General features: G+C 47.1%; 1 protein-coding gene across 2 annotated transcripts; it reads right to left on the bottom strand.

Moving 5' to 3' along the window:
• Nucleotides 1–23,812: 23,812 nt before the first annotated feature.
• Nucleotides 23,813–47,163, bottom strand: BLVRB (biliverdin reductase B). 2 transcript variants are annotated; one of them, XM_088450121.1, is made up of 5 exons: nucleotides 47,026–47,160; nucleotides 36,622–36,783; nucleotides 29,837–29,926; nucleotides 25,933–26,064; nucleotides 23,813–24,251 (listed from the first exon to the last, which is right to left on the bottom strand). In XM_088450121.1, exons 1-5 carry the CDS (start codon nucleotides 47,102–47,104, stop codon nucleotides 24,091–24,093), a joined length of 624 nt encoding a protein of 207 aa, XP_088306247.1. In that variant the 5' UTR covers nucleotides 47,105–47,160; the 3' UTR covers nucleotides 23,813–24,090. The 2 variants fall into 2 exon arrangements, with proteins under 2 accessions (XP_088306247.1, XP_088306248.1); XM_088450122.1 differs by lacking the exon at nucleotides 36,622–36,783 and having other exon boundaries at nucleotides 47,026–47,163.
• Between the last annotated feature and the right edge of the window lie 24,926 nt (nucleotides 47,164–72,089).

Consider the following 72,089-nt stretch of genomic DNA (forward strand, 5'->3'; position numbering starts at 1 on the left):
CCCCCTTATATGCTGCCATAGGCCCCTTATATGCTGCCATAGGGACCCTTATATGCTGCCATAGGCCCCCTTATATGCTGCCATAGGGACCCTTATATGCTGCCATAGGCCCCCTTATATGCTGCCATAGGCCCCTTATATGCTGCCATAGGCCCCTTATATGCTGCCATAGCCCCCTTATATGCTGCCATAGGGACCCTTATATGCTGTCATATGACCCTCATATGCTGCCATAGTGCCCCCTTATATGCTGCCATAGGCCCCTTATATGCTGCCATAGGGACCCTTATATGCTGCCATAGGCCCCTTTATATGCTGCCATAGGGACCCTTATATGCTGCCATAGGCCCCTTATATGCTGCCATAGGCCCCTTATATGCTGCCATAGGGACCCTTATATGCTGCCATAGGCCCCCTTATATGCTACCATAGGGACCCTCATATGCTGCCATAGTGCCCCCTTATATGCTGCCATAGGCCCCTTATATGCTGCCATAGGGACCCTTATATGCTGCCATAGGCCCCCTTATATGCTGCCATAGGGACCCTTATATGCTGCCATAGGCCCCCTTATATGCTGCCATAGTCCCCTTATATGCTGCCATAGGCCCCTTATATGCTGCCATAGCCCCCTTATATGCTGCCATAGGCCCCTTATATGCTGCCATAGGGACCCTTATATGCTGTCATATGACCCTTATATGCTGCCATAGTGCCACCTTATATGCTGCCATAGGCCCCTTATATGCTGCCATAGGGACCCTTATATGCTGCCATAGGCCCCCTTATATGCTGCCATAGGGACCCTTATATGCTGCCATAGGCCCCCTTATATGCTGCCATAGGCCCCTTATATGCTGCCATAGCCCCCTTATATGCTGCCATAGGGCCCTTATATGCTGCCATAGGCCCCTTATATGCTGTCATATAACCCTTATATGCTGCCATAGGCCCCCTTATATGCTGCCATAGGGACCCTTATATGCTGCCATATGACCCTTATATGCTGCCATAGGCCCCCTTATATGCTGCCATAGGCCCCTTATATGCTGCCATAGGCCCCCTTATATGCTGCCATAGGGACCCTTATATGCTGCCATAGGCCCCTTATATGCTGCCATAGACCCCCTTATATGCTGCCATAGGCCCCCTTATATGCTGCCATAGGCCACCTAATCTGCTGCCACATGAGCCCCTAAAGCATTGGTGGACAGTGGGGGGAGGGTGAGATGTGTACTTACCGCAAGAAATTGCTGGTCGGGGACTCCGCGGATAGCTGGCGTCTTGCAGGTGTCCAGGCGCGGCAATGACTGTAGTCCGGCGGGGAGTGTTGTGGGAGGGTCCATCGTTTATCGTTCATTCTGCCAAACATGAACGATTTTCCAAACGAAAATCGTTCTGTTGGATGGTCAGAATGGACGATGAATGCAAACGAAAAACGACAAACGGGCGCGCGCATGAACGAATTTCGTTCATCGTTTTTGGTTAAATCTCCAAAACGATTTCAATATAATGACGTCCTTATAGTGAAATCGTCCTGAAAATCGTTGTGTGTGTACGCAGCTTGAATCTTCAAATTGTTCAATTGTGGTTTTCAGATTGCTGATGTATGGGGGCCTTTAGACAATCTGATTTAACAATTCCAATCACTTTTTGGTTGCAATCTGTGATCTGTGAAGCCCATACATTGCAGATTTTTATACACAATCGATGGCAAATTGCCACAATCGATTACTGATGTATGGGGGCCTTTAGTCACTGACACATTGTAAAAGATCCACAGTTGGAGCTAATTATTGCACTTGTGATTCTGTGAGGAGACCTGCAAAACATGCACTGTTTGGGGTCCTGAGGACCGAGTTTGAGAACCTGTGACCTATACCTTGGATGAATACTTCTAATCTAACCTAGTATGCACTATACTGTATATCCTAATAAACGTCTTAGATCAGAAGTTATTTAACATATTCGAATATCAAGAGACAATTGTATCACTGGAGCTTGTTTGGTCCTGAGGACCGAGTTTGAGAACCTGTGAACTAGCATAATTCTCACTAATACCTCTTTTCCACCAAAAACCCAGGTCCGACCTGGGTTTTTGGACATGGTTCCAACCCTGGTCAGACCCAGGTCAGACCCATTTACACTGCACCATTGATCAGGATTACTCCCAGGTCAGCCCTGTTCACACTGAACTCAGGTCTGCCCTGCTAAACCTGTGAGGTCATAAAAAGTGGGAGGTGACTGCTCCACAACCACCAATCCGCTCATTTTAGGCATGATCCAGATCAGATAACCTGGGTTGCACCGTTTACACTGCACCATTACCTGGGTCCATCCTGGGTCCAACCCTAGTAGCTACCTGGGTTGAATTGCAGGGTCACTTGACCCAGGTTATTTTTCAGGGACCCTTTTACACTGAGCTGCAACCCGGGTAGACCCAGAAAAAACCCAGGTTTTTGCTCTGGTGTAAAAGGGGTATAATGCTCGCTCCTGAGAAACACTCTATCCAATTAGCACTACTCGCGGGGAGGGTGTGCAAATTTTCTATAGCATGCAACTTTGGGGAAGTGCATGAAAAAGTGAGGAAACCACCCCAAAAAAGTGAAACCTTTGTTAGCAGACTCATACCGAAGGCTGATAGTGGGCATAGGGAAAGTACTGAAGGTTTTATTTAAAATTAGAAAAACAAAACCTAAACTTTTTTCCATTTAATCTCAATCGAATAAATTTAAAAATGCAAAAAAAAAGGGGGGTACTTCCTCATCTTTGCGGCCCCCTGCTTTAGGCGCTGGTTATGCTACTTACGTATCTTCACTAGTCAGTGAAGATACATAAGTAGCGTAAACATTAGAAAATACCATTCGGCCCCTTGCGAGCTCACTTCGCTCGCCACGCTGTGGGCATGGTGGCTCGCTTCGCTCGCCACAAGGATATACTCCCCCTCCATGCCCACTTGGATGGTAGGGAATGACGTTGGACACTGGCTGATCTTTACGCTACTTACGTACCTTCACTGACTAGTGAAGATACGTAAGTAGCGTAGCCAGTGCCTCCAGCAGGGGGCCGCAAAGATGCTGAAGTACCAAAAAAAGGAGTAAAAAAATTATTTTGTGTTAATTTGAGGCCACTTTAACTTAAAAAATTATTTCAAAATGTTTTGATAAAAAAGCATTTATATTTCATTTAAAAAATACTGGGGTCTTTAAATTAATGCAAAAGTTGATTTGGGGGTAATTTGAGGCCATTGTTTTAATCACCCAAAAATTACATGTAATTATTGGGCCAATTAAGCTAATTGAAAACTTCTAAATGCCTAATTAGTCATTAGGGGGGCTGTCCAAGGGGTTCTGCACTGTGACCTGACATTTTTACCTTCAAATAAACCATCTCACATCCACGGGGGGGTGTACAAACAAATTTGATTTTCCTTTGGGAAAAAAAAAGTGAGTTTGGTATTGGATTGCAACTGCAATTAGCAGTGTGAGAACTGCTCGTACAAGCCAATTTGCACCTAATTGGATTGACCCCTTAATATGCACATGACACATTTACTATAAGTTATAACCACTACAGATATCTTCCCTGTTGCCCTTATCTAACTACCTCACAAACTGATCTATTCGGCAGATCATCACATAACGGGAAAACAATATGGATCCAAAACGGACATTGTTGTGTCTGAATATAAACAGGACATAGCTGCCAGAGCCGTCCAATCAGCACCATAGACAGAGGCCTAAAACCCTGTATGTAATAGCCCTTTTCCACCTAAATTCCGGGTCTGACCCGGAGTTGGAACAAAGTTCCTATCCGGATCAGACCCGGAATTTTGCAGGCGCTGACTCGGGATATTCCTGAGTCAGCGCCGCTCACACCGCAGTCGGGTCTGCATAGACCCGGCTTTTGCGGAGTGAAAGTGGACGCTTGGAGATGACGTCATCTCCAAGCGCCACTGAAGCCGGACCAATCGGCTGGCTAGCAGCGCACTCCAGGTCATCGTGACCCGGAGTGCGCTGTTCCCATAGCAGGGTTTCACGGGCTATGCCCGTGTTAAACCCTGCTAGTTACCTGGGTTGGATTGCCGGGTCACTCGACCCGGCGATCCAACCCTCTGCCCTTTTACACCAGGGAGCTGCCCTGGTTAACCCTTCAAAAACCCGGGTTTTAGCTCCGGTGTAAAAGGGGTATAAGTAGCAGTGGCGGATCCAGGGGCGGGAGCAATTGGAGCGATCGCTCCCCCTAGCACAAGCGCCAGACACTCCCCCAGACAGTGTGCAGCCTCATGGTCCAGGTGCGAGCAGCGACCACAGGAGTATTGTAACTTCCGTGGCAGTGCTGCAGTGTTGGCTGATGGTCCCGCCTAACGCTCTGCTCCTCCACCTCCTGCTCCTGTCTGGGCACAATGCACTGCTGATGCTCGCTGTCTAACACGACACGGATGCGGCTCCGGGGCCAGGCAATAGCAAGGGAAGCAGCTCTGCCTCTGGGGTAATAGAAGGCTCCACAAAAGGACCCATGAGTGAGAGCGTCTCTTCCCCGTTTATCACCTCTCTATCCCTCCTGCTAGACTTCCGAGCCTCCCCTCATCCTCCTTCCCCCACTCTGCCCCCCTGGTATTAGTGCCGCACAATGTGGGAGCAACCAATGTCTGCAGCCCTGGGGAGGGTTTGACGAAGGACTGTGTGTGTCACTCTGTGATGTGCATGCTGGCACCAGCAACTGTGGAGGTGTGGGGGAAGTATATATGTATGTGTGTATATATGTATGTGTGTGTATATGTATATATATATATGTGTGTGTGTCATGCTTGCCGACTATCTGGCTGCCCCTTCCGGGAGGGAGCAGCCAGATCGGCTTGACTGGGGGGGCGTGGCCAGCAAACAGGGGCGGGGCCGGCCAGACTACAAGAGTTTGTGGGTGGAGCAGGGGCGGAGCCACGCGATTGCGTCATTTTGGTCCCGCCCCCGCTACACGCTGCCGATATTACAGGCAGCGTGAAGCAGGGGGCGGGGCCAAAATTATGTGATTCTAAGTGAATCGCGTCACAGGCCCCCGCTGCCGAGGATTTTCCTGTTATGGCGGTGGGGGGCAGGAGGGGTCGGCAGCTGCCGGGAGACTTGCCTGCCTTCCCGGGAGGTCGGGAGCGGCACCCGATTTTCGGGAGGCTCCCGACCAAATCGGGAGGGTTGGCAAGTATGGTGTGTATATATATATATATATATATGTGTATGTGTGTGTGCTGTATATATGTATGTATACATATAAATAGGTGCTTTCAATGGGGAACGGATTCAGGCAGTCAGAATCCCGATGTCTGGATCCCGACAGGATTAACCTACCGAAACTTGCTGGTCGGTATGCTAACCTTCTCCCTACCCTAACCCTCCCTCGCTGGTGCCTGAACCTAACCTCCCCTCAGTGCCTAAACCTAACGTCCCCCTCCCTGCACCCTAAACCTAACCCTCCCCCTACTGCCTAACTCTAACCGTCCCCCCCACCCCGCTACTTACCTTAGGCATCACGGCGGACGGGATGCTGGCGCCGGTATTCTGACCGGTGTCGGTATTCTGATGCCGATATTGTAAGAGTCGGCATCACCTCCGCCAGGATAATGAACGCATACCTTTCCATGTACCTATTCACAATTGCACTAAGGTGTGCTACCATCGGACCCGAAAGGGGAGGTGCCAGGATAGGAAAGAGGAGGAATCATGATTATTAATAACCGCCCCCCCTAAATGAAAAGTCTAAATCCGCCCCTGGTTAGTAGGGTACCTACCCATACTTGCCGACTATCTGGCTGCCCCTTCCGGGAGGGAGCAGCCAGATCGGCATTACTGGGGGGGGAGTGGACAGCAAACGGGGGCGGGGGCGGCCAGATGTCACGTTTTGTGGGTGGAGCGGGGGTGGAGCCACGCGAGCGCGTCATTTCGGCCCCGCCCCACGTTACACACTGCCGATATTACAGGCAGTGTGATGCAGGGGGCGGTGCCGAAATGACACGAATCGCGTCACCGCCCCCCTGCGCTGCCGGGAGTTTTTCATACAATTGGGGTGGGCCAGGAGGGGTCGGCGGCAGCCGGGAGTCTTGCCTGCCTTTCCCGGGAGGTCGGGAGGCTCTCAACCAAATCGGGAGGGTAGGTAAGTATGGTACCTACCATTATAGGTACAAATGGGATGAGTAACTCCTGCATTACATGTGTCCTGGACAAGTGAATCTTGTGGCCCTACTAGTGTTGGTGATGGGGATTTTATTGAGAAAATACACCTTTAGGGGTAAATTTACTAAAGTGAGAGTTTTTAGAAGTAGAGATGTTGCCCATGGTAACCAGTCAGATTCTACTAAACATTCAACTAGCACATTCTAGAAGATAATAGCTAGAATCTGATTGGTTGCTATGGGCAACATCTCCACTTCTAAAAACTCTCACTTTGCCCCCCCCCCCCCCTAGAATGGAGTTCCCCTTAAAGGTTTTTTAACTCCTTCATTCCCATGATGCCCAATTCAGAAGGCAATCGGTGGAGGTAAGCTATGGAAGACCATCAGATGACTTGAAGTACAGATAGAGAATAGTAAAGGCTCAGAGGAGCCATAACAGAGGAGTCACCATGAGAGGACTGTCATTAAAGCACATTATGTACTGGGGAGAGTTATTAAGGAGGGCCTGTAGCTCAGAGAGGAGTGGGCAAGATTTAATGCATTGATTTTATCCTACAGGGAGCTGGGAGGCAAGAGCTGGGGGAGATGGCTGAGCAGAGAGGTGGGGACAGCGGGAGAGAAAAGGAGGAGGGGGGATGGGGGAGGCAGCTGAAGCATTTCCTGTATAATGAGAGGTCACATGGGGCTATTTACTAATAATACACACTGTCTCTCTCTCTTACAAACATCAGTAACGTGGTGCTGTATAGGCAGTGTAGGACACTAGGTTACCAGGTACAAGACCTATCAGTGCCCAGTTTCAGTCCTTTGTGGCTGTAAATAGGTCATATTTTACAGACTTTGCTGATTCGGGACAGGCAGCTCAGGAAGATAGTAACTGGAGTCATCTCATCCTCTACTGAGCTATTTTATTGTGTTCTCTTCTTATTCCCTCTTTGGTACGTTTCTGTATGTGGAAACCTTTTAGTCACTGACTAAGGGCAAATGTAATAGGCCGCAAATCTTGCAGCAACTTGTCTGCAAATATGGTGGGTTTGAGTCCCCAAAACTGCTACCAGTTTATTTTTTTTAGACTCAATGCTTATTATATTTGGTGTCTTGTATTCATATTTTTATTTTAAAAGGTCTTGTGTTTTGAAGTCACGGTTTTCTGACTATTTAAATTGTTAAAACATTTTTAGTTTAGTATCTCTTTGATACTAACAAAAAATTCACTGGTATTTACTGAACACTAACCCCTCCGGCAAAGGTCGCACAAAGTCCTCGTCCTCGGCGACATCCTCTGCTGGGCTGGCAGCCTAATGCTGCCAATGATGGGGCTCCGGTGATATACGCATGCGGGATGGTCCGTCTGCTCATCTGCATTACACGGAGACCCGGCAGTGCCTGGAAGGCTACGCTGAAGCCGGAAAGGCAACGCCGGGTCTCCATTGCCAGCAATGGGGACCGCATCGCTCTCACCATCTTAAATTACCGCTGTTTGTTAAATGCAGAAACGAGGACATAAACCCTTTAGCGAGCACTAAAGGGGTTATGTTTTGTTGGTAAATGGGGTCCACAATTTTTACAAATCGCAGACTATTAGGTTTCCCATAAGATGATCGTAAACACACCTTGCTGCGCCAAGGTCACTGGGACTGGGGTTCGAGGTGGTGTGTAGATGCGGCTAAAGCATGGTTACCTACCGTCCCGGATCAGAGTGAAGTCTCCTGCTGCCCCCGGAGGGATAAACAGAAATATCGTCTTACACCATTGGCTGTCTCTATGCTGGACTGCATCCGTGTGAGTCCGAACGAGCACACAGCACACAAAGGGGCATATTCAATTGGTTGTGACATTTTCTACACAGAACTTAACGCGGCTGCGCGAAAAATTATAGAATTTTATTTTCCGTTAAAATAAATTCTGTAGTTAAATTTGATGTACATAAAAATGCCCGTAAAAGCCCTTTCAGACATACAGCAAAACCCGGGTTTTTGGCTATGAACATGCATTAACCCGGGATTTTGCAAAGTGTGAACAGAAATGACCCTGCTTATACCAGAGTTTTCCCGATGCAACCCTGGTAGCCTCTAGTGCAGGGGTTTCCAACCACGGTCCTCAAGGCACACTAGCGGTCCATGTTTTAAGGATAGCCACACTTGAGCACAGGTGACTCAATTAGTACCTCAGTTATTTTGATTTAACCACCTGTGCTGAAACATGGATATCACTAAAACCAGGACTGTTATACCCCTTTTACACCGGAGCTAAAACCCGGGTTTTTGAAGGGTTAACCCGGGCAGCTCCCTGGTGTAAAAGGGCAGAGGGTTGGATCGCCGGGTCGAGTGACCCGGCAATCCAACCCAGGTAACTAGCAGGGTTTAACACGGGCGTAGCCCGTGAAACCCTGCTATGGGAACAGCGAACTCCGGGTCACGAAGACCTGGAGTGCGCTGCTAGCCGGCCGATTGGTCCGGCTTCAGTGGCGCTTGGAGATGACGTCATCTCCAAGCGTCCACTTTCACTCCGCAAAAGCCGGGTCTATGCAGACCCGACTGCGGTGTGAGCATCGCTGACTCGGGAATATCCCGAGTCAGCGCCGGCAAAATTCCGGGTCTGATCCGGATAGGAACTTTGTTCCAACTCCGGGTCAGACCCGGAATTTAGGTGGAGAAGGGGTATTAGTGTGCATTGAGGACCGAGGTTGGGAATCACTGCTCTAGTGTGAATGCATTCAACCCAGATTTTTAGACCCGGGTTTTAAGAAACTTTCTCATTGGCTGTTCTGTGCACCTGCATCAACTGCAGTCCCCCGGACCACATGCTGGGGAGCAAACAAATTTTTAAATGTGTATTATTTTATGTTTAATTTTTTTATGTGAAAATTTGGTCTTTGTATAGACTGAAACTTTCTAGAGGCTATATTCATACTTTTCTGATATTGTAATGTAAACATTTATTGGTTTTCAATTAAAAAAAAAATAGGAAACAAACTTTGTGGCCTTTACTATAAAAATGCTAATTTTTATATTATGTCATTACTGTGAACAGAGAAAAAAAGTATCCCCTTTAAATCCAAACCAAATTCCAGGGTAGACCCGGGTTTAGTGTGAATGTATCCAACCCTGGAATTTCCGGGGTTTTGGTGTAGTGTGAATGGGGCTATCAGACAAAGCTACGTACACATGGAGGTACGATCTCATTAACGATTTCCCTTGAACTCCTGAAAACTCCCGGAAAAACGATATTGTGCAGAAATATGGAGCAATTGTACAAATAATCAAAAGACATAGATGGTTCGTTAACGACTGCAAAATGTAAATGATATATCCTTTGGCAGCAAACAACCTCACAATGCTCACATATCACAGAAGACGATCCCAAGCTGCACAGAAGACGATTCCACGCTGCTGCTCTTTCCGTCATCGACGTCGTCTGCAGTCTGTCACAAAATGGTGGAGGGGAGTGGCCAGAAACAGTGACAAATCGTCCATTAAATCGTTCATTGTGCGTATACACGGAACAAAGTGTGCTAAATTGTGACAGATTGGTCATGATCACAGACCACGACCAGCGGGAACGCACATTGGCATCATTATCGTGCCTAGACACGCCACTTTTAAAACAATTTATCATTCAAATCCATCGAAAACTGCAATATCGTTTCAAAAATTGAATTGTGTGTACGCACTTATGACCTGGGAAATTCCAGGGTTGATAGACCCGAGATGTACCCATGTGTTTCACGGGTCTTATGTCTTAGGGGCATAAGTTGAATTTTGAGTCATCTGAAGCCACTTGAAAAACATCCACCATACAGCACCTCATACACCTGTCCCATCCATACAGCACTCACATATACCTGTCCCATCCCTACAGCACCTCATACACCTATCCTATCCGTACAGCACCTCATACACCTGTCCCATCCGTACAGCACCTCATACACCTGTCCCATCCATAAAACATCTCATACACCTCTCCCATCCCTACAGCACCTCATACACCTATACCATCCATACAGCACCTAATACACCTGTCCCATCCGTACAGCACCTCATACACCTGTCCCATCCATACAGCAATCTCATATACCTGTCCCATCCCTACAGCACCTCATACACCTATCCCATCCATACAGCACTCACATACACCTATCCCATCCATACAGCACTCACATACACCTGTCCCATCCATACAGCACCTCATATACCTGTCCCATCCGTACAGCACCTCATACACCTATCCCATCCATACAGCACTCACATACAACTGTCCCATCCATACAGCACTTCATATACCTGTCCCATCCGTACAGCACTCACATACACCTGTCCCATCCATACAGCACTTCATATACCTGTCCCATCTGTACAGCACTCACATACACCTGTCCCATCCGTACAGCACCTCATACACCTGTCCCATCCCTACAGCACCTCATACACCTGTCCCATCCCTACAGCACCTCATACACCTATCCCATCCATACAGCACCTCATACACCTGTCCCATCCGTACAGCACCTCATACACCTGTCCCATCACTACAGCACCTCATACACCTATCCCATCCATACAGCACTCACATACACCTGTCCCATCCATACAGCACCTCATATACCTTTCCCATCCGTACAGCACTCACATATACCTGTCCCATCCGTACAGCACCCTCATACACCTGTCCCATCCGTACATCACCTCATATACCTGTCCCATCCATACAGCATCTCATACACCTGTCCCATCCCTACAGCACCTCATATACCTATCCCATCCATACAGCACCTCATACACCTGTCCCATCCGTACAGCACCTCATACACCTGTCCCATCCCTACAGCACCTCATACACCTGTCCCATCCATACAGCACTCACATACACCTGTCCCATCCATACAGCACCTCATATACCTGTCCCATCCGTACAGCACCCATATATACCTATCCCATCCATACAGCACCTCATACACCTGTCCCATCCGTATAGCACCTCATACACCTGTCCCATCCCTACAGCACCTCATACACCTGTCCCATCCATACAGCACTCACATATACCTGTCCCATCCCTACAGCACTCTCATATACCTGTCCCATCCCTACAGCACCTCATACACCTATCCCATCCATACAGCACTCACATACACCTGTCCCATCCATACAGCACCTCATATACCTGTCCCATCCGTAGAGCACCTCATACACCTGTCCCATCCCTACAGCACCTCATACACCTGTCCCATCCATACAGCACTCACATACACCTGTCCCATCCATACAGCACCTCATATACCTGTCCCATCCGTACAGCACTCACATATACCTGTCCCATCCGTACAGCAACTCATACACCTATCCCATCCGTACAGCACCTCATACACCTGTCCCATCCGTACAGCACCTCATACACCTGTCCCATCCCTACAGCACCTCATACCCCTGTCCCATCCCTACAGCACCTCATACACCTATCCCATCCATACAGCACCTCATACACCTGTCCCATCCCTACAGCACCTCATACACCTGTCCCATCCATACAGCACTCACATACACCGGTCCCATCCATACAGCACCTCATATACCTGTCCCATCCGTACAGCACCCACATATACCTGTCCCATCCGTACAGCACCCTCATTAACCTGTCCCATCCGTACATCACCTCATACACCTGTCCCATCCATACAGCACCTCATACACCTGTCCCATCCATACAGCACTCTCATATACCTCTCCCATCCATACAGCACTCTCATATACCTGTTCCATCCATACAGCACCTCATATACCTGTCCCATCCATACAGCACCTCATATACCTGTCCCATCCATACAGCACCATATACCTGTCCCATCCATACAGCACCTTATACCTGTCACATCCATACAGCAAATCATATACCTGTCCCATCCGTACAGCACCTCATATACCTGTCCCATCCGTACAGCACCCTCATATACCTGTCCCATTCGTACAGCACTCTCATATACCTGTTCCATCCATACAGCACCTCATATACCTGTCCCATCCATACAGCACCTCATATACCTGTCCCATCCATACAGCACCTCATATACCTGTCCCATCCATACAGCACCTCATATACCTGTCCCATACATACGGTACTCACATATACCTGTCCCATCCATACAGTACCCTCATACACCTGTCCCATACATACAGCACTCACATATACCTGTCCCATACATACAGCACTCACATATACCTGTCCCATACATATAGCTGTTCCATCAATACAGCACCTCATATACCTGTCCCATACATACGGTACTCACATATACCTGTCCCATCCATACGGTACCCTCATATACCTGTCCCATACATACAGCACTCATACACCTGTCCCATCCCTACAGCACCTCATACACCTATCCCATCCATACAGCACCTCATACACCTGTCCCATCCGTACAGCACCTCATACACCTGTCCCATCCCTACAGCACCTCATACACCTATCCCATCCATACAGCACTCACATACCTGTCCCATCCATACAGCACCTCATATACCTTTCCCATCCGTACAGCACTCACATATACCTGTCCCATCCGTACAGCACCCTCATATACCTGTCCCATCCGTACATCACCTCATACACCTGTCCCATCCCTACAGCACCTCATACACCTGTCCCATCCCTACAGCACCTCATACACCTATCCCATCCATACAGCACCTCATACACCTGTCCCATCCGTACAGCACCTCATACACCTGTCCCATCCATACAGCACTCTCATATACCTGTCCCATCCCTACAGCACCTCATACACCTATCCCATCCATACAGCACTCACATACACCTGTCCCATCCATACAGCACCTCATACACCTGTCCCATCCGTACAGCACCTCATACACCTGTCCCATCCCTACAGCACCTCATACACCTGTCCCATCCATACAGCACTCACATAAACCTGTCCCATCCATACAGCACCTCATATACCTGTCCCATCCGTACAGCACTCACATATACCTGTCCCATCCGTACAGCACCTCATACACCTGTCCCATCCGTACAGCACCTCATACACCTGTCCCATCCGTACAGCACCTCATACACCTGTTCCATCCCTACAGCACCTCATACACCTGTCCCATCCCTACAGCACCTCATACACCTATCCCATCCATACAGCACCTCATACACCTGTCCCATCCGTACAGCACCTCATACACCTGTCCCATCCCTACAGCACCTCATACACCTGTCCCATCCATACAGCACTCAAATACACCTGTCCCATCCATACAGCACCTCATATACCTGTCCCATCTGTACAGCACTCACATATACCAGTCCCATCCGTACAGCATCCTCATATACCTGTCCCATCCGTACATCACCTCATACACCTGTCCCATCCGTACATCACCTCATACACCTGTCCCATCCATACAGCACCTCATACACCTGTCCCATCCATACAGCACTCTCATACACCTGTCCCATCCATACAGCACTCTCATATACCTGTTCCATCCATACAACACCTCATATACCTGTCCCATCCATACAGCACCTCATATAACTGTCCCATCCATACAGCACCTTATACCTGACCCATCCATACAGCAAATCATATACCTGTCCCATCCGTACAGCACCTCATATACCTGTCCCATCCGTACAGCACCTCATATACCTGTCCCATCCGTACAGCACCCTCATATACCTGTCCCATCCGTACAGCACTCTCATATACCTGTCCCATCCGTACAGCACCTCATATACCTGTCCCATCCGTACAGCACCTCATATACCTGTCCCATCCGTACAGCACCTCATATACCTGTCCCATCCATACAGCACCTCATATACCTGTCCCATCCATACAGCACCTCATATACCTGTCCCATACATACGGTACTCACATATACCTGTCCCATCCATACAGTACGCTCATATACCTGTCCCATACATACAGCACTCACATATACCTGTCCCATACATACAGCACTCACATATACCTGTCCCATACATACAGCACTCACATATACCTGTCCCATACATATAGCTGTTCCATCCATACAGCACCTCATACACCTATCCCATCCATACAGCACCTCATACACCTGTCCCATCCGTACAGCACCTCATACACCTGTCCCATCCGTACAGCACCTCATACACCTATACCATCCATACAGCACTCACATACACCTGTCCCATCCATACAGCACCTCATACACCTGTCCCATCCATACAGCACTCACATACACCTGTCCCATCCATACAGCACCTCATATACCTGTCCCATCCGTACAGCACTCACATATACCTGTCCCATCCGTACAGCAACTCATACACCTATCCCATCCGTACAGCACCTCATACACCTGTCCCATCCGTACAGCACCTCATACCCCTGTCCCATCCCTACAGCACCTCATACCCCTGTCCCATCCCTACAGCACCTCATACACCTATCCCATCCATACAGCACCTCATACACCTGTCCCATCCCTACAGCACCTCATACACCTGTCCCATCCATACAGCACTCACATACACCGGTCCCATCCATACAGCACCTCATATACCTGTCCCATCCGTACAGCACCCACATATACCTGTCCCATCCGTACAGCACCCTCATTAACCTGTCCCATCCATACAGCACCTCATATACCTGTCCCATCCATACAGCACCATATACCTGTCCCATCCATACAGCACCTTATACCTGTCCCATCCATACAGCAAATCATATACCTGTCCCATCCGTACAGCACCTCATATACCTGTCCCATCCGTACAGCACCCTCATATACCTGTCCCATTCGTACAGCACTCTCATATACCTGTTCCATCCATACAGCACCTCATATACCTGTCCCATCCATACAGCACCTCATATACCTGTCCCATCCATACAGCACCTCATATACCTGTCCCATACATACGGTACTCACATATACCTGTCCCATCCATACAGTACCCTCATACACCTGTCCCATACATACAGCACTCACATATACCTGTCCCATACATACAGCACTCACATATACCTGTCCCATACATATAGCTGTTCCATCCATACAGCACCTCATATACCTGTCCCATACATACGGTACTCACATATACCTGTCCCATCCATACGGTACCCTCATATACCTGTCCCATACATACAGCACTCATACACCTGTCCCATCCCTACAGCACCTCATACACCTATCCCATCCATACAGCACCTCATACACCTGTCCCATCCGTACAGCACCTCATACACCTGTCCCATCCCTACAGCACCTCATACACCTATCCCATCCATACAGCACTCACATACACCTGTCCCATCCATACAGCACCTCATATACCTTTCCCATCCGTACAGCACTCACATATACCTGTCCCATCCGTACAGCACCCTCATATACCTGTCCCATCCGTACATCACCTCATACACCTGTCCCATCCTTACAGCACCTCATACACCTGTCCCATCCCTACAGCACCTCATACACCTATCCCATCCATACAGCACCTCATACACCTGTCCCATCCGTACAGCACCTCATACACCTGTCCCATCCATACAGCACTCTCATATACCTGTCCCATCCCTACAGCACCTCATACACCTATCCCATCCATACAGCACTCACATACACCTGTCCCATCCATACAGCACCTCATACACCTGTCCCATCCGTACAGCACCTCATACACCTGTCCCATCCCTACAGCACCTCATACACCTGTCCCATCCATACAGCACTCACATAAACCTGTCCCATCCATACAGCACCTCATATACCTGTCCCATCCGTACAGCACTCACATATACCTGTCCCATCCGTACAGCACCTCATACACCTGTCCCATCCGTACAGCACCTCATACACCTGTCCCATCCGTACAGCACCTCATACACCTGTCCCATCCCTACAGCACCTCATACACCTGTCCCATCCCTACAGCACCTCATACACCTATCCCATCCATACAGCACCTCATACACCTGTCCCATCCGTACAGCACCTCATACACCTGTCCCATCCCTACAGCACCTCATACACCTGTCCCATCCATACAGCACTCAAATACACCTGTCCCATCCATACAGCACCTCATATACCTGTCCCATCTGTACAGCACTCACATATACCAGTCCCATCCGTACAGCACCCTCATATACCTGTCCCATCCGTACATCACCTCATACACCTGTCCCATCCGTACATCACCTCATACACCTGTCCCATCCATACAGCACCTCATACACCTGTCCCATCCATACAGCACTCTCATACACCTGTCCCATCCATACAGCACTCTCATATACCTGTTCCATCCATACAACACCTCATATACCTGTCCCATCCATACAGCACCTCATATACCTGTCCCATCCATACAGCACCTTATACCTGACCCATCCATACAGCAAATCATATACCTGTCCCATCCGTACAGCACCTCATATACCTGTCCCATCCGTACAGCACCTCATATACCTGTCCCATCCGTACAGCACCCTCATATACCTGTCCCATCCGTACAGCACTCTCATATACCTGTCCCATCCGTACAGCACCTCATATACCTGTCCCATCCGTACAGCACCTCATATACCTGTCCCATCCGTACATCACCTCATATACCTGTCCCATCCATACAGCACCTCATATACCTGTCCCATCCATACAGCACCTCATATACCTGTCCCATACATACGGTACTCACATATACCTGTCCCATCCATACAGTACGCTCATATACCTGTCCCATACATACAGCACTCACATATACCTGTCCCATACATACAGCACTCACATATACCTGTCCCATACATACAGCACTCACATATACCTGTCCCATACATATAGCTGTTCCATCCATACAGCACCTCATACACCTATCCCATCCATACAGCACCTCATACACCTGTCCCATCCGTACAGCACCTCATACACCTGTCCCATCCGTACAGCACCTCATACACCTATCCCATCCATACAGCACTCACATACACCTGTCCCATCCATACAGCACCTCATATACCTGTCCGATCCATACAGCACTCACATATACCTGTCCCATCCATACAGCACCTCATATACCTGTACCATTCGTACAGCACCCACATATACCTGTCCCATCCGTACATCACCTCATACACCTGTCCCATCCGTACATCACCTCATACACCTGTCCCATCCGTACAGCACCTCATATACCTGTCCCATTCGTACAGTACCCTCATATACCTGTCCCATCCGTACAGCACCTAATATACCAGTCCCATCCGTACATCACCTCATAAACCTGTCCCATCCATACAGCACCTCATATACCTGTCCCATCCATACAGCACTCTCATATACCTGTCCCATCCATACAACACTCTCATATACCTGTCCCATCCATACAGCATCTCATATACCTGTCCCATCCATACAGCACCTCATATACCTGTCCCATCCATACGGTACTCACATATACCTGTCCCATCCATACGGCACCCTCATATACCTGTCCCATACATACGACACTCACATATACCTGTCCCATACATACGGCACTCACATATACCTGTCCCATACATACGGCACTCACATATACCTGTCCCATACATACAGCAACTCATATACCTGTTCCATCCATACAGCACCTCATATACCTGTCCCATACATACAGCACTCACATATACCTGTCCCATCCATACAGCACCTCATATACCTGTCCCATTCGTACAGTACCCTCATATACCTGTCCCATCCATATAGCAACTCATAACCCTGTCCCATCCGTACAGTACCCTCATATACCTGTCCCATCCGTACAGCACCTCATATACCTGTCCCATCCGTACATCACCTCATATACCTGTCCCTTCCATACAGCACCTCATATACCTGTCCCATCCATACAGCACTCACATATACCTGTCCCATCCGTACAGCACCTCATATACCTGTCCCATCCGTACAGCACTCACATATACCTGTCCCATCCGTACATCACCTCATACACCTGTCCCATCCGTACATCACCTCATATACCTGTCCCATCCGTACCGCACCTCATATACCTGTCCCATCCGTACATCACCTCATAAACCTGTCCCATCCGTACAGCACCTCATATACCTGTCCCATACATACGGTACTCACATATACCTGTCCCATCCATACAGTACCCTCATATACCTGTCCCATACATACAGCACTCACATATACCTGTCCCATACATACAGCACTCACATATACCTGTCCCATACATACAGCACTCACATATACCTGTCCCATACATATAGCTGTTCCATCCATACAGCACCTCATATACCTGTCCCATACATACGGTACTCACATATACCTGTCCCATCCATACAGTACCCTCATATACCTGTCCCATACATACAGCACTCATATACCTGTCCCATACATGCAGCACTCACATATACCTGTCCCATACATACAGCACTCACATATACCTGTCCCATACATATAGCTGTTCCATCCATACAGCACCTCATATACTTGTCCCATCCATACAGCACCTCATATAACTGACCCATTCGTACAGTACCCTCATATACCTGTCCCATCCGTACAGCACCTCATATACCTGTCCCTTCCGTACATCACCTCATATACCTGTCCCTTCCGTACAGCACCTCATATACCTTTCCCATCCATACAGCACTCACATATACCTGTCCCATCCATACAGCACCTCATATACCTGTACCATTCGTACAGCACCCACATATACCTGTCCCATCCGTACATCACCTCATATACCTGTCCCATCCGTACAGCACTCTCATATACCTGTCCCATCCATACAGCACCTCATATACCTGTCCCATCCATACAGCACCTCATATACCTGTCCCCATACATACAGCACTCACATATACCTGTCCCATACATATAGCAACTCATATACCTGTTCCATCCATACAGCACCTCATATACTGTACCTGTCTTATCCATACAGTACCTTATACCTGTCCCATCCGTACATCACCTCATACACCTGTCCCATACATATAGCACCTCATATACCTGTCCCATCCGTACATCACCTCATATACCTGTCCCATCCGTACATCACCTCATACACCTGTCCCATCCCTACAGCACCTCATACACCTGTCCCATCCCTACAGCACCTCATACACCTATCCCATCCATACAGCACCTCATACACCTGTCCCATCCGTACAGCACCTCATACACCTGTCCCATCCCTACAGCACCTCATACACCTGTCCCATCCATACAGCACTCAAATACACCTGTCCCATCCATACAGCACCTCATATACCTGTCCCATCTGTACAGCACTCACATATACCAGTCCCATCCGTACAGCACCCTCATATACCTGTCCCATCCGTACATCACCTCATACACCTGTCCCATCCGTACATCACCTCATACACCTGTCCCATCCATACAGCACCATATACCTGTCCCATCCATACAGCACCTTATACCTGTCCCATCCGTACATCACCTCATACACCTGTCCCATACATATAGCACCTCATATACCTGTCCCATCCGTACATCACCTCATATACCTGTCCCATCCGTACATCACCTCATACACCTGTCCCATCCCTACAGCACCTCATACACCTGTCCCATCCCTACAGCACCTCATACACCTATCCCATCCATACAGCACCTCATACACCTGTCCCATCCGTACAGCACCTCATACACCTGTCCCATCCCTACAGCACCTCATACACCTGTCCCATCCATACAGCACTCAAATACACCTGTCCCATCCATACAGCACCTCATATACCTGTCCCATCTGTACAGCACTCACATATACCAGTCCCATCCGTACAGCACCCTCATATACCTGTCCCATCCGTACATCACCTCATACACCTGTCCCATCCGTACATCACCTCATACACCTATCCCATCCATACAGCACCTCATACACCTGTTCCATCCGTACATCACCTCATACACCTGTCCCATACATATAGCACCTCATATACCTGTTCCACTTCTTTTAACCCATTATTCTGCACTATGCAGAATTTCATTCTGATGATACATGTACTTATTGGCCCATTTAAACTAATTGAAAACTTGTAGTTGACCAATTGTTCATTAGGCGGCTGTCACAGGAGTTCTTAACCAAGTTCAGTTACATTTACCTTAAAAAAGCGATTTTTTTCAACTTTGCACCTGCTCTGAAGCTGCGAGAAAACAATCATGACATTTTTTAGTAGGACGGGGACTGATTCGCGGTACCACCCCCTTTTTTTATCAAATGTTATTTTTTGTGAAATGAGTTAGTGGTGACTATGCAGGTGTGTCATGACCATTTTGGGGGCGTATGCAGTGGTTAAGGCTCCGTTGTCTAATGCTAGGTACACATTAGACAATGTGTACCCAGCAAATCTATCTTGCTCGACAGTAGCCAGCGGGGGTGTCGGCATTGGCAAGTGCGTCGGCAGCGTCAGAGCGACGGCGAGGGGAAGCAGGAGCCATGCTGTATCCGGCAGCATGAAATCGCTAGCGACATCCTCAGATCTTTTTGCATGTACAAAAGATTGCTAAGGACGACCGGCAGGAGCGCACATCAGCACAGTGCGTACGCACTGGACGATATGAATGATTTGTCGTTCTGATGCGTCGTAATCGCCCAAATTGCTCAAGATATAGTCTAGTGTGTACCTAGTCTTACTTTCATTGGACATTCTGTGGGACCATAGAGTTTCTCAAAAGTCCGATGGTGCGATTTGTACACAAGCGGTGGACCAGAGACACCACTAATGGGGGTTACAATATAAATCAGGGGACGCAAAGGGAATTGCACCCACCTCTGAATCATGCCCATGTCAATTTCGCACCTAAATGCAGAGTTAGTATCTCAGTCTCTGGCCTAGTCTCCCGTCCCCTGCAAAATATTGGAAAGATTGTATTTATGCTGCCGTTGCAGGGAACCTGGTGTATACATATGTAGAATAGCATCCTAGATTTATTATGGATGATGCCCGCAGCGGGTCATGCAGGATGTGGCATGGTAATTAAGTATCTGTTTTGAGCCCAAGGAGGGAGGTGGTGACACTGTTACAACCACATTCTTTTGTTAAAGATATTATCCCAAACAGCAGGGGGGTTTTGCTGTGCAAGGGAGGGGAAACTATCCCAATTGTGATCAATATGTACAGTATGTTTACAGATACAGTTATTGGAGAGGCAGGAATTGCTATACACTATCCAAATCTAGACGCCCCCATTCTTATTATGTTCAGTTACACCATGAAGACATCCATACAAGAGGGAGGCTCTGTCTCTCTGCATAGCTAGAGAAGTAAGCAGTACTCCTCTCCCAATGTCCCATGCAATTGTCACCTGTGCTCAAGCGTGGATACCCATAAAACCTGGACTGTAATAGAGTTTGGGAAACTCTGCTGTAGTTCGAGTACCTGTTTGGAATTATGTTGAGGTGGAAACCATTTCCGGCTCCATATAAAAGGTGTATGACAGCTCTTGTAAGAGTTATTTTAAGAAAAATAACTATACTGTTAAGAACCTGCTTTGTTCCCGAGACTAAAGCAGCATACACACTAGACGATTTTTTATGAACGATAACATTTTATCGTTCAATGTGTATGCAGTGAACGACGCAACGATGCACACTCCCGTAGGTCGTTAACGATGTCTTTTGTTGTCCATACATGCAGGCCAATATGACGATATCGTCAAGAATTGCCTGTTCAGAGATGTGGCAGGATGGCTTCACTGAAAGAAAGATACCTATCAGTGTGTACCCCCCAATATCGATTGTCCTGCACTACAGAAAGTTCAAGGGAAATCTTCAACCAATATCGTACATACGGAATGGGATTGAAATGCCGGTGGCTGCTTAGCTGCCAGTTCAAATCACAACAGCAGATGCCCGACAGGTTCAAGATCCCGACAGGGGCAGGTAAGTACCCTAACCTCCCATGTCCCCCCCCCCCTCCCCCTAACCCTCCCTTAGTGGTACCTAACCTCCCCTCTTAGTGCCTAACCTATTGCCGGGGGTGCCAAACCCTAACCCCCCCTTACCACTCCCTAAACCTAGCTCTACCAAGGGGGTGCCTAACCCTAATCCCCCCCCCAAACCCTAACCCCGCTAGACTCCCTAATCCTAACCCAACCACCACCCCCCCGCGCAGCTAATGCTAAGGACGCCACAGACTTGCCTTTGTTCGGGATGGCGTCCCCAGGAGTCGGTATTTTCGACGCCTATCAAATCCCTAGCCGGCATTTCGCTGTCGGGATTGTGACAGACTACATCCGGTTCATACAGCACATCGTCTAGTGTGCATGAGCCTTAACAGACAGGAGCTAACACTCAGTCTAATACATCCCCTGGCTGTCCTGGATGTTGTCCTCAAACAAAAATTGCTAACGGATGAACACAAACCATATCTGCGCGAGCAACGAGGAAAGCCCCTATCAGCTTCAGCGGTCAGTGCGCAATCAGCCAGTCTCCTGCGGTTTGCCAGTGCTGGTGACATCATCATTGTGCATTTGCACCAGGCGTCAACTACTTGCAACGAATACGTTTTTATACTGTAAGCGCATCTGCGTCTCTCTGTGCTCTCAATTGTGTGAGCACTGCATTACTGTAATCAGCCTATGGTCATACGCCCCTTCCCTCCCCCATCTTGTCTCTGCAGGTGCCAACGTAAGTGCCAGAATAATGCAAATCTCCACAGGTACATATATACGTGTGGTACAGCAATTTTAGGCAAGTTACACTATGTAACCTGGTCCCATCAGCCCCATAACGTCTATTCCCTAAATGTCTCCATTTTTTGTCAGCCTTATTTCACCTTGTGTGTGATTTAATGATGGAGCTGTTGAACGTGTTGGTCACCAAATTAATAACACTAAGGGGCCCATCTATCAAGGATCGGGTTTGCAAAGCGATCAGGGCATGCCAGTAACGCCCCGGATCGCTTTGCGATCCTATCCGGCCGGATGTATCATCCGGGACATGGGCTTCAGATGGCGTTAGCTGTGGGTGCCAATGTCAGGAATGCATCGCATTCCGGATATTGGTAAATTTGGCAGCATCGCTTCCCCCATAGAACCCGATGGAGGAGGCGGCTGCCAGTGGTAATCGGAGATACCTGCTGCGGTCCCGCCTTCATACATCTGGTGGATACTTAGTATTTGAGGTAAACCCCCGAAAACAGGTGGTTTCGGGGACTTTACCTGAAATACACTTTGATAAATGGGCCCCTAATAAGCACCACTGACAATGAATCACTTACATTCACCTGTCTATGTCTGAGTACCTGCTTTGGGACAGGAATCTCCTTGCATTGTCCTCTTGTGTTTGCATGTGTTACATGGTACACTATAAGTAAACATACATACAACAGTTAGAGGGATTGCAGATGAGTAGCCCTGAAATGCATTGTGTACCTTCCCCCTTCCCCCACTCCTAGTTGTTTTGTATAGGAGACACACAATGAATAGTGACTCTCAAAATGTATCTAAAGCACCACACAACCAAAACCGTCCATTGCCATTACCAAATAGCTTTAGTTCTGTGGCTGTACATGAACTTGTGATTTAGGTTACTGCATTGTGCAATTAAACAAGTTGATCTGAAACCAGTATAATACAACCATCAGTCAAGCTGTCCATTGATAAAACTTATTTATTAGAAACTTACAAGAAAATTCACACTGGTCTGTTGAACCTCAAAACAGATGATAATACACTACACAAGGCATTCCAGCGCTTTAAATCTCAATGTCTCACTTTCTAGTTGAATGAAATGACAATTTTGCGGGTTGTATTTGTTTTAATACAATAGTATGGACAAAGTAAGCTTTGCTGCTGGTGTAATTCTGTAACAATTTTTAAAGAGAACGACTGCAGTTAGGAATGTTGCTGTGCCACCGCCAGAGGGCGCAGTTACGAAGTAGAGTATTCCTGGGACAAGGTGACGCTCTTTCCATCATATTCGTCGGTGGTCAAACAGCGGAGGAAGAAGTGGCTGAGGTCATGGGTGGAGATAACCTTACCGCCGCGCCCTCCGACTTTCACGGTGTAATCTGCAGTCAGAGGTTTATCAGCTGCACAGGTAAAAAGAAAATATTAAAAAGTAACATTGTAATATGAAGGGTACAGGCTGGATATGAATACGTCATTTTGAATGATAAGACTTTGGAGACAGCCAAACAATTACCTCTTATTAACTATATTATATTGTCTATTTTCCTGTGCCTCCCACCAACTGTTCAATAAGCAGCTTTCTGTATACGACGTTAATGGTCTCTAATGCCATCTATTCCAGCCCCTTCCTGCCCTGCACGCTCTGGTCCAGCCGGCACATTGTCGTACACCAAATATTAGCATCCAGGGCCGCTGATGAGTGGTTTGTTAATTTGCTATGTGTATATGGTGATACATTTTGGGAGGCAAAGCATCATAGTCTAAAATATTATAGATCGGTTATTGTACGATTTGTGTGTGGTCTTAATTTGCTCCTTTCTGAATAAAAATAAGTTTAAATATATAATAGATCTGCACATGTACATTTGATACCGGCCTGCTTCAGACCTGGATTCGGCATTACGATGTGCGGAGCTGTCAATTTAACCAGAGTAGCGCAACCATAACAATCTGAAACCCAGAGGCGGGATTCACTATAGTGTGACCCCGACCAATATAACTGTGCATCATAGCATAGTGCTGTAGCTTAGTAACCGTAATGGTGGGATCTCTCCCTAATGGTTTCCGGCCTGCTATCAGTGTAGAGGGGGAGGTAGACGTGCAGATGACCTGTACCAGTTACCAGGGATTTGTCCAAAACCCATTGTACTAATGTATCAACTCTTTTAAAAGGTTGTGTCACATAGAAGCACGAGAAGGCTATTTAAGGTGAGATGTATCAAACCTGTGAGAGATGAAGTGGAGAAGTTTCCCCTAGCAACCAATCAGCTTTTAATCTAACTGGTTTTATAGACTGTGCTAGATAGCTAGCAGCTGCTTGGTTGCTATAGGCAATGTCTACACTTTATCTCCTGCAGGTTTGATACATCTCCCCTTATGCATTTAAAGCTAAGAGAGCAAAAATAACCATACTAGTGCAATCACTGCCGTGGCCAAGAACTGAAATGTAGGTTTAATACATCTCACCTGCCTGAGGAGAGTGTCAGGGCCAAACGATAGAATGCGCAGCATTCAAGGGGTTGTCTGGCGCCACCCTAATAATAAATGTACCCGAACTGTGAGTCAGCTCTTCCTACAGTGCAGACACCTAGACCCGGGTGGCAAACACATTCTTCTCCACTGTACTAACTCCCTCTTCAGCTCCCGTACCTGACCTTCCAATCATCCTCTGCCTACAGTGCATGGAGTCCAGGACCTTCTCTTGAACCAGATCAATAATTAGTTTTCTTGTAGAGTATGATGTACAATTAGCCTTCATTTAATGTCCTACATGCAGTGTAGAAAGTGGTTGGCTTTGTGGGTCGAACTGCTTACTACACTGCATGTTCTTCCTGGACCTCTCTCAAATAAAAGTTCCAGCTAGTCCCCTCATGTACTTTTACAGCAGTTTAGGCTTAACACCTGTTAGAATAGCATATTCCACCTCATCTCCAGAGCAAACAACTAATGGCTGTAAAGCCATGTGTATGTTGTCGGCTACATTAGCTCAGGTGGCACAGAAACATCCCAGACACAATTCATGCAGAGCTCAGGATGACATCACACGATGGTACAGAAACGGCTACATTGGTCATTAGTTACCCGCAATGTGTGGAGGTAGCACAGCCACGTAATCCAGGCCGCAGTCTTTCAGGACCTGGTGCATGCGGATGTGGTCCTCAGTCACTGGCAGCATGGGTGGGGGGACTTTGGCGATGTCCCACAGCAGGAAGGCTTGAACAGGAACACAGAAAAGAGCCATCATACATGTAGAAGAGACTTCTACGTCTGTCATAGAACGATATAAGCTACACACAATTCAAGCAGCCAGGGTTAAGCAATATCCAGGTCACGTATTCCCAGGGGATTGCTTTTTTCCTTAACTCAGACCCCATTGCAAACCTTAACATATAGGGGACCTATAGAAAAAACACTCACACACATACCGCTGTATAAAAGTTACCAGATGTTTGTTTTTATTTCCTAACCTGTATTACTGTCCTGGCCTGCAGGAAGCAGGCACCCAGACAGGGAAACTGTAGTATTAGGTCAGCCCTGGGGTCCCATGTTCCCCTATATCAGTCCATCTGCTTCAGGCCTCACAGAGTCTGCAGGGGAGAGTGATTGCGACTGTCTAATGCCACTGTCTGGCAGTGACTCACTGTGGTAGAACAGCGAAGCTCAGTCATACGAGTGGGGCCTAAGCAATGTGCCATCTTTTGGTGCTATATTTCACGGCTTCTGCATGGGGACACTTATCCTCACCACAGGACAGGTAAGTAGTGTGATGGTAATAGCACACATAGGGGACAATGTGCTCCAGGGGAGGACTGACAGCCAATGTGCTTACGGTCAGGGCAGGCAGACGTGTTACAGTAGAGGGTTGCGGGGGAAGAAATGTGCAACATAGGTAAGGGGGCAAAATGGGATACAGGGGAGACACATGACATGCCCCCATGTGATGGGACTACACCCTCTACATCAGACCTGGCCAACCTGTGGCTCTCCAGCTGTTGTAATTCTACAAGTCCCAATATGCTTTACCATCCGATCGGTGGGAGATTATGCTGGGACTTGTAGTTTCACAACATTGCCCTACATGCAATAACCATGCCTTATATCAGGGGTGGCCAAACTCGGTCCTCGAGAGCTACCAACAGTTCACGTTTTCCAGGTCTCCTCACAGAATCACAAGTGAAACAATTAGCCCCACCTGTGGATCTTTAAAAATGTGTCAGTGAGTAATGAGTACACCTGTGCACCTGCTAGGTGACCTGGAAAACGTGAACTGTTGGTAGCTCTCGAGGACAGAGTTTGGCCACCCCTGCCTTATATTATCTGATGTATCCCCTTAACCATTTACCCGCCAATGTTCCACAAGTGGAACATTGGCTCTGTGAAGCGGTTAGTTATATTGTGTAGTGTTTGTCACATATATGTATGTATAAAACATTGTTTTCATCTTGCTCAGAGTAATAAACAGTTTTTCTTCTGTTTTGTAGGAGTTTGTTCATTTCATGTCCTGTCATTTCTGCTTGGAGATTGCCTTGTCATGCAGTAGGCTCTAAGGAAGCACGAAGCCATTTAGATTTTCAGCGTGAAGTTGACACGAAAGTTGGACTCAATGGTTTACGAAAAAGAAAACAGGTCCCACTACCCCAGTAAGCTTGGACACTTCCGGATCATCCAGCAGGTTATCTACCACTCATTTACATAGCAGCCCCAAATGTTGCATACCACCTTACAATCAATCTAAATTCACCATATTAAGCTTTCAGAGCAATCTGAGGAGTGGTTCATTGGGTGGCGGGTACAAGGTTAAAGGGACTCTATTGTAAATGCAATATTAAAATAAAAACTTTTAGTATCAGCCATCAGTGATATCAACCAGATTTCCCACTTATATCAGCTATGAAATAGAAATTGCCTTTATGTAAAACACATTTTTAATCTCTAGACTATTCTGTATAAACTAGATTAATAAGGATACTTTGCCTAGACGGCTTTGGGCCTGATTCAGACCCACTCGCGAGCGGCTGTCCGCTCGCAAGTGGGTCGATGGTGTGCACTGCGCATGCGCACGCCGGAGGGAGCTCCGTCGTGCGCATGCGCGAGACGCAACGAGCGAAGGACTTTCCTTCGCTCGTTGTGTCTGATCAAAGGGGGCGTGCTGTCGATGTTGATTGACAGCACGCCCCCTTTGGTGGGCGTGCCGGGGGCGTGCCTCCCAGACGGGGGCGTTCCCAAGGGAACGCCTACCGTCAGAAGCCGGCCCCACTGACATCACTAGTGATGTCAGTGGGAGTGATTTTGGCTCTGATAGAGCCAAAATCACTCCGGGCCTTGCGGTTGAGAGACTCAACCGCAGGCTTCGGCTCGCAGTGGCGATGGTCAAGACCATCGCGACCATCATCCTGCACGCTCGTATATGCTGTGGGTGGTGACCCACAGCTATACGAGCGTCCAGGAGGACGCTCCATAATTATGGAGGTGGGCCCTGATTCAGAGCGAGCGCTCTGGTCAGAGCGTCCGGCTCTGAATCAGGGCCTTTGTCCCTTCCAGACCCTACTATACACATACTTACCTACTCTTCGGGTTGTTTGTGGAAGGCTCCCGAATTTTTGGGTGCTCCTCCCCAGCCCCAGAAGAGTATCCGGATCTCCCGCATCCCACATACCTACTAGTGAAGGGGGCAGATGCGGATATAATTGGGAGGGGGCCAGGCTAAATTATGCAAAACCACTTCATTTAGCCCTGCCCCCTCATCGTGGGCCCGCGATTCGTAGCGGTTTGCCGTAATGAAGGCGGGGCCTAATGACGAAGTGTCCAGCTGTCTCCTCCCTGGGTATCTCCCGTAGAGGAGATATTAGAAGTCAGTAAGTATGAACACCACCTTCAGCCTTTACACTTCACAGCCATTGCCGTATACGCTTCATTTTCTTATAGGGAGGAATTGCCCAAAGTGAATGGGTTTGTTTGGACTCATTCTGTTACTCCGCCAAATCGGCTCATCTCTTCCTCCTAAATCATTTTTGCTCCCTGTCCCTAGAGCCTCTCTCCACCAGAATTATCTTGGAAGAAATAGGTGGGAGACTTATCAAACCTTCTAAACAGGACAAGTGGTAGTTTGTGTCGCCGCGCCTGCGCAATGTTGATAGTGTTAGGTGGACCTGTGGCCCCTTTGGTGTACGTTCCACGGGTGGTAGGACGTAAAGACACTCCCCAAACTTCTCTATTTTTCCTTTCTTCTTCTGCATTCCTGCTTCTTGTTCCTTGTTCTCGTTCCCTCCCCCCCTCCACCACCCCTTTTTACCTAGAACCTTTTGAAAAACAGGTTCTCTAATTTTTTTTTTATGTCTTGGCTACACAGCAAAATGAAGACATATTATTATTATTATTATTATTAATTTCAAAAGTGTATTTTTTTTTTTTTTTCTTTTACCATAGAACTAAAAACTGTACAGCAGTCTAAAATATGCAGAGCATTATTGCATGTTCAGTTTAATATACAGAGCCATTCCTATAAAACGCTGTGCCCCGGCGATGTTGAGTCACTGACTTGGAGCTGGCTATGGGGCGGTTTTGAATACTGTAGAGGCTATGGGAGAATCTGTATACAACATGTCAGCAAAACCCCACTGGGACACAGCACTCTGCCTCTCTGCCTGACGGTGAATGTTCCTAATGGTGGTGAGTAATGCATCGATCTCCCCCTGCCAGCATGTAGAACAGTCACCGTTTATTCTCAATGGAGCCCTGGTCCTACCAAATCACTGGAAGTGGCCAGTCTCCAGGAAGGAAGTGACATAGCAGAATAAAAGAACAGAACTTAGTCTAAGTAATAGAAATGCTGGAGTACAAATACAGAGGTTGTGTCATGTTGGCACACACACCCCCTAGTGGCTACCAAACACCCAGGCTCATGCTCAGCGGCATAGACTGCGCAGTGGCCCTTTATTCACACATTGGGGCTATAAAACATTGTCCATAAACGTGTCGCACTCACAAGACATGCAGCCCACCACTTTGCGGATCCCATGTTCCTTCATCGCCTCCACAATATTCCGAGTCCCCGTTGACATCATAGTGGTTGGCCCTTTAATGAACAGGACAATAGTTAGGAGATGATTTGGGGGTGAAACTTATGTAGATTAAATCAGGCATGTGCAAACAAAGGCTTCCTAGCTGCTGTGGAACTACAAGTCCCAGCATGCCCCGTCAGACAGGTGCTGGTCTTCAATGCTTGGATTTGTAATTGTACAAATGCAGGAAAGCCACAATCTTTGTATTAAATCTTAACTACAGACAGGAAGAAAAGCTACTACTGGATGGATAATGAAGTATATAATTTTAAACATACAAAATGAAAACAGTGATTGAGGCTTCGTAACTTCATCGTGCAGAAGGAGGAGGATTAACTATAATGAAATACACCACAGAAAACTTCTAGAATTATAGCCCACGCACTGCCTGTATATAGAGAGCTGCACTGCATAACGGTAGTCACTGGCTCCCCCTAGTGGATCTCCATTGGATACACATTTAAAAAAAAACAACTGGCACCCATCACAGTACACATTGCTAAAAACACATGTCAACGTACTCTCTCTCCAATAGATTGGTCCAACTCTTTGGACTTATTATTAGCTAGACCTATGTTTGGAAGGGGGGGTCATCTCTCTTCATTACAAAATCCTCCAGATTACTTTAGACCAGGGATGTGGAACCTCCTGCCCGGGGGCCTTATAAGGCCCTCGGTATCATTTGGTCTGGCCCTCAGAGCTTTTTTTCCGCTACCCTCATCTGACTAGCAGGGTGCCTAGAATAGCAGAAAAAGGAGGGGGGTTTAACCCCCTATTGTTCCTCAGCACACTGAATAGTACCTGCAACAATATATGAAAACTATATGGTCATAGAAAAAGAGATATTAGTTGCATGCATTTGCAAATACATGGGAAGCTGCTAGGCCACATCACGGCTTGTCTGTCACTAGCAGTCCCTAACACTAAGGGGTTCACATCCGGGGCGCAGTGCACCCCGAAAAACGTCCAGCCCAGGACCCCCCCCAGGGCATCACACGAAAAATGGAAAAAGAGTGACAGTGCAGTGTAAAGTATAGGTGTGTAAGACTAATTAATGAGTGTTGGAAAAAGAGGTTAAAATATATGTGAATTATTACATTAAAAAAATACTAACATAATATGTGATGTAAAAAGCAACTATGTGTATTAAGTGGTGATGCCATGAGGGGGCCCAGCCAGACCAGCCCCGGGGGCCTTACGCCCGAACGCTCACCCCAAATGTAAAATATACCAATTATAAGGCTTCATGATAAAGGCACATATATAATTTTATCAAATGTAAGGCCTCCTGATAAAGGCACATACATAAATGCATCCACATTAAGAGCCAGCTTACCTGGGAGTCACCCTGGGAACTCCAACTAGCACTACTAGAACCAGCATGCCCTACTAATGCTAGCTCCTTCATGCCTTTATCATGAGGCCTTATAATTGGTATATTTTACATTTGGGGTGAGCGTTCGGGCGTAAGACCCCCGGGGCTGGTCTGGCTGGGCCCCCTCATGGCATCACCACTTAATACACATAGTTGCTTTTTACATCACATATTATGTTTGTATTTTTTTCATGTAATAATTCACATATATTTTAACCCCTTTTTCCAACACTCATTAATTAGTCTTACACACCTATACTTTACACTGCACTGTCACTCTTTTTCCATTTTTCGTGTGATGCCCTGGGGGGGGTCCTGGGCTGGACATTTTTCGGGGTACACTGCGCCCCGAATGTGAACCCCTTAGTGTTAGGGACTGCTAGTGACAGACAAGCCGTGACGTGGCCTAGCAGCTTCCCATGTATTTACAAATGCATGCAACGAATATCTCTGATTTCCATGACCATATAGTTTTCATATATTGTTGCAGGTACTATTCAGTGTGCTGAGGAACAATAGGGGGTTAAACCCCCCTCCTTTTTCTACTTAGTATGACCCCTCCCTTTCATGCACCTGATTAGTGTTGCTAGATTGATTGAGCAGCTGCCATTTTTTGTTTGCCTAGAATAGCACCCTGCAGCCAAAATCTATGCAGCAGTGCCACCTGGAGCATCCTTAGGATGCTTCAGACGGTCACACTGCTGCCCTTACAGCTCCCTGGAGCATCCTCAGGATGTTCTGGGCATTGCCGTAATCACCGGCGATTGTGGCCCCGCCCCCATGTGACATCACACGGAGGGGGCATAGCCTATACCAGACCCGCAAATAATGTTATATATATCAAAATGGCCCTCAGCAGAAAAAAAGGTTCCCCACCCCTGCTTTAGACCATAATATCTACAGGGTTATCTACTAGGTGCACTGTATTCCCCCATATTACCATGGAAAGTCTGTTATGTTCGTTCCTCTATTCTCAATCAGTGCTCTCATCAAGTATGTATAGAGAAATGTTCTATAATATTTATCACAATGATTATTTTCCCCCAATCGCTGGTTCCTGATGGGATTATCTGATACTAGTGTTTGTGCTAAATGTGGAGCCTCTGATGCAAAGTTTATACATTGTATGTGGGAATGTCCCCTTATACGAGGATTCTGGTCATCAGTTAACAGATTCGCATCTAGATGTTTAGTTAGTTACCTCCCATTATCAGCGGAATGGGTGATTTGGGGTATTTTACCACCATCAGTTTCAGTTAGGAGAGATGGTAAAAAACGACTATAGATCATTTCTGCGGTGGCCCGTAAATGCATATTGCAGATGTGGACCCATGCAGATCCCCCATCAGTTCCTTTATTTGGGGCCAAATTATTTTTTGCCTTTCATATGGATTGGCTAGAGACCACATTACATAAGGAGACCAAAACAGCTGCTTTTTTTTCCAGCTATGGGAAGGTTTTATAGACTCCTTTACGCTGGACTTACGACGCCAAATCTATTTAGGTTTCCGAAATACTTCTTGGTATGAAACCAGAACCTTACTGGGCGATCCGCCTATCTCTCTCTCTGTTACAGGTTAAGATGGAACTTGCTTCTTCTTGGACCTTTTCTCCATTTTTAAATCTTTTTGGATAATTCTTTTGCGGGGTGTGCCTGCCATGTCTAGATTACTTCAATTAATATAGGTCATATCCTGATTTTGTCCTGTGAAGGAAACCCTTTTATGTAGCTATATTATACTATTGGTGTATTACTGCCCTTAATGGGCTTGTGTTTTATTTATTATTCACCATTATTTTTCGTTGTATATGTGATGTATTATTGCTCTGATGAATAAAAGAAATTAAACAAACAAAAAAAAAAAAAAACACCACGTCAAATAAGTTGGTTGCTTTTTGCAAAATCATAACTAATAAAAACAAAACAAATATTTCAGTATATTAACGCTAAGAAGAGGCATAGATAAATCATATCACTGTACAATGATAAATAGAATTCAAAAGACCCAAAAGTAAAATAAATCATTGGCTGGCTTCTTATATTGTGCCAGTAGTTGGCAGCCAAGAGCCACACAACCTTGAAAATAGGATGAGCCACTGTGACCTTTGCACATTTAGTCTTCAATGTCACAAGATCCACATTTAGATTGTGCCAGCTAGTAGAGTTTTACTTTCTGTAAAAACATTCCAGTAAATGCGGAAATTTAGGAGAAATCAGTATAGGTCTTATTGCCAGCTCAGAAGAAAGCACAACATATCTGCTGTATAAGGAGTAATCCAGCGGCATTAGTTCAGCCTCCTGCAATGTACAAACCGGAAACAGGGACACAGAATCTATGGGCCCGATTCAGACCCGCTTGCTAAGATGCATATGCTCGCTGCTGCCGATGGTATGCAGTGTGTATGCATTGTGCGTATGCATCGCACTGCGCATACCTTAGCGAAAGTTCACAATGCATTCGCTCGCTGCAGATAGACAGCCTAGCAGAGTGAGTGACAGGGGAAGCCCCTTTTGTAGGTGGTAACAGGGGCTGGCCATTAAAAACAGAGGAGAGGAGGTGCAAACGCAGGCGTGCCTGAGCATCGCAACAGCGTTTTAGAGGTGTGCATAATTATAAGACAGTATCATAGTACACGTCACCTGGCTTGTTTTACACTGAAGTGCTCGCAGTGCTTGCAGCAGGGTGTGGTCAACCTCAAGTGCTGCGATCGCATCCGATGTACAGATGGTTGCATACACTTCCCGGACATGACGTGCACAAGTGGGCGACATAAGATAGTGTATGCAGACACCCACCAGCCTATGTGATCGCTCTCTAAGAAATACTGGGCGTGCTAATGCATTGCTGTGCGATAGCAGTGCCTACGCAATTTGCATACACATCGTGCAAGCGATCGCATCTAGCGAATGGCTATTATCAGGCCCTATGATCGATAAATGGATGTCTCTGTGGTCAGAAAGAGGCCTGCGATACATCAAATGCATTGTTTTATTACGATAAAACACCTCCATTATTTAATTAGGAATTTACACATATAGGGCCTTATTTATGGGCATATTTTCTAATAATCAGGTACTAGACACGATTATGATAATTTCTTATCGCTGCTACTGATGCCAATAATAAATTGATCGCCCCAAATGTATTAAGATTCACCCGCAGGGGGTTGGGTATGATATCCCGGCAGCTTAATAGCAGTCAGATGAAATACCGATGCTGGAAGACTGATCATGAGAGATCCCGACAGGGGCACGCAAGTACACTTACCCCATCCCTCTCCTCTCCCTAACCCTCCCCAGGTGGTGCCTAACCCTAAACTTAACCCTATAAACTCCCCCCGGTGGTGCCTGACCCCCATCCCCAGAGGGTGCCTAACGTCCTCCTGGGGGTGCCTAACCTTTACCAACCCCCCCTGGCTAAGAGTTAAGACGGGCCGGCTTACCTTCGTTCGGGAAGCCGTCTGTTGAGATTCCGGCGTCGGGATCTAGACGGGCATCAGGATTTCGATGCATATCTTTAGTCCCGAGTCGGGATTTAGACAGATGGCTTCCCGGCCATCTGTATTTCAACTGCAGGCACATGGGCTCGGAAAGCATTAGCAATCCTTTCACTTCTACTTTTGGGGCAGTGTGCACTACTGCGCATGCAAGGTGTGCTGACCACACATGCGTAAGTGGAGAGTGCCCGGGAGGGATCCTACAAATTTATCTCCCAGTAACTCTTGCGAAAAGTAGCTCATAGGCTACAATGGCCTACGTCATCTTCAGATGGCATTAGCTACTGGGGCCAAGCTCCACATTCCAGAGCTTTGTAAATTCGCCTAAAGAAGCAGCCCCCATGGAAACCTATGGAGGCTGCTTTTGGGAGTGAAAATGAGAGACTGTAGCAGATATCTCCGATAACAGCTGCGGTCCCATGTACATATATGTTCAGGGGATACTTGTTATGTGAGTGTACCACCAGAAAACACCCGCAAATAATTATTGATAAATAGAATGGATTACGTACAAGTCTAAGGGGCCTTTTTGGGTGTCATATATGCATTTCTTTTACTTGCATACTGCAGGCGTTAAGGTGTTACTGTCATTCTCTTACGCCTGCAGATGAAATGGGGATCCACAAGCGTTAGTGCAGTACAGAAGAGATGTATTCCTGTAAGTGCCACATAAGAGGTGAACACATTAATATTATTATTGCCCAGTTACACATCTTACGCAGGGTTTAGCTGGTGTAGAGACGCACAATGATGAGGGTGACCATCAGCAGCACTATTTAGTGATTCTTACGATTGGGCATTGACCTCTCTGGCTGTTAGTACATAGCATCATCAACATAGCTAGATTATGTCTAGTCACAGATATCTAGTCACATCACTTATTTGCATTTCCATCAGCAGGAAAGAAGATTCCCACTGAATTTTTAAAATGGTAAAGAATGGATGTGGAGGTGGTTTGCATTTAATTACATTTTATATTGAAAATGTAACTTTTATACTTATTGATGATTCAGAAACTATTCTAATTATATATATTTTTTTTTTTTCATTTAATTCTAATACTAAATTGTGTACATAAAGGTTAATGAGACATTTCTTTACTAAGAACGCTGTCAAGCTGCATCTCTATGCTATGGATAGATGTATGTACACACTTGTGTCAAACACACGTGCGTGTAAGTACACTTTTTTTTTTTGCATATGTCTTTTTCAGTGTACAGTCATGGCACACATGGGGCCAACTCTAGATGTAAAACATTTACTATAATACACAGGAGCGCAGAGGAAACGGAGGGCTTTGCCGTATTGAGCATACTCAGATTTCCCACGGACCTCTTGCACCACTTACAGAGATGGTGCAAATAGGGGGCTGCTGCTGCTGCTGCTGCTGCTGCATTGATGCGTACAATTCTGAATACGAGCAAGTATCCACATTTATTTCCATACATGCTATGCGGCCGACTTCTGTGCAATGCTGAACCAAGCCCTTCTTGTATTTTCATAAAGAATTTATGGAGAGGTTTTAAGATTCTTAACTGTGAGAGGGAATTGCATTGTAACATATGAGTTTTCAGCTGAATCACTCACTATATGTTTATTATATAAAAGCATTTAGTTTATCAGTAATGTCCTTATTGCCTGATGGCGAAATGCGTTGCAGAACACTCCAGTCTGGGCTATCCTGTTGTGCTTTGTATGAGGAGGAGCAGCCAAAAGTGGTCCAGTGTGTGTTAGCAATCGAGATATGTAGGCACAATTCTTTTTCTGATCATGATAAAGCAATACATTTCTTCTATTGGAATCCTCTTTCTATCAACAGCACCACACACTCCTTACCTAGGTCAGTCCTTGTTCCCAGAACAATTACGACAGCATCCTGTCCCTCCACAGCCTTCGAGACATCGCTCTTATTCAGCACGTCCCCCACAACAATCCGCGCCGGTTTCTTATTTATAGGGAGGCGAGCGGGATCCCTCACCAGGACAGTCACATTGTACCCTGCAAACGAGGCATATTATCTATTGGTCTAATAGTTAAAGTTCACAGGATAGTCCCTTTGCCATTTCTGGTCATCTTCCTTATGCTGGGCATACACGGCAAGATAAAATGTCTGTCAGACCGACAGACATTTTATCTGGCCGGCTGCCAGCCGCAGGTGTCCGCGGCATACACTGTGAGAGAAATCTCACAGTGTATAGCCCGACATCTGCGCTCCGCCCCCGGGGGAGGAGACATTTCTCTGTTCCTTCCGTAGGAAGGAACACAGGAAATGTCTGTCTGTTGGCTGCACTGGGCATACACTGCCCGATGCGGCCGACAGTTACCGGGTAAATATCGCATCGGACGGGCATGCTGGATAATCCAGCATGCCCGACCGAGCAATATTTAACCCTCGGTCGCCCCCCCCACGCTACAATTATCGCGGCGATCCGCCGATATCGGGCAGATCGTCCCGATAATTGCAGCGTGTATGGCCAGCATAAGATTGCCTTGGATTTTGGGTTTTACAAAAACATTTTCCCAAAGTGAGAGGAGAAAAAAAAAAAGAAGAAGGAGGAGTCTAGACTTTTATAAACAAATCCAATCACATGGCATATTACTACATACAAACAAACATACACACAGTTGTAGTGCATTAACCCCTTTATGGAAGTGTAGCCATAGCAATCCAGGTGCTATATCCAATACTAATTTCCAAGAAAGGGGCCTACTGGCTAAGACCGAAGGATAAAGAAGAGCCAGGGGCACTGCCTGACTAGTCGACTCTAAACTAGCAATATCAACAAAAAAATACTTAAATCCTACATGATAATAGAGATGGTATTAGTTACATACATTATATGAACAGGAAGTTCAGTATATACCCCGCCCTTTACAAGCACCTGTGCAATGTCATTAAGCTGATATGAGCGACTACCACACTTTTTGTTTGCAGTCTTGAGAGGCATGAAGGGAGACAGCATTGGGAGGATGTGCTGTCCTTTTAGTGCCATGTGGAGGTTTCTGGGGTATCTCCAAGGTGAGTCAGCTTATACATTTGCTGTTATTATGCAGTACACTAATTTGTAATTATATGACCCAGAGTGGGTGCTACTATTATGTAGCAATAATTATTTTGGGGTGAGCGTTTGGGAGTGGGGCCCCCGGAGTTGCTCTGGCTGGACCTTTTTCAAGGCATCACCACTGAATTCACATAGATATTTTTTATCACTTTTCAAATTGTTTATTATGTCATTTTATATTCGCTCTCATTTCATTAACACTTATTGATTTATCTTTATACATCTATTCTTTACACTTCATAATTCACCTTTTGTCCCCTTTTCGTGTGATGCCCTGGGGATGGTTTTTGGCTGGAATTTTTTTGGGTACCTTGCTTCTCGGACGTGAACCCCTTAAATGTTAGGGATGCCAGTATAGAGGGGCGTTGACGATGGCCTGGCGCTTATTCATATATTTGCAAATATATGTATGTAACTAATACCTCTGAATCTCTATTATCATGTAGGATTTAAGTATTTTTTGTTGATATTGCTGCAGTGAGCTGGAGGGAATCTTTTTTTTTCTTCTGTGAATTATTAAAGTACTCTGGTGCGTTGAGTTTCTACTTCACAGCAAAACAGTACACTACGTGTGATTGCCTCATGTATATTTTACATTACATATACACACACACACACACCTAGTTCAGCTGTGAGGTCGCTTACAGTGTAAAAAGTCCAACGTGCAAAGCAAAATCTGCAAAATCTCATCTGAACCAATATGTGCAAGTGTGCCTAGATTTCTACCAAAGTGCAGGGGGCGGTGGAGAATGATGGGAGGAGTAGGGAAGAGTATATAGGTGTTCCTAGCAAAGTGCGCAGTGTGATTCATGAAATTAGATAAAATGCTGGAAAGGGTACAATATTAGCGGGTGTTCCTCACTGTGCGGGAAGTGGGGAAAACAATCCCAGTGACCCAGGTCTTGATTCACTTAAGCCAGAGATTTTCTCATAGCACACAGAACAAGACACTGAAATTAATAAAGGCACACCATCAGTTTTTGGAAGAGAGATTCCATTAATACATTGTGCCCAGTTCCCATTACAGTGTATCCGGAAAGTATTCACAGTGCTTCACTTTTTCCACATTTTGTTATGTTACAGCCTTATTCCAAAATGGAATAAATTCATTTTTGTCCTCAAAATTCTACACACAATACCCCATAATGACAACGTGTAAAAATTTTAGATTTTACAAATTTAATTTAAAGACAAAAAGAAAAAAAAAAACCTAAAGAAATCACATGTACATAAGTATTCACAGCCTTTGCCATGAAGCTCAAAATTGAGCTCAAATGCATCCTGTTTCCACTGATCATCCTTGAGATGTTCCTACAGCTTAGTTGGAGTCCACATGTGGTAAATTCAGCTGATTTGACATGATTTTGAAAAGGCATACACCTGTCTATATAAAGGTCCCACACTTGACAGTGCATGTCAGAGCATAAAGCAATCATGAAGTCCATGGAATTATCTGTAAACCTCCGAGACAGGATTGTCTCGAGGCACAAATCTGGGGAAGGGTATAGAAAAATATCTGCTGCTTTGAAGGTCCCAATGAGCACAGTGGCCTCCATCATCCATAAATGGGAGAAGTTCGGAACCACCAGGACTCTTCCTAGAGTTGGCCGGCCGTCTAAACTGAGTGATCGGGGAGAAGGACCCTAGTCAGGGAGGTGACCAAGAACCCGATGGTCACCCTGTCAGAGCTACAGCATTCCTCTGTAGTGAGAGGAGAACCTTCCAGAAGGACAACCATCTCTGCAGCTATCCACCAATCAGGCCTGTATGGTAAGAGTGGCCAAATGGAAGCCACTCCTTAGTAAAAATCACATGGCAGCCCGCCTGGAGTTTGCCAAAATGCACCTGAAGGACTCTCAGACCATGGGAAATAAAATTCTCTGGTCTGATGAGACAAATATTGAACTCTTTGGCGTGAATACCAGGCGTTATGTTTGGAGAAAACCAGGCACCGCTCATCACCAGGCCAATACCATCCCTACAGTGAAGCATGGTGGTGTCAGCATCATGCTGTGGGAATGTTTTTCAGCGGCTGGAACTGGGAGACTAGTCAGGATAGAGGGAAAGATGAATGCAGCAATGTACAGAGACATCCTGGATGAAAACCTGCTCCAGAGCGCTCTTGACCTCAGACTGGGGCGACGGTTCATCTGTCAGCAGGACAACGACCCTAAGCACACAGCCAAGATATCAAAGGAGTGGCTTCAGGACAACTCTGTGAATGTCCTTGAGTGGCCCAGCCAGAGCCCAGACTTGAATCCGATTGAACATCTCTGGAGAGATCTGAAAATGGCTGTGCACCGACGCTTTCCATCCAACCTGATGGAGCTTGAGAGGTACTGCAAAGAGGAATAGGCGAAACTGCCCAAAGATAGGTGTGCCAAGCTTGTGGCATCATATTCAAAATTACTTGAGGCTGTAATTGCTGCCAAAGGTGCATCAACAAAGTATTGAGCAAAGGCTGTGAACACTTATGTACATGTGATTTCTTAGTATTTTTTATAAATTTGCAAAAATCTCAAAAAAACTTTTTACACGTTGCCATTATTGGGTGTAGAATTTTGAGAACAAAAATTTAATTTATTCCATTTTGGAATAAGGCTGTAATATAACAAAATGTGGAAAAAGTGAAGCGCTGTGAATACTTTCAGGATGCACTGTATGTCACCCTGTAGTGACCCCATTTAACATGCCAAACTTTAGTGCCCTAGTTGACATTATGCCACAGTGCCCCAGTTCACATTCTGCTACCATGAAGTGCTGCCAGTTCACAATATGCCAGTGCCCCCAGTTCACATTATGTCAGCATGAAGTTCCACAAGTTCACATTATGGCAGTGCCCTAAGTTCGCATTACACCACACTATAGTGCCCCCATTCACATTATGCCACAGTCCTATTAAGTTCACAACAGTCACACAGTAGTGTACCCGTTCACATTATGCTACAGTTAAGTTTGCATTATGTCACACTGTAGTGCCCCAAATTCACATTATTACACACAGTGCCAATGTGCTCTGCCCGGCCAGTGCAGAGAGATAATGTTTATGTTCTTTGGACTATACGTGGCACCCTGTTCGAATATTGTTGATTTAGGCTAGGGATGGGGAACCTCAGGCCCTGGGGCCGTATAAGGCCCTCGGAAATATTTGGTATGGCCCACTGAGCTTTTTTCTGCTAGCCTCATCCGGGTAGCAGGGTGCCTAGAATGGCACCCTGCAGCCAAAATCTATGCAGCAGTGCCGCCTGGAGCGTCCTTAGGGTGCTTCAGATGGTCACACCGCTGCCCTTACAGCTCCCCGAATCCTCAGGATGCTCCGGGCATTGCTGTAATCATTGTCGATTGTGGCCCCGCCCCTGTGTGATGTCACACGGAGGGGGCGTGGCATGCACCAGGCCCCGCAAAAAAAAATAAAAAATATATATATATATATATCTCAAAATGGCAGAAAAAAAAAAAAAAGGTTCCCCACCCCTGATTTAGGCTTTAAATCAGGATAAACTGAGCATTACCATAGGAGAAAAACTGAAACATTTCATCCAATAAAAAAAAGGTTCCACAATGGTAGGAGGGTGTGATGTTTACCCAGATGTCTGTCTCCCTGCACATGTCAGCAATTACCATAAGCATCATCCAGAGAGCAGGCGCACACCTTGATCATATGATGTAAAACTAAAGCGTATTGCAGAGTAGATGGAGAGTAGTTAGTTAATGAGGCCCACATCATGCAACACTTTCACAACTGAAGAGCATCACATTTGGAAGGGTTTACTAACTTCAGAATGATGCCGTTTCCCAAATGAAAAAGTACAGCGATTAGACATGCAAGATATTTAGTACTACGGCCCTCAGCTTCTGCCTGCATGAAACTTAGCTCTCTGGACAGTAATGGGTTAACGATTAGCATGAACGGTGGGAGGGAGAGACACAGGCATGTTATTGGGTATTATCATTGTCAAACACAGACAGGGGACCATGACTCAGCAGCCCAGCATGTACACAAGATATATACCGAAGTCTTCCCGTGCACGTTATACATTGTACATGTCCACAGAGAAATATGATCATGTGGAAATTGTGTGTCTGCCCATATTGAAGCATTGTTAATTACCAGTCCATATAGTATCGCAGGCCGCAGAAACTATCAGTGATCGTACATAAGCTCAGCTGCCAGGAGTGCAGGGATTTACGGCAGATATCAGAAGAACTGTACAATAGTTATTACGCCATACTGTATGGGCAGTGTACAATATTAGATGGACAGATATGTTTTGGACTTAGAAAGACATTCTCTGAACACTATGTAAGGCATAAATCATTGTATAAGGTTAAACGTGTATAATGGAGTTGCAACAGCTCAAATTACCTGCAATATAACGGAGTCTAAAAGCAACCCAAGGCCGCTGGCCTGCTCATTCAACCAACTATCTCATATTCACCAAACTTTAAGTTCAGGGGGAATTGGGTCACTCACAAAACTGAATACTGGAGGCTCCTGTAAGCCAAGTTTCACGTTAGAACACTAAGCTTTAGTACAAGGCCTTATATCCATAGACATTTAGGGGCCCATCAATAATGGCATTTAAATTACGATCTGGGCACAATATTATCACCCAAAATCGATTATACCCCTCTGAAAGGAGCCCGTTCCTGCGATGTGCTCAAAGCGAAGAGACCCATCAGCTGTCTCTTTAGTCCTGTGCCGGGACTTCTGAGCATGCGCAGTCTACTGACCAAACAAGCGTGGTGGCCATTTCCGGGGAGGGTTCTGGAGGAGCCTTCTCCCGGTAAATTTGACTAAAGTGAAGCCCATAGGCTACAGCAGCACAAAGCCATCTTCAGATGAGTGGGCCAAACTCAGCTTTTGTAAATCAGTCAGCATTGAATCCCCTATAGAAACCTACGGAGGCCTCTGCTGCTGCTGTCGGAAATGGTCTCCGGATTAAAGATGGACAGTGTCTAGAAAGGCACTCAATAGGTCACCACCAGGTGGTCAATAGGTCACCACCAGGTGGTCAATAGGTCACCACCAGATGGTCAATAGGTCACCACCAGATGGTCAATAGGTCACCACCAGATGGTCGACAGTGGCAAAAGGTTGAGTGTCAAATGGTTCACAGTGCAAAAGGTCGACACATTTTAAAATTTTTAAGGTTAGGGTTAGGCACTTGCCGGAGGGTTAGGGTTAGGCTGCGGAAAGGGACGGTTAGGCACGTGGAGGAGGGTTATTGTTAGGCACCAGGGGGAGGGATAGGGTGAAGATTAGGCTTAAATAGTAATAATAAAAAACAAACATGAGTCGACCATTTGTACCTGTCGACCTATTGTCTGTCAACAAATGATAGACAACCTATTGAGGGTCTATCTAGACACAGTCGATCTTCTATACCACACCCGTCGGAAATGGAATGAAAATCTGGTAACGTATAGGAGTAAATGATGATCAGCAATTTGCTCCTAAATGCCAGAAAACAGATGAAAATGGACGTCAGACAAGTTTGTTAAATGTTTGATCTAAACAATTTGTTCAAGCAACAGTTTTTGTCCATTTTCCGACTTTGGAAGGCAAATTGCTGATTGTCATTTGCTTTCATACCTTACCAGATTTTCATTCCAATCAACTAGTTGGACAGATAGGGGGAGATGTATTAACGGCGACATCACCGATGCGGTACATCCCCCTTGACTTTGCGTACATACCGCGGTTCATTACCGCGGTATGTACCAAGGATTTCGCAAAGGACAGCTCTCTCGATGAGAGCTGTCCTTTGCGATGCTGCCGGGCAGAGGGACTTCCGGGTTGAACACCCAGAAGTCCTTCTGTGCATGCCGCGGGGGCTCATGGGAGGAATCCGATCGGATCCCTCCCAGCCCTGAGCGTCGCGTTAAGAAGCCCATAGGCGTCTATTGGGTAACGCCACCTGAAGGTGGCGTTACCTAGCGACGCGAAGCAGCAGAATGCAGCGCATTCTGCTGCTTAATACATACGGGGAATGCGGTAAAACCCCCGAAAACTGCATTTTCGGGGGTTTTACCGCATTTTTGCCGTTAATACATCTCCCCCATAGTCTTTACGGGAGGCAATCGGGAAGCCGACTGCCTATATACCGGCAGCCGGCTTCCCGACTGGCTTATCCCGGCATTTCCCCGACGCCGGGAGACCGGCGCCCGGCATCACGATCGTAGTGATGCCGGGCGCCGCGAGCGGACAGCCACGGGGGGGAGGGTTAGGTTTAGGGCTCCCGGGGGGGGACTTAGGGTTAGGCACCCCCCGGGGGGGTTAGGCTAGGGGGAGGTAGGGTTAGGCACCCCCGGGGAGGACTTAGGGTTAGGCACCCCCCCGGGGGACTTAGGTTTAGGCAGCGGGGAAGGGGGTGGTTAGGGTTAGGCACTTGGGGGGGAATTTAGGGTTAGGCACCCCTAAGGAGGGTTAGGGGGGTTAGGATAGGTTAGTAAATACTCACCTCTCCACGATCGGGATTTCCAGCACTGTCGGGCTTCCGCTGCGTCGCACTCTGCTCCTGTCGGGCTGCCGCTGATGGGATTCGAACCGCCGGCCAGACGGCCGGCAGTATTTCATGCCAATCCCGTCTTTACGTGTGTATTATTGCCGTACACTGTGGAAACTCTCACATGCTGCACTGCAACATCAATTGTCACCCCCCTCCCGTCACACACAAAATCCTAATGAAATGTGCTAATTGCAGGCCAGTCCTTCAAAATACATACTATGGCACATAAAGCGGGACAGTTAGGACGTATTATTATTACCAGTTATTTATATAGCGCACACATATTCCGCAGCGCTTTACAGAGAGAATATTTGGCCATTCACATCAGTCCCTGCCCCAGTGGAGCTTACACTCTATATTCCCTACCACATGCGCACACACAGGTTAATTTTTGTGGAGAACCAATTAACCTACCAGTATATTTTTGGAGTGTGGGAGGAAACCGGAGTACCCGGAGGAAACCCACGCAAGCACAGGGAGAATATACAAACTCCACACAGTTAGGGCCATGGTGGGAATTGAACCCATGACCTCATTGCTGTGAGGCAGTAATGCTAACCATTACACCGTCTGTGCTGCCCCACGTATGCGAGTTGGTAAGCGATCATTTTAAATAGGTTCCATTGTCAGGCCCGTTTACATGAATGTAACATTAAACCACTAGTATAAAATGATGAGCAACATGGCGGCACAGTGATTAGCATTGCTGCCCCACCGCACTAAGGTCATGAGTTAGACTACAACCTGTGACCTACATATGTGGATATTAGACTTTTTCCCAGTATTTACCATACAGAACCCATGTGATCTAACTTTACCTGCAAAGCACAGTATACGCTGGTATCATCCTGACCGCACGCAGCACAGTGTACACTGACATCCTTCCTGTCATGTAACGCAGTGTACACGGTCATCCTGAGAGATGAAGGACATCACCGGAGCACCGGTTCCTGGATGTCGGTATTTATTTTTATTACACCATGCAGCGCAGTCTCACATGCAGCCTGGGGCGTTTCTAGGGAGGAGGGGGCCTGTGTGCAGTCTCTGTCCGGGGCCCCCTGCTCTCAGCAGCGTGCAACGCACCTGTAGACTCTGGACACTAGAGTGTGCCCGAAGTCTACAGCACATGCACAGGTCACCGGGAAAATGTAGCGGCAGGTATTTTCACTGTGTTTTCCCTACTGCGCATGCGCAAAATGTAGGGAAAATGCCCACGGCAGCCATTTTCCTGGAGATTTTGACAGCATTGGTACCGGCGCCAAAGCGGTACTCGGGAGACGGAGAGGTATTAAACATATGGGTGCAGGATGTGTGCCCCCCATGAGCCCCGCACACCCTGCACCCATTATAGATACGCCCCTGCATACAACACAGAATACACTGAAGTCGTCCTCCCTGACATGCAGCATAGTATACAACGGAGTCACCCTCCCTGACATGCAGCATAGTATACAACGGAGTCACCCTCCCTGACATGCAGCATAGTATACAACGGAGTCACCCTCCCTGACATGCAGCACAGAGCACACCGGAGTCACCCTGCCTGACATGCAGCACAGAGCACACCGGAGTCACCCTGTCTGACATGCAGCATAGTATACAACGGAGTCACCCTCCCTGACATGCAGCACAGAGCACACGGAGTCACCCTCCCTGACATGCAGCACAGAGCACACCGGAGTTACCCTGCCTGACATGCAGCATAGTATACAACAGAGTCACCCTCCCTGACATGCAGCATAGTATACAACAGAGTCACCCTCCCTGACATGCAGCATAGTATACAACGGAGTCACCCTCCCTGACATGCAGCATAGTATACAACGGAGTCACCCTCCCTGACATGCAGCATAGTATACAACGGAGTCACCCTCCCTGACATGCAGCATAGTATACAACGGAGTCACCCTCCCTGACATGCAGCATAGTATACAACGGAGTCACCCTCCCTGACATGCAGCATAGTATACAACGGAGTCAACCTCCCTGACATGCAGCACAGAGCACACCGGAGTCACCCTGCCTGACATGCAGCACAGAGCACACCGGAGTCACCCTGTCTGACATGCAGCATAGTATACAACAGAGTCACCCTCCCTGACATGCAGCATAGTATACAACGGAGTCACCCTCTCTGACATGCAGCACAGAGCACACCGGAGTCACCCTGCCTGACATGCAGCACAGAGCACACCGGAGTCACCCTCCCTGACATGCAGCACAGAGCACACCGGAGTCACCCTGCCTGACATGCAGCACAGAGCACACCGGAGTCACCCTGCCTGACATGCAGCACAGAGCACACCGGAGTCACCCTGCCTGACATGCAGCACAGAGCACACCGGAGTCACCCTGCCTGACATGCAGCACAGAGCACACCGGAGTCACCCTGCCTGACATGCAGCACAGAGCACACCGGAGTCACCCTGCCTGACATGCAGCACAGAGCACACCGGAGTCACCCTCCCTGACATGCAGCACAGAGCACACCGGAGTCACCCTCCCTGACATGCAGCACAGAGCACACCGGAGTCACCCTGCCTGACATGCAGCGCTGACATGCAGCACAGAGTGCACTGGAGTCACCCTGCCTGACATGCAGCACATCATGCACATTTGTACATACAACATGCATAGTATATACCATGCTACAGGATTATAGTTACCTGCATCAACAGCTTGTGCCAGGGTCACCTGTCCAGTCGTCCCAGTGGCCCCGAAGATAGCAATGTTTTTGGGTGCCATTGTCACTACACGGAACCTGCAGCCTATCTGGCTCTTACCTACCACATGTTATAGAACAGCACCAGCCCCCTGGACTCCACCCCCAATGGGAGGGACCTCACCAGTCATAAGATTAACTGTCTGAGTGCTGACCTGCAAAAGACAGCAAGCTATACTTTACTACTACCCTGCCTCCCATAACGCAATAACTAGTTAACTGTATATTACTGACCCACTGCAGTTTTTCTTCCTGATATTTATGATGTAAAAGTTTAGAATGAAATTAAAAAAAAAAAAATGCAAAAGAGCACTGTCAGTGTGACTGGTGATGACCCCATCTCATGGGGGATAAGAGTGTCTTTAGCTGCAAAGTTTCACTAGAGCACCAGTTTCCTTGCAAATAAATTCACTAGAACCTATGTTATCATTACTCTATTCATTATAGGCTATATTATGTACATTATTGCTATAAGGGGCCTTTTCATCAAGCTTTTTAGGCCTAGATTTATCAATGGGTGATATTCTTGCTATCACTCATTACTAATCTTAAATGGTGCTCCACAAAGCCGTAACTAGACTTTTTGGTGCCCTGTGCCAGAGAGAACATTGGCGCCCCCCCCCCCCCCACCCAAATTTTTAAACAGGTACATAACATAATGAACCTGTAAAAGGGCCATGTCTTCATGGAGAAGGGCCAGGGAAGAGATAGGGGAGGCCAGGAGGTGCTGGGGATAAAAGAAGAGGAAGCTACAAGTAAGAATGATAATAAACAGGAAAATTGACAGGCCCAAACAGCGCCCCCTGCCCTTCAGTGCCCTGTGCCATGGCACAGGTTGAACTACCCTAGTTATGGCCCTGGTGTTCCAGCCAATCAGCTCCTGTCATTTTCCAAACACATGGCAATTACTGTAGAAGATGATTGGTTGGAGCACCATTTAAGATTAGTAATGAGTGATAACAAGGATATCACTCGCTGATAAATCTGGACATCAGCAATCAATTGGGGAAATTTGGCTTTTTGCAGTTGATTGTGTATAGAACCCTGCAATGTATGGGGTTCACAGATCGCAGATTTCCACCAAAATCTGATTGGAATTGCTAAATCAAGGTGTCCAACATGACCAATTGGAGCTGTAGATTGCTAGTGTATGGTAATAATCAGCAGATTTACAGACCGTTACTAGTAAACGAATGGGCCTTTCAAGATTGGTAGATCTGTGTTTACTGAAAACAATCTGAAAATCACTGAAAAAAAAGATCTGTAATGTATGGGTGCAGATTGCTAGATTGGGAAACCTGAAATTGGGCAACAAATCTTCAAATCGTTCAATTGTGGTTTTCTGATTGCTGATTGATGGCCTTAAGTCCCTTTAATCATCCAGAAACAATAGTGTATATCATTATCAAGTGTATGATTAATAAAAACCATCGAGAGCTGCACGCAGCGCTTGAGGTAGACCCTATCCCACCGCAAGCACTGCGATCGCTGCAGGCTGAAATACAACCAAGTGACGTGTACAATGCCGCTTCCATGCTAATTATGCACACCCATAGAACTCTGTTTTGATGTCCTGACACGCCTGCGTTCCCAGCACCACTCCCGCATTCACAAGCTCCTTCTCGTTTCCACCCACAAACGGCAGACACTCATAGTAGAGCTCAGTCTTAGCACTACGAGCGCACGATTCCCGATCGCAGTGACTGGTTCGCGCACGTGCACTGCGATGCATATGCATGCGTAGACGGGCGAGAATCGCCCATAGCGAGCAATCGCGGCTTAGCGTCCGGGTCTGAATCAGGCCCTATGTGAATAATTCAGAGACGCATGCTAATGTGATCGCAGCACCAATTTGGTCTGGGTCCAGGGGGGCCCTGCACCGCAGACCCTGCACCCATAATATTACTTACCTCTCCGGAGTCCCACTTCAGCGCGGGAGTCCGGCGCTGTAAAACGACTGGAAAATGGCTGCAGCGGCCATTTTCCCATCGTTTGCGCATGCTTAGTACAGGGAAAATGGCCGCCACTGCCATTTTCCCGGTGACCTGTCCAGACACTATAGACTCTGGGCGCACTCTAGTGCTCAGAGTCTATAACTCCGGCGCTGGCTGCGCAAAACTCAGTGCGCTGCTGGCCGCCGGGCGGAGAGGATGGGGCCCGTGTCGGAGACTGCACACGGGCCCCCTCCTCTCTAGAAACGCCCCTGATTGTGACCGATGGTTGCGATGTTGTACTGATTCTGTGTCTTCGGATGCAGCACTCAGATCACAGATGCTGACAGGAGGAGTCCAAACCATACTTGCCTACTTTTGAAAAAGCATTTCAGGGAGATTGTGAAAGCAACACCTACAAGCGCTCGTTAAACTGGGCGTGTACTACTACATCTGAGAGGCGTGTCATAAAATTGATTTGCATCCACATGTAAATGATCCCCAAAGCAGTTAGTAAGATCTACTTGTTGATGAAAATATACTGATACTTCTCAGAAAATGCATGTAACCATAGGGATCATTGTGCCTTATAACTAATGCAGGGAAATTATACTAATGATCCCATTTGAATGTATATATCTCTGTTTTTTCTTTTATATAACAGTGTCATAATGAGGGTAAGGTGAAATGAGGGAGATTGATAGACTCTTCAGGGAGACAGGGAGATTGCTGCTATTTCAGGGAGTCTCCCTGACAATGAGGGAGGGTTGGCAAGTATGGTCCAAACACGTAGCAGCAAAGTGTTCTACGTCCATCTCTGAAGCAGGCCCACAGTTACTTGCTCTTTCTTGCTTTATTCCCAACTCAGAACCAGGACCTATGTTAATGTTGGGGTTTTGCATTCGCTGGCACAGCTGCAACTGTCCCGGGATGAGTACATTGGTAAATCGCACCTCCTTTCTAATCACACTGATCTTTCTGCAATTATGGATTTTAATATTCTGGGCAGTACCACAATTATAAATACAGTAGGTCCCTTGGTATTACAGTTAAATCGCACACTAGAAACATGAGACAAAGAGTATAGCGCCAAACATGCCTACTCTCCCGGAAGCCGCGGGAGGCTTCCGATTTTTGGGGTAACCCCTGCACCCCTGTTAGAGTAGGCACTTCTCCTGTATTCCTGCCCAATTCCTAGTGAATTGGGCAGAATTGGGAGAATTTTCACAGAGATCGGGGGTCCCTGATTAGGGGGCGGGACTTAATGATGCGATTCTACAATAATCCACTTCTCCCCAGGCTTCTCCCAGGGGGACAAAATGAAAAGTTGCCAAGCATGGTATAGCGCATACTTGCCTACCTTCCTGTAATGGGCCGGAGGCTCCCGAAAATTGACCACTCGCAAAGGAAGACAAGTCTCCCGGATTGGCACCCTCCCCTGCGCCCACAAAGACCCTCAATAGTTAAAGCATTAGGCCTGCGCCAACAAAGTCCGGCATTAGATCTGTGCTGCTAAAGGAACTAGGGATAGGTTGCCCCACGTTTACTGGGTTCATAGAGTGTGTGGAGGGCTGACTGGCTCCCATACCCTAAGAAAATAGGTCCCCAATTATCTACTACTTATCTCTTGCGTGGAGGGCTGTCTGGCTCCCATGTGCCCTTTTGTTAAGCCCTCAGGATTTAGAGGCCTGTGCTAGCGGTTCCAACTTGATTTTATTGTGTCATCTTGTGTGGCTGAGATCAATTTGCTAAGTAATTAATTGTGTTTAATAAGGGAGGACTGGGTTCAGTATCGGGCTGGGGCATGAAGGGTCCACCGGGGGTATGCAGTGGTAAGTGTCCATTCTTAAGGGGTGTGGTCAGCCACCAGTGGGTGCGTGGTCAGGTACTACAACTGCTTGGCTAACCATTTGGCGAATATTGGTGTCGTTTCTATAGAAGTGCACCAAGCATCCATGTTTATCTGTGGTCCTGCTCCACCATGTAACTGCCATGTTTAATTTGAGTTAACCACTGTGATTTATTTGTAACTACTCTTGAGCTTATTTAGCGGGATAGCACCTCTTTGCAGAGGAAGGCCCATTAGTGTACCACACCCCTGGTTAGTTTTCAGATATATTAACACTAGGTGCATCATTCAAAGTCAATATTCACGCAAATGGCTAATATTTCTTTCTTCTGCGCATGCGTCGGAGTCACACAGTGCATGCGCTCTGATTGTTACCACGCAGAGACGCAGAACAGATTTGGGCCTGTGGAATTCAATGGGCATTCCTAGGAGGTAACAGGCTAGTGGCTTAGCAGACGCTGGGGTGTCGCGGGCATATCGCTGTAAACAGCTGCGTCCAAAGATGCACAGCTGCTCACACAGGAGGCCATATTGGTACACAGGGCCGTAGTGAGCCGGCCTGGGCCCTAGTACTATTGAGGATGTGTGGCCGAATTGCGGGAGGCGTGGCGATGCCGCCTTAGAAAAAATAATAAAAAAAAAACATTTGCGGCGCTTCGCTTTGGGGAGGTGGGTGATGTGAGCCCCTCAGCCTGGCGCAAATCCGTGGGGGCGCAATCAGTGTGATCACTCCCCCCCCTACAGGCAAAGGAGACTGCTGTTGCTGCTTAACGGCTCCCAACGGCTGGGCTGCTGACAGGTAAGAGGGAGGGAGGGGGGGCAATGTCAGACCCCGGCCCCCGTCTGGCCCCACCAACAAGCCTGGGCCCGAGTAAAGTATCCACTCCCCCCTTCTCTCAGCACCTTTGCTCGCACAGAGAAACTGTGCCTGCCATAGGCTGGTGTACGCTTCAATGTTGCTTCTGATGGTGCACTGATGGTGCTTCTGATGGTGCACCTAGGAAGTGTCTAAAGACTCACTGAGAAGGTATTGAACCATTGCTAGAAGCTGCAAGTGGATGTCTCAGTATTAAGAAAATCAGCCACGGCATTGGCATAAAACGTTGACTAGGCTGCGGCAAAATCAGCGCGCAACTCTGAAACAGGTCCTAGACCTCGGTTAAGTTAGGTGCTGTGTTGTAAAGTTAGATAATAGTTGGGTGGGCACTCCATTAGGGCCAGTAAGAGGTTGGGAATTGTACGGGTGGTGTGTCCTCTCTTCTTGCATGGCGCTGCAACAGACGCCGCTCAAGAAGAATAGCGGTGAGTGTGCTCTTTGTGCGTCTTACTAGCTATCTTCCTCCTGGGCACAGTTCGGTCAAGGGCTGCAGTGTCAGCTAGTGTGCCAAGACTTATAGGTGAGACTTGGGATCTGAGGCCAAGTGTTTCAGGGATAATCTTTCACTCTACCCCCGAGAAGGGCTGTCTTGTTATAGGTTAAGGTGACCGTCTGTGAACAGAGAGGGACGGACGTAAACCTACTGTCCTATTCACCGTTTAAGTGAACTGTCTTGAGTGTCCACAGGGATAGGCATCGAACCACTGGGCAGCCGCTGTGTGTAAGTTCTCCTGAAAGAGTTCTCGAGGTGAGCACCTAAGGGACCCATCCTCGGATCTCCTACTTTTACACTGCCACCAAAGACGTTTCAGCAATGCTGAGCAGATGCCCTACAGGATGTAGTTTGGAAGCCGATGGTCTAAATGCCGACCGCCGGCTTCCAGACTTTCTAATCCCGGCGTGGTACTAATGACAGGCGTCGAAAACTCGACACCTGTCATTAACCAGACGCCGGAAGACCGACGCCCGGCATACCGAATGAAGGTAAGCCGGGCGCTGGACGCGGACAGCCACAGGGGGGGGGGGGATTAGGTTTAGGGCTCCCAGGAGGACTTAGGGTTAGGCACCCCCCACCAGGAGTGTTAGGTTTAGGCTAGGGGAAGGGGGGGTTAGTGTTAGGCACCCTCAGGGGGAGGTTAGGGATAGGCACCCCCCCATGGGGACTTATTTTAGGCTGTGGGGAAGGGGGGGTTAGGTTTAGGCACTTAGAGGGGGGATTAGGGTTAGGCACTTGGGGGGAGGTTAGGGTTAGGCACCCCTAAGGGAGGGTTGGGGGGGGATTAGGTTAGCAATACTTACCTTAGGGACGATCGGGATCTTCACCCTTGTCGGGCTGCCGATGTCGGGATTTGAACCACCGGCCATGCCCGGTAATAGCTACTACACCCATGCCCTACATGCCAGGCCCCTCAACATGTGTCTCCCCCTGACTACCCCTGTGGGTGGCCCTGTATGTAACAAAATCATTCTGTAGAAATGGATAATACCAATTGCCATGTATGTGACTCTTCCATGTTATAATGTAACAATATTACACCCCTCTATACATACAGGATGTGGTCCATTGTTCAAAACATGTAAGTAGTGTACCTTTTGTATCTAATCCCAAATTTACTAATAGATTGTAAACTCTGGTAAGAAGGGATTGTTTACATGGTTAGGAATGCAAATTATGCATATTTTTTTATTTTGCTGGAGATAACAAACATGTGTTCTTGAGTGATAATGTACAAGAAGGAAAACAGGGTGTGTTGTACAACTTTAAAGCTGGAGGTGTTCTGCAATTGTCAGATAATGAGCTAACATTCAGTGCAATGTCATAACACAATGACAATGACAAACAGATGTAAAAGTCTCCTGTATTTTTATTCCTTTTAAAATCCTTTTGAATATACAAATATACAAATTCTCTTTAAATGATAATTGTTTAAGACACTTTTTGGTATGAATTTATTGTATTTAATTGGTTGTTTGAAACATTTCTATTCTTATAGTCATGAGGAATCGGTATGTAATACTGACAGATGGGATCCAGGCGGTCAGAATCCCGACACCTGGATCCTGACATGGTTAACATACCGACACTTGGTGGTCGGTATCAGGGACGCCAAGAGGGAGGAGTGGGTACTATTTACCCGAGCCCTGGCTTCCTGAGGGGCCTGGCGCCACCCCCCCCTCCATTCTCTCTCCCTCACAGCAGCCCAGTACACAGCGTGTTCTGAGCTGCAGTGGGAGACTGCTCGCGGCTGCTAGGCAGCAGCCACAACAGTCTCCTATGCCTGTGGGGGGGAGCGGTCACACTAATCGCGCCCCCCCCTGGCTTTGCGCCGGGCTGAGGGGCTCACAGTGCCCCCTGTTGCTGTTTTTTTATCAAGGGGGCATGTCCACGCCTCACACAATTAGGCTGCGCCCCCTCTTCACCTGGGCCCTGCAGGGCTCTCTATGCCCCTGGTCGGTATGCAAACCCTCCCCCTCTCCCTCCCTCCCTCCCTGGTGCCTGAACCTAATCTTACCCCCTAGTGCCTAAAGCTAACCTCCCCCTCCCCCCTTAGTGCCTAACCCTAACCCCTAAACCTAACCCTCCCCCCATCCCGCTACTTACCTTCGGCATCCTGTCAGTCAGGATGCTGGTGCTGGGATTCTGACCGGCATCGGTATTCTGGCACCGGTAAGGTAAGCGTCGGCACCCAGACCGCCGGGATGCTGAACGCATACCATTATCATTATATGTGTGTGTGTGTGTATATATATATATATATATATATATATATAACAGAAAATAAATATGCCTGCGCTTGGTTTTACCCATATCATACATGGTACCAGCAGCATGGCAATATTAATGCCATAAATGTATACAAAACAGAGAAACTTTTGCTATCGGCGCTAACAATAATATACTGCAAATTTATGTGTGTGCAGCAAATAAAACAAAGGGGATTTTGTCATGATTTGATCAAAGCATTTAAGCCTTCAGCCCAGCATCAAGGGACCCCATTTTTCTGCAGGTCCCTAACACTAGCATATATGCCCAGCACATCATTACATTGCAGTTAAATGTACTCACCTCCTAGATACAGAGGGACACATCTATACAGGGCTGGCTGTTAGCCACACCCAACTAGGCCTTTTACAGCCTTAATTGAAAGCTGCCATGATAGCACAAGGCAACATTTTGAAACAAAACAGAAAAGAAATATGCCTGCGCTTGGTTTTACCCATATCATACATGGTACCAGCAGCATGGCAATATTAATGCCATAAATGTATACAAAACAGAAAAACTTTTGGTATCGGCGCTAACAATAATATACTGCAAATTTATGTGTGTGCAGCAAATAAAACAAAGGAGATTTTGTAATGATTTGATCAAAGCATTTAAGCCTGCAGCCCAGCATAACCCTAACCCCTAAACCTAACCCTCCCCCCATCCCGCTACTTACCTTCGGCATCCAGTCAGTGAGGATGCTGGTGCCGGGATTCTGACCAGCATCGGTATTCTGGCACCGGTTAAGGTAAGCATCGGCACCCAGACCCCCGGGATGCCGAACGCATACCTTTATCATTATATATGTGTGTGTATATATATATAATATAATATATATACATACACAGGTTGAGTCTCCCATATCCAAATATTCAGAAATACGGAATGTTCTGAAATACGGAATATTTTTTAGCATGACTGAGATAATGAAACCTTTGATTTTTGATGGTTCACTGTACACAAACTGTGTCTAAGGCACAAATTATTAAAATATTGTATAAAATTACTTTCAGGCTGTGTGTGTATAAGGTGTATATGAAACATAAATGAATTTCATGTATGTACACAAACTTTGTTTGAGCCACAAAATTATTGAAAATATTGTATAAAATTACCTGCAGCTGTGTGTATAAGGTATATATAACACATAAATGCATTCTGTGTGTATATTTGGGTCCCATTCCCAAGATATCGCATTATGGTATGCAAGTATTCCAAAATATGGAATATTCCGATATCCAAAATACCCCTGGTCACAAGCACTTTGGATATCAGAGACTCAACCTGTGTGTGTGTGTGTATATATATATATATATATATATATATATATATATATTGTGACACAGTCAGAATAGGAGGTCCCTCTCCTGGGTAGGGGACTCCTTCCTTACACACACACACACAGCAGCAGGGAAGCAGCACACCAGTCTGGATGCGAGTACAAGCTGGTCGGCGCCAGTCTTTATTGTACAAATGTCAGAAATAACATAAAGAAAACATAAACATAAATCCTAGCCCTGTCGGGGCACTAACTTCACAGGTGGTTCCCTCACTACCAGAACCTGGCAGGGCCTAATGCCCTCGCCAGCAACAAAGCACAGCACAGCACTCACAGATAGGTTTTCCAAGTGTCTCTGAGCAAACTCCCTCTCTGCTCTCCCAGGTGAGACAATCAGGCCTCAACACACTAGGCTTATATTGGCCACTCTCAGGTGGAAACCCTAACAACCTGTTACCAGGCTGCGAGAACCAAAACCTGGAGTGTCCGTGGGTGGAGCCCTCCCTCTCCTCTCACCCACAACCCCCAGGTCCCAAACCGGCTTTTCAAAAAACCGAAAATCAAGCCTGCTACACTGCAGACTTTCTCCTGGGGGTTTAAAACACAAAAGACAGGAATCTGGGACAAATGTACCTGCCACAGACCACTTTACCAGTGATCCTATCACATATCCCCCCCTTTGTTTCGACCTGTGGGGCGGAACAACTGAAGCCCCCAAACAATGAACGCGTGACAACGCGTAAGCATTGGCCAGCTGGCTTCCTGGCCTGTGTTCCACTGAAAATGTAAAAGTTTGTAACGCCAAGAACCATCTCGTAATTCTCGCATTACTGTCCTTATTTTCGGACATCCACTTCAAAGGGGCATGGTCAGTGATCAATTTGAACTTTCTTCCAACCAAGTAGTACCTGAGAGCCTCTAACGCCCATTTTATGGCCAACGCCTCCTTCTCCACTGTGGCATAGTTTCTCTCATGTACATTCAACTTTCTGCTAAGATAGAAAATAGGGTGTTCCTCACCTTCCTTGTTCTGGGACAGGACCGCTCCTATACCTACTTCTGATGCATCGGTTTGTACTATGAATTCCCTTTCAAAATTAGGAGTCATCAGGACTGGTTGGGAACACAATGCTACTTTCAACTCCTGAAAAGCTTTCTCTGCCTCAGGACTCCATTCTACCATGACTTTTTGTTTGCCTTTGGTCAGGTCAGTCAGTGGGACTGCCATGGTGGCAAAGTTGGGTATAAACCTCCTGTAGTACCCCGTAATTCCCAAGAAGGCTCTCAGCTGCTTCTTATTCAGAGGCCGAGGCCAGTTTTGTATGGCATCAATTTTATTGAGCTGAGGCTTTATCAGGCCTCTGCCAATGGTGTATCCCAGATATTTTACTTCCTCCATGCCTAGACAACATTTTTTTGGGTTGGCTGTCAAACCTGCCTTATAGATGGAGTCCAACACTGCTTGTACCCTGGGTAAGTGAGACTGCCAATCAGGACTATGAATAACCACGTCATCCAGATAAGCAGCCGCATACCGTCTATCATTCTTTGGAAGGTAGCAGGTGCCCCATGTAGCCCGAAGGGCAACATCTTGTACTGAAACAAGCCCTCTGGCGCTGAAAAAGCTGTCTTTTGTTTGGCGCTCTCGGTTAACGGTACTTGCCAATACCCTTTGGTTAGGTCAAGAGTGGTTAAATACCTTGCCGTCCCTAGTCTCTCAATCAGTTCATCCACTCTTGGCATCGGGTAGGCATCGAATTTTGAAACACTGTTCAACTTTCGGAAGTCATTGCAGAAACGCACACTCCCGTCGGGCTTTGGGATCAACACAATGGGACTTGACCATTCACTATGTGATTCTTCAATAACCCCTAACTCTAGCATATTTTTAATTTCTTTCGACACCGATTCTCTTTGTGCTTCTGGTAACCTATAGGGCTTTAGATTAACTTTAACCCCTGGGTCAGTGATGATGTCATGTTTAATGACCAAGGTTTTCCCAGGTACGTCAGAGAATAGCACCCTATTTCTAATCAGAAACTCCTTGACCTCTTGTTGTTGAATTGCCGACAGGGTTTTTGCCACTGTCACTTCGGGAACTAAGGGCCCTGGACTTACTGGAGGGTCTCGGACGGCCGACAGTACCGTTCTATCTTTCCAGGGCTTTAACAGATTTATATGGTATATCTGTTCCGGCTTTCTTTTCCCCGGCTGGTAAACTTTGTAATTGACCTGCCCCACTCTTTCTAAGAGATTTCAAAGGGCCCTTGCCATTTAGCCAAAAGTTTATTTTCCACAGTGGGAACCAATACTAACACTCTGTCCCCAGGAGCAAAGCTGCGTAACCGAGCATTGCGGTTGTATACCCTCTGCTGTGCCTGTTGAGCCTGTTCCAGGTGCTCTCTCACTATCGGCACTACCACAGCAATTCTCTCCTGCATTTGAGAAACATACTCAATCACCGTTTTGTAAGGACTAGACTGCCCCTCCCATGTCTATTTGGCAATGTCTAGTAACCCCCTTGGGTGTCTCCCATACAACAAGTCGAAGGGTGAAAACCCGGTGGAGGACTGGGAAACTTCTCTTATGGCCAACAATAAATACGGCAATAAGTAATCCCAATCCCTACCATCCTTGTCGACCACTTTCCTAAGCATGTGTTTTAACGTCTTGTTAAACCTCTCGACCAGCCCATCGGTTTGGGGGTGATAAACCGAAGTTCTTAACTGTTCGATTTTGAACAGGCGGCATAACTCTTTCATGACTTTGGACATAAACGGTGTACCCTGGTCAGTTAGTATCTCCTTAGGTATACCCAGCCTGCTAAAGACATGAACTAGCTCTCTGGCAATGGTCTTGGTTGACGTATTGCGCAACGGAATCGCTTCCGGGTACCTGGTAGCGTAATCCATTATGACCAGAATATACTGGTGTCCCCTGGCAGACTTCATTAAGGGTCCAACCAAATCCATCGCTATTCTTTCAAACGGCACCTCTATAATAGGCAATGGAACTAGTGGACCCTTAAAATGTGGCCTGGGAGCATGATACTGACACTCAGGGCAGGATGCGCAAAAGTCAGATACCTCTTTATGAAGCCCGGGCCAGAAAAACCTCTGCATTATTCGCTCAGTGGTTTTCTCTACCCCTAGATGGCCTGCCGTTATATGACCATAGGCCAGATCCAACACTGTTCTTCTGTAGGCTTTGGGAACTATTAGTTGTTCCACAACATCTTCCCCCTTCTTAGTCACCTGATATAACAAATCCTGCCACATTGCCATGTGGGGATAGGACAAAGGACTATCAGGGTATACGGGTTTACCATCAACTACTTTTACATTCTCCCTGGCTTTTACCAAAGTAGGGTCATTCAACTGCTCCACGGCAAAGACCTCTCTTCTGACCTCTAAATCAGGCAGACGATCACCTGGCCCAACAACACTTCCCACCTCAATGGGAGGCACATCAGTTGGCGGGCCACCGTCACGCTCCGCATTCTCTAGTTCGCCAATCATAGTAGAAAAAGGGAATAACTCTGACTCAGAAGAAACTCCCTCCTCCACTACATCGACAACCTTCTCAAATGGATCGGGGTTGTTCACCTCTGGAACAAAACGGCTTTCCCACAACTTACAGAAGTAAGCAAAGTCTCTCCCCAATATTGCATCGTACATCAGACCATGTACCAAACCTACAGAAACTATAGCAGAACCACATGGTGTCTCGATGTTCACCTCGGCAGTAACATAATATCGAGTATCCCCATGTATGCAGGTCACACCAACAGTTTTCCCCTCACGCCGCAAGGGGTTCACCAGCTCAGCTTTTATAAGTGTCACCAAGCTACCAGAGTCTAACAGTGCCTCTACTCGGTTGCCATCTACAGTGGGTACACACATGTGCTTATCAGTCACAGCCTGCCGGTCAGCCGTACAGGCTATCTGTGCAAAGAAAGACCCCCTGTGGTAGACATGAGCAGTATCATATTGCATAGGTTCAGTTGTAAGTGCACAATTAGCGGCAATATGGCCGAGGCCACCACATCGGAAACACTGAGTCATATTAATGTCTAGTCGTTTACGAGGTAAGAACCTTCTCGGCCTGGCAGGCCTGTCTCCAGGTTCTACACCCTCAGTCTTAGGTACATTCCACCGCCCAGCACCCTTCTCCCCTGGAACAGTCTTACCAGTGTCTGTGGGAGTTCGCCGGTGCGCCATCGGGGCTCGGTGGGGCATACTCATCAGCTCCTCAGCCGCCACGTACCTCTCCACCAGCTCGACCAACTGGTCCGCGGACTTAGGGTCTGCATGGCTCACCCACTTGCGCAGAGTCGCAGGTAACGATGGCAGGTACCGGTCCATCACGACCCTTTCCACGATCTGTGGTCCCGTCAGTGTCTCGGGCTGTAGCCATTTTGAGGACAGATGGACGAGGTCATGCATCTGCGAACGTGGAGGCTTGTCCATATGGAGCTCCCAGCGGTGGACCCGTTGGGCACGAACAAAGGTGGTGACTCCCAAGCGAGTTAGGATCGCATGTTTTAGTTTTTTATAGTCCTTGGCATCAGCCAGGCATAAGTCGAAATAGGCCTTTTGTGGCTCCCCAGACAAAAAAGGTGCCACCAGACTTGCCCACTGCTCCATGGGCCAACTCTCCCTTTCGGCCGTTCTTTCAAATGTGGCGAGATAGGCCTCCACATCATTGCTTGAAGTCATCTTTTGGAGGAAGTGACTGGCTCGTACGGAGTGAGTGGTGGTGGGAGGACCAGTAGTAACATCTCTGGGCCGGGCGACCAGGTGCTGTACCACCTCTCTTATGGCCTGGCTGTTTTCCGCTAAGGCCTGGCGGGTTTCCTCGATGGCGACCTGTTGTTGCCTCTGGGCTGTCTCCAAGGCCAACAGTTGCACCCTGGTGGATTTATGCTGAGCCCTGGTAGATTCCTGCTGAGCTGCTGTAGCTTCCTGCTGAGCCCTGGTAGATTCCTGCTGAAGTTTGTTTGTCTCCTGCTGAGCTGCTGTAGCTTGGAGCAAGGCTTTAATAATGTCCTCCATTTTGTAAAGGGGTGTAGGTTGGAATCTGAACCTTGCCTCTCTGAGCATTGGCTGACGCCTCCTCTATGGGACCCCAAGGACACAGCGTTATTTCCACACTCACAAATTAGGTGTCTGTCCCTTTAATTTTTAAACGGAAAGTTTTCCTCTTGCTGCAACTTCAGTGTGTGTGGGTGCCTGCATTCTCCACCATATTGTGACACAGTCAAAATAGGAGGTCCCTCTCCTGGGTAGGGGACTCCTTCCTTACACACACACACACACACACAGCAGCAGGGAAGCAGCACACCAGTCTGGATGCGAGTACAAGCTGGTTGGCGCCAGTCTTTATTGTACAAATGTCAGAAATAACATAAAGAAAACATAAACATAAATCCTAGCCCTGTCGGGGCACTAACTTCACAGGTGGTTCCCTCACTACCAGAACCTGGCAGGGCCTAATGCCCTCGCCAGCAACAAAGCACAGCACAGTACTCACAGATAGGTTTTCCAAGTGTCTCTGAGAAAACTCCCTGTCTGCTCTCCCAGGTGAGACAATCAGGCCTCAACACACTAGGCTTATATTGGCCACTCTCAGGTGGAAACCCTAACAACCTGTTACCAGGCTGCGAGAACCAAAACCTGGAGTGTCCGTGGGTGGAGCCCTCCCTCTCCTCTCACCCACAACCCCCAGGTCCTAAACCGGCTTTTCAAAAAACCGAAACTCAAGCCTGCTACACTGCAGACTTTCTCCTGGGGGTTTAAAACACAAAAGACAGGAATCTGGGACAAATGTACCTGCCACAGACCACTTTACCAGTGATCCTATCACAATATATATATATATACTTATTTTTTATATTATATAATTGTTGCAAAGGTGTTTGGAATATTTTGCATCTTTTGTTTCTTTTTGTGCTCCTTTTAAACACTCAGAGATTGTCACAAAGCTGATATTTATGCAGATCGAGCCATTGTGAATGCGGGAAAACCGCACTGCGCGAGCGCAGCGTTTGCATTGCGAATTCGACCATACAGAGGAAGCACTTGCAAAGTGAGTGCTAGGCAGTCAGCTTTTGGGGGTGGTAACTGGGGGGGTGGTTAGAGAAACATAGGCATGTTAGACCATGCATAAATCAGCCATTGCAATCTCCCTCGCAGCATGAGAGCTCTCTGCGTGTCAGGAGAGCTGTAATGTTTATGACCGGTCAGACTTGACTTACAAGCTGTGTGATTGGCCGATGAGCTTCGGCATTAGCATATTTATAAACGGCGATCCGTGAGAGAATGCAGCTGCGATTGCGTTAGCGTAAATCTTGGAAACAGGACCAGAGTTTACAGCAAAAGGCTGCAACCCAAACCCCACTTATTTAACAATCGTGTTTCAAACATATATTACTATTTTTTTTAATTGAGATTTAATAATTGATTTACAGCACTTAAGTTTTATTTATCAATCTTTTTTCTGCTAAAAATATTGTGAAAATTGGTGTTTTTTTATCCATATCAAATTATTTTAGTTTCACATAAATTTTGCAAAGGGCTTTTGGAGAAAATTAGTAAAAAAAAAAAAAAAACCACCTCCATGCCCTAAAATTCACATCAGCTCCACATACCTCTGATAGGAAATGAGGTCAGCCCAGATTTAACAAACCTCATCTATTCAATTTTTTTGGACCAGGCACTTCTAATCTAGCACCATCAATAGATGGCGCCAGTAGAGGCTTTGGTCCATTTTCCGTTGTCCTAATCTGTGCTTCCCGACATCTGACAAGCAGAGCAGAGCCCAGTGCCATAATTGGGCTTTGTGGCTCCCTGTGCCAGCCATGCCTACTGTGCGCATGACATCATGCCGAGGGGGCGGGACCAGCACATCATGAGGATGCTCCTGGGGCTGTACAGGCTGTAGTGTGTATATCTGGAGGGTCCAAAGGACGCTACGGATGGCACTGCCAGGTGCAGGGGCCGTGGGGCAGCGATGGTGTCGCCCATAAGGCCTTGCACTATTTGCAGCGGCACTGCTAGTTACGGCCCTGGCAGAGCCCGGAGCCGGAGTCTGTGATCATGTGATCGGCTTGTGTCACAGGCTGTATGCATAAAGAAAATAAATGTCATAATAGAAAATAATGAAAATAGAGCTTTCCTGCACACATGGATCTCTGATCGGTGGGCTGCCTCTGTAACGTGTGGCGCCCCTGCAAGTAACCTGCACCACCCCAGGTTGCCACAGCACCCAGTTTGGGAACCACTGGCTTAAGCATAAGGGGCATTCACACTAGAGCGATATCGTTAAGTGTTTGGACTTGATCTCCCGGACTCTCTCGGGCAAACGACATTGAGCATACACATTGAACGATATCATTCAGTGACGTCACCCTGCACTTCCGAACATGCAGTTCCTGACGATATTGTCAGATTGACCTACATAATCGGACGACAACAGACATAGTGGACGACCTGCGGGTGTATGCATCGTCCATCGTTTTAAACATACACAATGGATGATATGAACGATAACAATATCGTTATCGTCCATATCGTTCACTTTTATCATCTAGTGCAGGCCTGGCCAACCTGTGGCTCTCCAGCTGTTGTGAAACTACAAGTCCCAGCATGCCTTAACACAGTTTTATTATTAGGGTATGCTAAACCAGTTGCAGGGGATGCTGGGACATGTAGTTTCACAACACCTGGAGAGCGGTTGGCCAGGCCTGGTCTAGTGTGTATGCATGTACATTTGTAACTTTCTACAACTGCTAATGTAATGTTTGAAATCTTCTATCTTGTAAAAATATGTCACTAATAAAAGGCCTGGAATTGCATCACCATGCAGAGAGGGTGGGGCACTCGTTATGCCATTTGCAGAAATTCATGTTATTAACACTGAACCCCCCCCCCCCCCCCCCCGTGGCGTTCTAATTTTCACTAGGAGGTAGATCTGCCCCCTAGGAGATATTTGTAAATCTCCCGGGCACTCCACAGTGGGTAGGTAGTAAGTATGCACCCAATGAGATTGCAGATATGGATTAGTATTTCTTTCTTATACATGATATATGTTTTTGTTAAGAGCAGATAGCTCGGGACCATATTTGCCTACTCACCCGAAATGGCCGGGAGGCTCCCTAAAATTGGGTAGCGCTCATGACCTACCTGAAAAGTGGGCAAGTCTTCCATCTGGTCGCAGTCCCCCGGTGCGGGGCCACGATGACGCGTACACGGGTGTGTTTTTAAGGAGGGGAGCAGTGGCTTATCTATAATGGGTGCACACCTTGCACCCATTTAGCATACTTACCTGTTCAAGTCCCGTGCCGGTGCTGTGCAAACCACCAGGTTAATGGCGTGGCTGGCATTTTCTCGGATATCTGCACATGCGCGTTACTGATATCACCAGGAACATTGTATAGGTGCCTTGTTCTGAGAGACCCAGGCATGAGCAGTAGACTCTGGCACAGTGGCAGAGTCTACTCACATCTGTACCACGGAGAGACCAGGAGGCACACACGGAGCCTGCACACATGCCCCCCCTCTGTTAATCAGTTCCTGGAGGGGAGGTTACAAAAGTCAGCAAGTATGATACAGTAGTTGTTCCAATAGACAACCAAACAGTAATTCTAACACCCCCTCTGATCAGGATTTGGTAACAGCTTTGTCTCCCTGCTTTGGTGTATTTATTGCATGGTTACCTGAAAGGGGTTGGGTATGAAATGCCGGCACTCGGGATCCCGGCGGTCAGAATCCAGACGCCGACATCCAGACAGGGTTAGGATACCAACACTTGTCGGATAATGTCCTAACCCTCTCCCACTCCAACCCCCTCCCTCTCCGGTGCCTAAACCTAACCTACCCCCAATGCTTAAAATGTAACCTCCTCCTCCCCGCACCCTAAACCTAACCCTTACCCCTTAGTGCCTAACACTAATCCTCCCCCTAGTGCCTAACCCTAACCCTCCGTATAACCCCAGTACTTACTGTCGGGATGCCGGTGCCGGGATTCTGACAGGTGTCGTGATTCCAGTGCCGGCATTCTTAGCGCCGGCATCCCGAATGTCGAGATATTGACCGCATCCCCCTGAAAGTAGAACAACACGTTTCTCAAGTCTGGAGCAAGTCAAGTTTCAATGTCACCTGGGTGGTATTCCCATGAATTCTGAGTGACTGAGTTTATTCTCAATCTCCACACATCTAATTGTAAGTTGTTTTGGCTTGTTGCAGGATGATGTATCATTTTGGGATGTCCCTGTAGTTGTAGCTACTAGGATTCCTTGATTTTCTCGAGCTTCCCACTTGATATGCTTTTTCTTCTGTAACATGTACATAGGCCTTGTTTCAACATATTCTGATATGTGTCAGCTCCACTGTTAGTATAGAGTTTAGGGAGAAGACAAGCTGTTAAGATTGCTTCACCCCAACATATCATTGGAATAGCTGCAGCAAAGAGCAAACTTTGCCCCCTACAGCATTCTGCTCAGTGTTGTATGATACCGTAGTCTTCAAACCCAAGTATGAGTCCAGTGGCCTATCCATTAGGCGACCTGAAAAACTGAACGACTAGTGTTCAGTCCTTTAGGTCGCCTAGGTGTGGTGCCCGCACTGAACGGCGTTCGCTGAACATGTGAAACATGACAATCGTCATCAGGTTGACGAGCATGTTCCACAGATAGTCGGCGTCGGCAAGGACCCAGCATGCACGTGCATCGCTGGTCCTTCCCGGCTATCCATTAGAAGACTTTCTGAACGATCCGACCAAACCTCCTGGTTTTGGTCGGATCGTTCAAAAAGTCGTCTATTGGATAGGCCCCAGGGGTGTATCTATAATGGGTGCAGGGTGTGCGGAGCACATGGGCCCCCTGGTCCAGGGGGGCCCCGCATCACACACTCTGCACCCATATTATTTAAAACTCACTTGTCCGTGGTCCCGCATTGGGTGTCAGCGCTGCACAGAACACCGGAAAATGGCCGCCGCGGCCATTTATCTGGCGTTCTGCGCATGCGCAGTAGACTCTGGGCACACGCTAGTGCCCAGACTTTACTGCTTCTGCGGTGGCCAGCCAGCCACGTCAGTCAGCTCTCTGCCGTCAGGGAGAGAGGAGGAGACCCTGCACGGGGAATGCACACGGGCCCCCTCCTCTTGTAAAACGCCCCTGATAGGCCCCTTTACCAATCGGATAATTAGTTCCGTTAGTGGCATGTAGAATCTAGGCATCTTGTCACACTTGTTACTTATTTAAGCAAGAACCTCTTTGATTCTCTCTGATACATTACCCATACTGTGAATCGGGTAGACTATCGTGGATATTGACTGATCATTCAGAATTGGAAAATATTACTGTAGCTCATCATTTTCCCTTTCTAGCTGCTGGTGCATTTCATCCTTTGGCTGTTCTGGTCAATCTAGATACCGTCAGCTGTTATTTAGCAAGCTAGACTGGGGCTTCAGGGTTCCTATGTCCAAGATGTCACAGCTATATATGGATGCAGTTTATAGCCCGTATTCAGTTAGCTGCGAAAAGCCGAGATCCTTAAAAAAGTATCGCCAATTGCAACTTTTCGCCTGTCGGAAAAGTATCGCCGTATTCAATTGCATCCGTTTTTTGCGTACGCGAAAACGCAATGCAATGTAATAGGCGAAAAAGATTTGCCTTTGAATAGGTAGTGAAAAAAAGTGCCAAATTGCTATTTTGGGGTGCAAAGGTGGGGAAACTACTCAGCACCCTTGGGACAGCCCCCCAAAGGATAACTGCATCAAACAAACCCTTAAACAAAATGACGTACACCCCAAAAAAGTACTTTGAAAATGTGTGCAAACAAGTGCAAAGTGGGGGTACAAACTTAAAAACTAGCGAAATAGACTTTTGGGGGGTCTGCAAGTATGGGTGAGGTGTTTATTTGGATTGCAGGTGCTTGCTTCAGGTGTGTTTTTTTACGATTTTTAAAACTTTACTTTAGCTACTTTAAACCATGCTTGCACCCATTTTCAAGTACCCCACATTTGACAGGGCTACTTATTTAAAAGAAAACAAAAACTGCTTAATGCTATTCTTCACCACTTGTGCAAAGACGCTAATTAGAAGAAACTGACACACCTTAAGTACCACAAATAACTTTATTAGGGCTATTCGGGGCCATGTACATTGATCCCCAATGTTAGTGCATCTTTTAGGGGGTGTCAGGGTGATTTCCCCAATTCTGACAGAACTTTTCACCTGGTTTGCATTCGCCGGGTTGTGTGTAGCGGGGGCATGCACGATAAGTTTCCGCAGCTAAAATACGCGATGTAGGCAAAAAGTCCGGCATGTGAAAAAGTATCGCGGGTGCGAATCTAATTGAATACGGGCCTTAAGGGGGGTATCCACTAGACGATTTAGTTGAACGATTGAACGATAACGATCGTTTGATCGTTGAACCGTTTGCAAATCGTTTGCAAAAGTTACTAAAACGACCAGTGATGCGCGTGCCCGCTGGTCGTTTAGACTTCTATCATCTTTCCAACATGCTGGCCAACCTGACGATATCGTCAGGTTCAGCATGTTTCCAGATGATTGATGACCTTGCACTGAACGACTGCTCGTTCAGTGCAGGCTCTTCACACGACTGACAAATGACTGAATGATTACAATGTCGTAATCGTGCAGTCGTTTTCAGATCTTGTAGTGGATACCCACCTTTAGTGTCTATCCGGCTTTGCAGTACTGACCTCATCTTTATTCTTCAGCTGAACAATTCATGAATGATTTTTTTCTTCTGCAGGAGTGGGAGTCTGGGACGGACTTTCCTGATGATGCAGCCGTTGTCCTCAGATAACATATTGCCTTTCTCTGTGAGAAGCCTCTCTGACACAAGTACATGTGCTTCGATGATGCGCCCACACTGGTGTTACAGGCAACCTCGATGCCTAAAGAGCTGTTATCCTCTTTTATTGCCCTTTTGGCTTTCCATTAATTACTGTGCCGATTTCACTATAGTTCTGAAATTTTGGCAGAGGATCTTTAAGAGACCAGGTTTCGTCTCTATAAAACATTAATGTCTCACATTGCTGACTTTAGCTCTTACACCAATCTTCTGACTTTACTGCTGATTCTGCTCTGGGCACAGTGCCATTGCTTGCACTCTCTTTTTTTCCACTTCTATTCAGCCACAAGCTTGCCTTTGCCATACTCAGACATATTCTTGTCATCTTGTCTGTCGGACATCAAGTGAGGTCACAAGCGATTCCTAACTGTCACTAAGCTGCTGCCACAGGTATTTTATTGCTTCTCCAATACATTATGGTACGCCCTATATAGTCTTACATATGCTGGCTGCCCCTCATCAGCCTAACCTGAGTTTTGTTCTTTCATGCGTTTCTTGTAGCGTCTTCCACAATTATTGTCAGGCTCCCATTTGCAATGCATACGTGCACAATTTGATTGCCATCTATGGGCCTAATTTGGAAGTGTATGCAAACCCAAACGGCTTATGAACATGTCTGATGGTGTGATATCAGGGCAATGGGAAGATGCTGCACTGCGCATTTGCAGATCTTATTCTGATAGATCGCTCGCAATGCTCTAGATGCCGCAGCCTGACTGTCAGGCTGCAGCCGTTTGGGGGCGGTGACAGTGTTGCAGAAAACATCCTTGGATGCAGCAGCAGATCAGAGAAGCCAGCAGGAGGCGCCTATTTACACAAGATGTATCCTGTGGTCTAAGCATATTATCACACAGCCACTGTGAACTAACACACAGCGGCTGTGTAATACCCCTTTTCCACCTAAATTCCGGGTCTGACCCGGAGTTGGAACAAAGTTCCTATCCGGATCAGACCCGGAATTTTGCAGGCGCTGACTCGGGATATTCCCGAGTCAGCGCCGCTCACACCGCAGTCGGGTCTGCATAGACCCGGCTTTTGCGGAGTGAAGTGGACGCTTGGAGATGACGTCATCTCTAAGCGCCACTGAAGCCGGACCAATCGGCCGGCTAGCAGCGCACTCCAGGTCATCGTGACCCGGAGTGCGCTGTTCCCATGGCAGGGTTTCACGGGCTACGCCCGTGTTAAACCCTGCTAGTTACCTGGGTTGGATTGCCGGGGCGATCCAACCCTCTGCCCTTTTACACCAGGGAGCTGCCCGGGTTAACCCTTCAAAAACCCGGGTTTTAGCTCCGGTGTAAAAGGGGTATAATATGTATCCATCCCCCAATAAGGCCCTATGTTAAGGGAGTGGGTTCTTCGGGCTGTTTATTCTCTCTCTATCCAATAATTTGGGCGCAGAATAGCCCTTTCCTCTTATATAGTTCTGTTCACCTTCTCTTATTAGCAGAATCTTCTCTATAACACCGTAGTTTTCACAATAACCCAGTGGTTCTCAAACTCGGTCCTCAGGACCCCCACACAGGTCATGTTTTGCAGGTCACCCAGCAGGTGCACAGGTGTACTCATTACTCACTGACACATTTTAAAAGGTCCGCAGGTGGAGCTAATTATTTCACTTGATTTAGTGTGGAGACATGGAAAACATGCACCGTTTGGGGTCCTGAGGACCGAGTTTGAGAACCTGTGCAATAACCATATGAAAAGTATCTTTCAGCATTTACCATTAGGCTACACTTGCGCTGAGTTGCGTCAGTCAAATCTGATGCAATAAGCTTTATAAAGATTAGAGTGTTCCAGAGGAGCAAGCTATGTGGAAATGAGAGATCAACAAATTTTCTGGCGTGGAAAATACCTGGTCAAAGCCTTCTCATGATAAGGTACTATAGGGTTACAGCAATTGACTAAACAAACTCTGTGTAGGTTTGCAATAGGAAAAACAATAAAAAAAAGATAATAGTCTGCGCTCCCTCTAAAGATGTTCTATCAAGATGAAATGAATGAATATGATAAAATTGAGACAGGTGTAAAAATAAGTCTGTAGAGTATTAGATTACCTACTTAATATACAAAGAACAATTTAATCAGAATAGTATAATATATTTAATTAACATCTCCCACTAAAATATCAAATATTCAGAATTTAATTATACATGAAATATTCTAGACATAGTATAAACCTATTAAAATAACACAATGAAACAGTGTTGCATATATAAATGTTGCAGATCACCAGACTTTGAAAAAGTCACATGGTGTGTGATGAAACACGTTAGCAGGACGCTCTATCTATACGCTTCTGACACACTGTTGCGAAGCTCCACCAGACCTTACCGGAGATAACGGCCCACTCGTGGCGGTGATTTTTGCCTGGCTGATTGGCTGATTTTTACTTGTCAAGATACTGTGGAATACCCACCAGGCAGGTGGCTTATTTTATTGTTTGAGATATCCCTGGTTGAACTAGTTACAATTATTGCCTAATCTGTGTCCAGACACGGTGTACTATATGTCAGAGTCTGTGGCAATTCTAAACACAATTGAAATCAGGTGATAAGAGTGCAAGAAGTACAGTATATCTGGTTCAAACCCATTAACAACTACCTATGCGCTCTAAAGATTTATGGACTCTGGTGATCTGCAACATTTATATATGCAACACTGTTTCATTGTGTTATTTTAATAGGTTGATACTATGGGGGTCATTCAGACCCACTCGCGAGCGGCAGTACGCTCGCAAGTGGGTCGATGGTCCCCACTGCGCATGCGCACGACGGAGGGAGCTCCGTCGTGCGCATGCGCGAGACCCGGCGAGCGAAGGACTTTCCATCGCTCCGGGTCTCGCACCAAAGGGGGCGTGCTGTCGATGTTGATTGACAGCACGCCCCCTTTGGTGGGCGTGCCGGGGGCGTGCCTGCCAGACGGAGGCGTTCCCATGGGAACGCCTACCGTCTGAAGCCAGCCCCACTGACATCACTAGTGATGTCAGTGGGAGTGATTTTGGCTCTGATAGAGCCAAAATCACTCCTGGCCTTGCGGCTGGGAAACCCGACCGCAGGGTTTCCCTCGCAATTCCGATGGTCGCGATGGTCAAGACCATCGCGACCATCTTTTTGCAGGCTTGTATATGCTGTGGGTGGTGACCCACAGCTATACGAGCGTCCAGGAGGACGCTCCATATTAATGGCGGAGGGCCCTGATTCAGAGCGAGCTCTCTGGTCAGAGCGTCCGGCTCTGAATCAGGGCCTATGTCTAGACTATTTCATGTATAATTAAATTGTGAATATTTGATATTTTAGTGGGAGATCTTAATTAAATATATTATGCTATTCTGATGAAATTGTTTTATGTATATTAAGTAGGTAATCTAATACTATACAGACTTATTTTTACACCTGTCTCAATTTGATCATATTCATTCATTTCATCTTGATAGAACATCTTTAGAGGTAGCACAGACTGTTATGTGGAAATGAGACCTATATGGGCAGTGCGTTCCAAAAGTATATTGTAGATATTGATTCTCCTACAATTGCTCAGAGACTAGTGACTAGTGGATCAGGGATCTCTCTCCTACACTTGGCTACTCTCCTGTAATGTTCAGGATAGGGAAGGCAATCGACCATAAATAGTAAACAACTGATGGATGATTTGACATGGAAGTCCGACGGTTCTCAGCCATCGATGGCAGGGAAGGCGGCAATGTTTATTTTCCTCCACTGGCGCCGGAGACTGGAGCTTAGCCCTGATACTGGCTGCCTGCTAAGCCCTGTCAGCTTCCCTACTTGGTGCGCAACATGCCATTTCCCACAGTAGGGATGGCCATCGATGGGTGCAAATCCTCAATGGTTCACGCCAATGGTTTCATGCCATTGAGGTTAACCCCTGGTGGCACCATCAATGATGACCATCGATGTTTAACCCACTGATGGTCATCCCTAGTCCGGGATACTCAGGAACTTTCAGGGAGCTCTCAAGGGTTAGCTATAAATGTAAGACAGCAACCCAAATATGCCCATTTCCTCAGTGAAGTGCATGGTCTGGGGCTTGAGGACATTGGTGTATCTATAATGGTTGCAGGGTGTGTGGTTTCCAAGGGGACCCATACTGCACTCCCTGCACTCATAATTATACTTACCTCTCCAGAGTCCCGCGACGGGTGGCACTGCAGAAATCACTGGAAAAATGGCGCGACTGACATTTTCCTGGTGTTTTGTGCATGCACAATAGAGAAGTCTCAGGGAACGTGACTTGGGCTCCATGTTTCCGGAGTCCTGGGCATGCAGAGTAGACTCTGACATAAAGCCAGATCTGTCTGCCAGAGCGTAAGGGGCTCAGCCGGGGACTGGACACGGGCCCTCTCCTCTCTTAAACTGCAGTGAATTGTATCTTCGTGGCTACACCCTTGCAAATTGAAGCATTGAAA

Source organism: Taudactylus pleione, unplaced genomic scaffold (assembly GCF_031769625.1).
Source record: "Taudactylus pleione unplaced genomic scaffold, aTauple2 ptg000507l, whole genome shotgun sequence".
NCBI classification, from domain to species: Eukaryota; Metazoa; Chordata; class Amphibia; order Anura; family Myobatrachidae; genus Taudactylus; species Taudactylus pleione.

Coding starts and splice junctions, on each gene's coding strand:
- BLVRB (XM_088450121.1), bottom strand. CDS start 47,104: ATGGCACCCAAAAACATTGCTATCTTCGGGGCCACTGGGACGACTGGA. Junction 36,784..47,025: donor GGCACAAGCTGTTGATGCAG/GTAACTATAATC, acceptor CCTCGTTTGCAG/GGTACAATGTGACTGTCCTG. Junction 29,927..36,621: donor GGGAACAAGGACTGACCTAG/GTAAGGAGTGTG, acceptor TGTTCATTAAAG/GGCCAACCACTATGATGTCA.